Source organism: Salmo trutta, chromosome 7 (genome assembly GCF_901001165.1).
Source record: "Salmo trutta chromosome 7, fSalTru1.1, whole genome shotgun sequence".
In the NCBI taxonomy this organism is placed as follows: Eukaryota; Metazoa; Chordata; class Actinopteri; order Salmoniformes; family Salmonidae; genus Salmo; species Salmo trutta.
Window position 1 is genome coordinate 57,634,226 of NC_042963.1, and position 65,000 is coordinate 57,699,225.

Genomic DNA, 65,000 nt, shown 5'->3' on the forward strand with positions numbered 1-65,000 from the left:
GAGAGAGAGTTATAGAGAGGGGGAGAGAGAGTTATAGAGAGGGGGAAGAGAGTTATAGAGAGGGAGAGAAGGGGGAAGACAGTTATAGAGAGGGGGAGAGAGAGTTATAGAGAGGGGGAAGAGTTATAGAGAGGGGGAGAAAGGGGGAGAGAGTTATAGAGAGGGAGAGAGAGAGTTATAGAGAGGGGAGAGAGAGTTATAGAGAGGGGGAAGAGAGAGTTATAGAGACGGAGAGAGAGTTATAGAGAGGGAGAGAGAGTTATAGAGAGGGGAGAGAGTTATAGAGAGGGGGAGAGAGAGAGAGAGTTATAGAGAGGGGAGAGAAAGGGGGAGAGACAGTTATAGAGAGGGGGAGAGAGAGTTATAGAGAGGGGGAGAGAGAGTTATAGAGACGGAGAGAGAGTTATAGAGAGGGGAAGAGTTATAGAGAGGAAGAGAGGGGGGCAAACAGAGAGAGGGAGAGTTATAGAGAGGGGGAACAGAGAGAGGAGGGAGAGAGAGTTTAGAGAAGGGAAGAGAGGGGAAACAGAAACAGAGAGAGAGAGAGAGAGAGAGAGGGGAGAGCGGGAGACATGGAGAGAGAAGTCTGAAAACAGACAGGATGGGACTCCCAATATTGACTAGACCCTTCCAACCATTCAAACCTTATTCCATGTCCCTACCTTCTTGTAATCGTTGGTCTCAGAGCCTCCTCCTCTGTCAATACAGTCGTTACATGACACGTCAGACCTGGGCAAAGCACAGGTCCTAGATATTATAATGACAGTCAGGAAACAGGACAGAGATATTATAATGACAGTCAGGAAACAGGACAGAGATATTATAATGACAGTCAGGAAACAGGTCAGAGATATATAATGACAGTCAGGAAACAGGACAGAGATTATAATGACAGTCAGGAAACAGGTCAGAGATATTATGACAGTCAGGAAACAGGTCAGAGATATTATAATGACAGTCAGGAAACAGGACAGAGATATTATAATGACAGTCAGGAAACAGGTCCGAGATATTATAATGACAGTCAGGAAACAGGACAAAGATATTATGACAGTCAGGAAACAGGTCAGGGATATTATAATGATAGTCAGGAAACAGGTCAGAGATATTATAATGACAGTCAGGAAACAGGTCAGAGATATAATGACAGTCAGGAAACAGATCAGAGATATTATAATGACAGTCAGGAAACAGATCAGAGATATTATAATGACAGTCAGGAAACAGGTCAGAGTATTATAATGACAGTCAGGAAACAGGTCCGAGATATTATAATGACCGTCAGGAAACAGGTCCGAGATATTATAATGACAGTCAGGAAACAGGTCCGAGATATTATAATGACAGTCAGGAAACAGGACAAAGATATTATAATGACAGTCAGGAAACAGGTCAGAGATATTACAATGACAGTCAGGAAACAGGACAGAGATATTATAATGAGTCAGGAAACAGGACAGAAATATTATAATGACAGTCAGGAAACAGGACAAAGATATTATAATGACAGTCAGGAAACAGGTCAGAGATATTACAATGACAGTCAGGAAACAGGACAGATATATTATAATGACTCACTACTATGACAGTCAGGAAACAGGACAAAGATATTATAATGACAGTCAGGAAAAAGGACAAAGATATTATAATGACAGTCAGGAAACAGGTCAGAGATATTACAATGACAGTCAGGAAACAGGACAGAGATATTATAATGAGTCAGGAAACAGGACAGAAATATTATAATGACAGTCAGGAAACAGGACAGAGATATTATAAGGACAGTCAGGAAACAGATATTATAATGACAGTCAGGAAACAGGTCAGAGATATTATAATGACTCACTACTATGACAGTCAGGAAGCAGGACAGTTCAAAGTGTAAAGGTCAGATCCATACCTGGTGCTGGAGTGCCCACTGCCTCCAAACCCCTCCTCTCCACTGGGCTCGTTGTCATCACTCTACAGGACCACAGACATCAGCAGGTCAACACAATATGGATGTCACTGTCATCATTACGACAGGTTATTACCAGGATATAAACCTAGTAACCTTATAACCACTCATTATGGATGTCAATGTCCTCATTACGACAGGTTATTACCAGGATATAACGTAGTAACCTTAAACCACTCATTATGGATGTCAATGTCATCATTACGACAGATTATTACCAGGATATAAACCTAGTAACCTTATAACCACTCATTATTGATGTCAATGTCATCATTACGACAGGTTATTACCAGGATATAATCTAGTAACCAGTTACAACAGGACTATGACAGGTTATAACCAGGACTAGCTCATGCACTCACCTTTGCAGGAGAAATGAGGGTTATGAGCCTTGGTCAACGGGAACAGAGAGATATTTACCTAGTCGTCTTTTGGTTACTGGCCCAACGCTCTTAACTGCTCTGCTTCCTGCTGCCCATATATGATGCCGATGTCATCCTTATGAGCAAGGTTTTAAATAGGGTTACAGCGGTTGGAACCAAACGTTATTACCAATCGTTTCGTTCTGAACAGAACCATTCTTTTTATCGTTCTGTTCTACTGTTCTGACCAGCAATATAAAGTTCTGGACCGGTTCATATCGTTCCTTTCTGTTCCTTTTTTTAACCTGTGAAATCAACAGTTGTTTACATTTATCTCATTAAATGACTTCACCAATCAGTGCAGATGGAGAAGGCCAGCTAGTTGTTTAGACCAATCAGTGCAGATGGAGAAGGCCAGCTAGTTGTTTAGACCAATCAGTGCAGATGGAGCAGGCCAGCTAGTTGTTTAGACCAATCAGTGCAGATGGAGAAGGCCAGCTAGTTGTTTAGACCAATCAGTGCAGATGTAGCAGGCCAGCTAGTTGTTTAGACCAATCAGTGCAGATGGAGCCGGCCAGCTAGTTGTTTAGACCAATCAGTGCAGATGTAGCAGGCCAGCTAGTTGTTTAGACAAATCAGTGCAGATGGTTACCGGCAAGCTAGTTGTTTAGACCAATCAGTGCAGATGGAGCCGGCCAGCTAGTTGTTTAGACCAATCAGTGCAGATGGTAACCGGCCAGCTAGTTGTTTAGACCAAATCAGTGCAGATGGAGCAGGCCAGCTAGTTGTTTAGACAATCAGTGCAGATGGTTACCGGCAAGCTAGTTGTTTAGACCAATCAGTGCAGATGGAGCCGGCCAGCTAGTTGTTTAGACCAATCAGTGCAGATGGTAACCGGCCAGCTAGTTGTTTAGACCAATCAGTGCAGATGGAGCAGGCCAGCTAGTTGTTTAGACCAATCAGTGCAGATGTAGCAGGCCAGCTAGTTGTTTAGACCAATCAGTGCAGATGGAGAAGGCCAGCTAGTTGTTTAGACCAATCAGTGCAGATTGTAACCGGCCAGCTAGTTGTTTAGACCAATCAGTGCAGATGGATCCGGCCAGCTAGTTGTTTAGATGCATGATGGACACACAAGTGTAGTCACAAGGTAGCCTAAACAAGCACAGACACTGGAACAAGTTTCTGAGTGAGAGAGGGAGTGTTTTGCATAGACACTTAGTTGCATTTTTTATGGCACCAAAAAAAAATCCCAGAACTTAAAATAACATTAACAAGTTCCCATGCTTTTAAAATAAGAGTTCTGTTCTGGAACAGTATAGATCACTTTTGTTCCTGGTTCCGTTTCTGTTCCTTGAACATTTTTAGTTTTTTTCCCCTCCTGTTTTGGTTCTGTTCCCTGAACCAGTTCTATAATGGTTATAAAGCATGGCTATGACAGATTACAATGCACTCACCTCTCCAGCCCTCTGAGCTCTCCTCCTGGTCCTCCGTCTCTCCCTGGCGATTCGGTCACTCTCACTTTCCCCTCCACTAGTCTCCTGGCTGGAGGTTGGAGGACGAGAGGTACCAGCCGGTTGAGTCAGCCCCAACAGGTCAGACTTCTGCAGGTTGGCGATACGGGACCTCCAGCTTACCTCCTGGAGCAATAATAATAATACAAATCATAACATAATACATAAACACAGTTCTTTACCGTCGCTATCATATCCAACATACAGGTGTAACAGTCACAACCAACACAACTCAGCACTGTCAAAACCACTGAGCAAGAAAATCCCAGGGTACGCAACTAGATTCAGCCGCGGGCCGATATTTATCTGAGTGGATGACCACAAATAAGCACCAAAAAGAGATTGTATTTGAAAATAACAATAATTTCATACCTGGATTACATCTCTTTTATTCCTCGGAATACTTAGAAACAGATTTCCTAAATTAAACTCAAGTTATTTTTTGTATATATATATTTTTTTAGCAACCTTGGGGAGGGCAAGAAATACCATCCACGGGACGGTTTTGTCCCCGGGGGCCGCCTGTTGCCAACCCCTGGCCGAGGGCGACAGTAGGTCCCGTGGTTGACGTCACTCATAAGCCTTTGACATTACAATATATAAACACTGCTCTCTCTCACCCCTTCTTCTGCTCTCTTCTTATTGGCTGCCTCCTCCTCCGCCTCTTTCCTTGTCTTCTCCTCTCCCTTCGTCCGTCTGGGCTGTCTTCATTGTCTTGTCAGCTTCCTGCAGGTCTGTGAGCGTCACGCCCTGATTGGACAACAGATAGAAAGTACTGGTCATGTTACTTTCAAAATGTTAAATCAGTAACTTTTTGATTATTTAAAATGTTTAAATGTAATCTTTATTTTACTAGGCAAGCCAGTTAAGAACAAATTCTTATTTACAATGACAGCCTAGGAACAGTGAGTTAACTGCCTTGTTCAGGGGGCAGAAGACAGAATTTGTACCTTGTCAGCTCTGGGATTCGATCCAGCAACCTTTCGGTTACTAGTCCAATGCTCTAACCACTAGGCTACGGAAACATAGTAACGTAATCTGACTACTTTCAGTAACTTTTAGATTACTTTCTCCTTAAGAGGGAGTACAAAAAGACAAAAATGAATATTACCAACTGAATGACATCTATTGCAGGATAAATCGAGTTAACCAGAGGTGGGACCAAGTCGCTATTATTCACAAGGTCCGAGTCCCAAGTAGAGTCCCAAGCAGAGTCCCAAGCAGAGTCCCAAGCAGAGTCCCAAGCAGAAGTCCCAAGTAGAGTCCCAAGCAGAGTCCCAAGCAGAGTCCCAAGCAGAGTCCCAAGCAGAGTCCCAAGTAGAGTCCCAAGCAGAGTCCCAAGTAGAGTCCCAAGTAGAGTCCCAAGTAGAGTCCCAAGTAGTCCAGTAGTCCCAAGCAGAACAGGTTGAGTCAAGTCCAAGTTGTGCATTTAAAAACAAATCAAGTCATCTTTTCAAGTCAAGTCAAAAAAAATATACAGTTACCAGTCAAAAGTTTGGACACACCTACTCATTCAAGGGGTTTTTCTTTATTTTTACTATTTTCTACATTGTAGAATAATAGTGAAGACATCAAAACTATGAAATATCACATATGGAATCATGTAGTAACCAAAAAAATGTTAAACAAATCAAATATATTTGAGATTCTTCAAATAGCCACCCTTTGATGTGACGAAAGCTTAAATTCTATCTTTAGATTAAAAAACAAAGTCTGTCAGTATTTCAGTATTTCTAATTAATTTAATACCCCTTGATCTTAAAGAAATATGGAAGAATAGATTATCCAAATTATTTGACCTGAGCAAGACCCCAAAATGTAAGGACTTATTAGCCTACTCTGTTGTTTATGATGTTGTTGTCATGGACGACTGATTGAGCTCATTGCTTCAAGTCGAAAAATATATGCTTCTCTCATGGAATGGCCAGCTAGGAGCACTACCGAGAAGTTCTATTTGCATGTGAAAAATGTCATGCCACATTTAACCTTTATTTAACTAGGCAAGTCAGTTAAGAACAAATTATTATTTTCAATGACGGCCTACCGTGGAACAGTGGGTTAACTGTCTTGTTCAGGGGGCAGAAAACAGATTTTTTTTACCTTGTCAGCTCGGGGATTCGATCCAACGCTCTAACCAGTAGGTTTCCTCCAGCATCTTCACAAGGTCCTTTGCTGTTGTTCTGGGATTGATTTGCACTTTTAGCACCAAAGTACGTTCATCTCTAGGAGACAGAATGCATCTCCTTCCTGAGCGGTATGACGGCTGCGTGGTCCCATGATGTTTATACTTGCATACTATTGTTTGTACAGATGAACGTGGTACCTTCAGGCATTTGGAAATTGCTCCCAAGGATGAACCAGACTTGGAGGTCTACAATTTTTTTTCTGAGGTCTTGGCTGATTTCTTTTGATTTTCCCATGATGTCAAGCAAAGAGGCACTGAGTTTGAAGGTAGGCCTTGAAATACATCCACAGGTACACCTCCAATTGACTTAAATTATGTCAATTAGCCTATCAGAAGCTTCTAAAGCCATGACATCATGTTCTGTAATTTTCCAAGCTGTTTAAAGGCACAGTCAACTTAATGTATGTGAACTTCTGACCCACTGGAATTGTGATACAGTGAATTATAAGTGAAATAATCTGTCTGTAACAATTGTTGGAAAAATGACTTGTGTCATGCACAAAGTAGATGTCCTAACCGACTTGCCAAAACAATAGTTTGTTAACAAGAAATTTGTGGAGTGGTTGAAAAACGAGTTATAATGACCCCAACCTAAGTGTATGTAAACTTCTGATTTTAACTGTATATCTCCCTCTCTAACTTTAAGCATCAGCTGTCAGAGCAGCTTACCGATCACTGTACCTGTACACAGCCCATCTGTAAATAGCACACCCAACTACCTCATCCCCAAATTGTTATTATTTTTGCACCCCAGTATTTCTACTTGCACATCATCATCTGCACATCTATCACTCCAGTATTAACGCTATATTGTAATTATTTCACCTCTATGGCCTATTTAGTGCCTTACCTCCCTACTCTTCTACATTTGCACAACTGTACATAGATTTTTATATTGTGTTATTGACTGCATGTTTGTTTATTCCATGTGTAACTCTGTGTTGTTGTATGTTGTCGAACTGCTTTGCTTTATCTTGGCCAGGTCACAGTTGAAAATGAGAACATGTTCTCAACTGGCCTACCTGGTTAAATAAAGGACTTGATCTCAACTGGCCTACCTGGTTAAATAAAGGACTTGATCTCAACTAACCTACCTGGTTAAATAAAGGACTTGTTCTCAACTAACCTACCTGGTTAAATAAAGGACTTGATCTCAACTAACCTACCTGGTTAAATAAAGGACTTGATCTCAACTGGCCTACCTGGTTAAATAAAGGTGAAATAAACCAAATAAAACTGTCTGGCGAGCCAGCCTTAAATGTAGTTAAATGTACATGTCTAGGCAGGTGGGCCTACCTGAGTGGATCGTTAAATGTACATGTCTAGGCAGGTGGGCCTACCTGAGTGGATAGTTAAATGTACATGTCTAGGCAGGTGGGCCTACCTGAGTGGATAGTTAAATGTACATGTCTAGGCAGGTGGGCCTACCTGAGTGGATCGTCGTGACTGTCTGGCATGTCTGGAGCGAGCCTTCCTCTGAGCCTCCGCCTCCTCATCACGAACCGGGGTCAAGTAGGATCTGGACCGGGGAACACAGAACGTTATCACAACATTATCACAACGCTATCACAACATTTAGATAACGTTATCTAAATGTTGTGATAATGTTATCACAACATTATCACAACATTTAGACAACACACATCGGGATCAGATAGGAGCTGAGGGGGACACACAGAACATAACTACATTTAACTATATTCATCTACATTAATAAATATATATTTATTTAGACAGTCAGAAAGGTAAGGGGTTTAATTTAGACAGTCAGACAGGTAAGTGGGTTTAATTTAGTCAGAAAGGTAAGTGGGTTTAATTTAGTCAGAAAGGTAAGTGGGTTTAATTTAGACAGTCAGAAAGGTAAGGGGTTTAATTTAGACAGTCAGACAGGTAAGTGGGTTTAATTTAGTCAGAAAGGTAAGTGGGTTTAATTTAGACAGTCAGAAAGGTAAGTGGGTTTTATTTAGTCAGAAAGGTAAGTGGGTTTAATTTAGTCAGAAAGGTAAGTGGGTTTAATTTAGTCAGAAAGGTAAGTGGGTTTAATTTAGTCAGAAAGGTAAGTGGGTTTTATTTAGTCAGAAATGTAAGTTGGTTTTATTTAGTCAGAAAGGTAAGTGGGTTTAATTTAGACAGTCAGAAAGGTAAGTGGGTTTAATTTAGACAGTCAGAAAGGTAAGTGGGTTTTAATTTAGACAGTCAGAAAGGTAAGTGGGTTTAATTTAGTCAGAAAGGTAAGTGGGTTTAATTTAGTCAGAAAGGTAAGTGGGTTTAATTTAGACAGTCAGACAGGTAAGTGGGTTTAATTTAGACAGTCAGACAGGTAAGTGGGTTTAATTTAGACAGTCAGACAGGTAAGTGGGTTTAATTTAGACAGTCAGAACGGTAAGTGGGTTTAATTTAGACAGTCAGAAAGGTAAGTGGGTTTAATTTAGACAGTCAGAAAGGTAAGTGGGTTTAATTTAGTCAGAAAGGTAAGTGGGTTTTATTTAGACAGTCAGAAAGGTAAGTGGGTTTAATTTAGTCAGTCAGAAAGGTAAGTGGGTTTAATTTAGTCAGAAAGGTAAGTGGGTTTAATTTAGTCAGAAAGGTAAGTGGGTTTAATTTAGTCAGAAAGGTAAGTGGGTTTAATTTAGTCAGAAAGGTAAGTGGGTTTAATTTAGTCAGAAAGGTAAGTGGGTTTAATTTAGTCAGAAAGGTAAGTGGGTTTAATTTAGACAGAAAGGTAAGTGGGTTTAATTTAGACAGTCAGAAAGGTAAGTGGGTTTAATTTAGACAGAAAGGTAAGTGGGTTTAATTTAGACAGTCAGAAAGGTAAGTGGGTTTAATTTAGTCAGAAAGGTAAGTGGGTTTAATTTAGACAGTCAGAAAGGTAAGTGGGTTTAATTTAGACAGTCAGAAAGGTAAGTGGGTTTAATTTAGACAGTCAGAAAGGTAAGTGGGTTTTATTTAGACAGTCAGAAAGGTAAGTGGGTTTAATTTAGTCAGAAAGGTAAGTGGGTTTAATTTAGTCAGAAAGGTAAGTGGGTTTAATTTAGTCAGAAAGGTAAGTGGGTTTAATTTAGTCAGAAAGGTAAGTGGGTTTAATTTAGACAGTCAGAAAGGTAAGTGGGTTTAATTTAGACAGTCAGAAAGGTAAGTGGGTTTAATTTAGACAGTCAGAAAGGTAAGTGGGTTTAATTTATGACCGAAAGGTAAGTGGGTTTAATTTTAGACAGTCAGAAAGGTAAGTGGGTTTAATTTAGACAGTCAGAAGGTAAGTGGGTTTTAATTTAGGTCAGAAAGGTAAGTGGGTGTTTGGGGGGAATTTAGACAGTCAGAAAGGTAAGTGGGTTTAATTTAGACAGTCAGAAGGTAAGTGGGTTTAATTTAGACAGTCAGAAAGGTAAGTGGGTTTAATTTAGACAGTCAGAAAGGTAAGTGGTTTAATTTAGACAGTCAGAAGGTAAGTGGGTTTAATTAGTCAGAAAGGTAAGTGGTTTAATTTAGTCAGAAGGTAAGTGGGTTTAATTTAGACAGTCAGAAAGGTAAGTGGGTTTAATTTAGACAGTCAGAAAGGTAAGTGGGTTTAATTTAGACAGTCAGAAAGGTAAGTGGGTTTAATTTAGACAGAAAGGTAAGTGGGTTTAATTTAGACAGTCAGAAAGGTAAGTGGGTTTAATTTCGTCAGAAGGTAGTGGGTTTAATTTAGTCAGAAAGGTAAAGTGGGTTTAATTTAGACAGTCAGAAAGGTAAGTGGGTTTAATTTAGACAGTCAGAAAGGTAAGTGGGTTTAATTTAGACAGTCAGAAAGGTAAGTGGGTTTAATTTAGTCAGAGAAGGTAAGTGGGTTTAATTTAGTCAGAAAGGTAAGTGGGTTTAATTTAGACAGAAAGGTAAGTGGGTTTAATTTAGACAGTCAGAAAGGTAAGTGGGTTTAATTTAGACAGTCAGAAAGGTAAGTGGGTTTAATTTAGTCAGAAAGGTAAGTGGGTTTAATTTAGACAGTCAGAAAGGTAAGTGGGTTTAATTTAGTCAGAAAGGTAAGTGGGTTTAATTTAGACAGTCAGAAAGGTAAGTGGGTTTAATTTAGTCAGAAAGGTAAGTGGGTTTAATTTAGTCAGAAAGGTAAGTGGGTTTAATTTAGTCAGAAAGGTAAGTGGGTTTAATTTAGACAGTCAGAAAGGTAAGTGGGTTTAATTTAGACAGTCAGAAAGGTAAGTGGGTTTAATTTAGACAGTCAGAAAGGTAAGTGGGTTTAATTTAGTCAGAAAGGTAAGTGGGTTTAATTTAGACAGAAAGGTAAGTGGGTTTAATTTAGTCAGAAAGGTAAGTGGGTTTAATTTAGTCAGAAAGGTAAGTGGGTTTAATTTAGTCAGAAAGGTAAGTGGGTTTAATTTAGACAGAAAGGTAAGTGGGTTTAATTTAGACAGTCAGAAAGGTAAGTGGGTTTAATTTAGACAGTCAGAAAGGTAAGTGGGTTTAATTTAGACAGTCAGAAAGGTAAGTGGGTTTAATTTAGACTGTCAGAAAGGTAAGTGGGTTTAATTTAGACAGACAAAGGTAAGTGGGTTTAATTTAGACAGTCAGAAAGGTAAGTGGGTTTTATTTAGACAGTCAGAAAGGTAAGTGGGTTTAATTTTAGACTGTCAGAAAGGTAAGTGGGTTTAATTTAGACAGTCAGAAAGGTAAGTGGGTTTAATTTAGACAGTCAGAAAGGTAAGTGGGTTTAATTTAGACAGTCAGAAAGGTAAGTGGGTTTATTTAGTCAGAAAGGTAAGTGGGTTTAATTTAGTCAGAAAGGTAAGTGGGTTTTATTTAGACTGTCAGAAAGGTAAGTGGGTTTAATTTAGTCAGAAAGGTAAGTGGGTTTAATTTAGTCAGAAAGGTAAGTGGGTTTAATTTAGACTGTCAGAAAGGTAAGTGGGTTTAATTTAGTCAGAAAGGTAAGTGGGTTTAATTTAGTCAGAAAGGTAAGTGGGTTTTATTTAGTCAGAAAGGTAAGTGGGTTTTATTTAGTCAGAAAGGTAAGTGGGTTTTATTTAGTCAGAAATGTAAGTTGGTTTTATTTAGTCAGAAAGGTAAGTGGGTTTAATTTAGTCAGAAAGGTAAGTGGGTTTAATTTAGTCAGAAAGGTAAGTGGGTTTAATTTAGTCAGAAAGGTAAGTGGGTTTAATTTAGTCAGAAAGGTAAGTGGGTTTTATTTAGTCAGAAAGGTAAGTGGGTTTAATTTAGACAGTCAGAAAGGTAAGGGGTTTAATTTAGACAGTCAGAAAGGTAAGTGGGTTTAATTTAGACAGTCAGAAAGGTAAGTGGGTTTAATTTAGACAGTCAGAAAGGTAAGTGGGTTTAATTTAGACAGTCAGAAAGGTAAGTGGGTTTAATTTAGACAGAAAGGTAAGTGGGTTTAATTTAGACAGTCAGAAAGGTAAGTGGGTTTAATTTAGACTGTCAGAAAGGTAAGTGGGTTTAATTTAGACTGTCAGAAAGGTAAGTGGGTTTAATTTAGACTGTCAGAAAGGTAAGTGGGTTTAATTTAGACAGTCAGAAAGGTAAGTGGGTTTAATTTAGACAGAAAGGTAAGTGGGTTTTATTTAGACAGTCAGAAAGGTAAGTGGGTTTAATTTAGACTGTCAGAAAGGTAAGTGGGTTTTATTTAGTCAGAAAGGTAAGTGGGTTTTATTTAGTCAGAAATGTAAGTTGGTTTTATTTAGTCAGAAAGGTAAGTGGGTTTAATTTAGTCAGAAAGGTAAGTGGGTTTAATTTAGACAGTCAGAAAGGTAAGTGGGAAACAGAAATGGACAGAATTGAGAACTTGCAGATCAGCGATTTGAACCCCCATCACAGGTGGCCATGCATGGTCCAGAGTTGGCCGTCTACACTACTACACCAGACATTGGCACTGCAGATCACCTCAACTATAAACCATTCACCAACACTCAACTGCAACTGCAGCCAAACACTCCCAGCACACCAGTGGTTAAAAGCCAACGTTCAAACATCCGTTAAACAGACCGTCTCTGTAAACGCTGGAACATCGCTGTAGTCATGGCAAACAGACTCACTTGCGCCTCTGCTTTGTCTCCAAGTCACTGCCACCGCCGGTCGTCGTGGTGACAGAGTTGGAGGTGACAGAACACTGCTCCTTCTTCTTCTCTGCCTGCTCCTGAGCCAGTCTGAGGGAGATAAAGGGCTTAGGGCTGCATGGCAGATAAAATGGTTTTGGTACCTTTTTAACAGACACTACAAAAATCTGGCCTCTCCCCGTCTCCACCCCTCTGCGTCTCCTTCCCTGTCCTCCACTCCTACTCCCCTGTCCTCGCCTCCTCTTCCCCTCCCCCCTCCCCTGTCCCTCTCCTCCCCTGTCCTCTCCTCCCCTGTCCTCTCCTCTCCTGTCCTCTCCTCCCCTGTCCTCTCCTCCCCTGTCCTCCCCTCTCCTCCCCTCCCCTGTCCTCTCCTCCCCTGTCCTCTCCTCCCCTCTCCTCCCCTGTCCTCCCCTCTCCTCCCCTCCCCTGTCCTGTCCTCCCCTGTCCTCTCCTCTCCTCTCCTCCCCTCTCCTCCCCTGTCCTCCCCTCCCCTGTCCTGTCCTCCCCTGTCCTCTCCTCTCCTCCCCTCTCCTCCCCTGTCCCTCCCCTCTCCTCCCCTCCCCTGTCCTGTCCTCTCCTCTCCTCTCCTCCCCTCCCCTGTCCTGTCCTGTCCTCCCTGTCCTCTCCTCTCCTCTCCTCCCCTCTCCTCCCCTGTCCTCCCCTGTCCTCTCCTCCCCTCTCCTCTCCTCCCCTGTCCTCTCCTTCCCTGTCCTCTCCTCCCTTGTCCTCTCCTCCCCTCTCCTCCCCTGTCCTCCCCTCTCCTCCCCTCCCCTGTCCTGTCCTCCCCTGTCCTCTCCTCCCCTCTCCTCCCCTGTCCTCCCCTCTCCTCCCCTCTCCTGTCCTGTCCTCCCCTGTCCTCTCCTCTCCTCTCCTCCCCTCTCCTCCCCTGTCCTCCCCTCTCCTCCCCTCCCCTGTCCTCTCCTCCCCTGTCCTGTCCTCCCCTGTCCTGTCCTCCCCTGTCCTGTCCTCCCCTCTCCTCTCCTCCCCTGTCCTCCTCTAAATATTTCAACAACTGAGATAAACTGAACAAGTTCCACAGACAAAAATGTGTTAACAAACCTCCAAACGAGCTTCAATGCCATACAACACTCCTTCCGTGGCCTCCAACTGCTCTTAAACGCTAGTAAAACTAAATGCATGCTCTTCAACCGATCACTGCCCGCACGACTAGCATCACTACTCTGGACGGTTCTGACTTAGAATATGTGGACAACTACAAATACCTACAGTTGAAGTCGGAAGTTTACATACACTTAGGTTGGAGTCATTAAAACTCGTTTTTCAACCACTCCACAAATTTCTTGTTGACAAACTAAAGTTTTGGCAAGTCGGTTAGGACATCTACTTTGTGCATGACAGAAGTCATTTTCCAATTGTTTACAGACAGATTATTTTACTTATAATTCACTGTATCGCAATTCCAGTAGGTCAGAAGTTTACATACACTAAGTTGACTGTGCCTTTAAACAGCTTGCAAATTCCAGAAAAAGATGTCATGGCTTTAGAAGCTTCTGATAGGCTAATTGACATCAATTGAGTCAATTGGAGGTGTACCTGTTGATGTATTTCAAGGCCTACCTTCAAACTCAGTGCCTCTTTGCTTGACATCATGGGGAAATCAAAAGAAATCAGCCAAGACCTCAGAAAAACAATTGTAGACCTCCACAAGTCTGGTTCATCCTTGGGAGCAATTTCCAAACGCCTGAAGGTACCACGTTCATCTGTACAAACAATAGTACGCAAGTATAAACACCATGGTACCACGCAGCTGTCATACTGCTCAGGAAGGAGACGCGTTCTGTCTCCTAGAGATGAATGTACTTTGGTGTGAAAAGTGCAAATCAATCCCAGAACAACAGCAAAGGACCTTATGAAGATGCTGAAGGAAACAGGTACAAAAGTATCTATATCCACAGTAACTTCTGTATCGACATAACCTGAAAGGCCGCTCAGCAAGGAAGAAGCCACTGCTCCAAAACCGCCATAAAAAAGCCAGACTACGGTTTGCAACTGCACATGGGGACAAAGATCATACTTTTTGGAGAAATGTCCTCTGGTCTGATGAAACCAAAATAGAACTGTTTGGCCATAATGACCATTGTTATGTTTGGAGGAAAAAGGGGGAGGCTTGCAAGCCGAAGAACACCATCCCAACCGTGAAGCACGGGGGTGGCAGCATCATGTTGTGGGGGTGCTTTGCTGCAGGAGGGACTGGTGCACTTCACAAAATAGATGGCATCATGAGGAAAGGAAAATTATGTGGATATATTGAAGCAACATCTCAAGACATCAGTCAGGAAGTTAAAGCTTGGTCGCAAATGGGTCTTCCAAATGGACAATGACCCCAAGCATACTTCCAAAGTTGTGGCAAAATGGCTTAAGGACAACAAAGTCAAGGTATTGGTGTGGCCATCACAAAGCCCTGACCTCAATCCTATAGAACATTTGTGAGTAGAACTGAAAAAGCGTGTGCGAGCAAGGAGGCCTACAAACCTGACTCAGTTACACCAGCTCTGTCAGGAGGAACGGGCCAAAATTCACCCAACTTATTGTGGGAAGCTTGTGGAAGGCTACTTTATTTGACCCAAGTTAAACAATTTAAAGGCAATGCTACCAAATACTAATTGAGTGTATGTAAACTTCTGACCCACTGGGAATTTCACATTCTTAAAATAAAGTGGTGATCCTAACTGACCTAAAACAGGGAATGTTTACTAGGATTAAATGTTAGGAATTGTGAAAAACTGAGTTTAAATGTGTTTGGCTAAGGTGTATGTAAACTTCCAACTTCAACTGTAGGTGTCTGGCTAGACTGTAAACTCTCCTTCCAGACTCACATTAAGCATCTCCAATCCAAAATTAAATCTAGAATTGGCTTCCTATTTCGCATCAAAGCCTCCTTCACTCACGCCGCCAAACTTACCCTCGTAAAACTGACCATCCTACCGATCCTCAACTTTGGCGATGTCAACAAACTGGATGCAGTCTATCACAGTGCCATCCGTTTTGTCACCAACATATTCATCACCAAACCCACTGGCTCCAGGTCATCTATAAGTCTCTGCTAGGTAAAGCCCCGCCTTATCTCAGCTCACTGGTCTCCATAGCAACACCGACCCGTAGCACGCGCTCCAGCAGGTATATTTCACTGGTCATCCCCAAAGCCAACACCTCTTTGGCCGCCTTTCCTTCCAGTTCTCTGCTGCCAATGACTGGAACGAATTGCAAAAATCACTGAAGTTGGAGACTTATATCTCCCTCACTAACTTTAAGCATCGGCTGTCAGAGCAGCTTACCGATCGCTGCAGCTGTACACAGCCCATCTGTAAATAGCCCATCCAACTACCTACCTCATCCCCATATTGTTTTTATTTACTTTTTTGCACACCAGTATTTCTACTTGCACATCCTCATCTGCACATTTATCACTCCAGTGTTAATCTGCTAAATTGTAATTACTTCGCTACTATGGCCTATTTATTGCCTTACCTCCTCACGCCATTTGCACACACTGTATATAGATTTTTTCTATTGTATTATTGACTGTACGTTTGTTTATTCCATGTGTAACTCTGTTGCTGTTTGTGCCGCACTGCTTTGCTTTATCTTCGCCAGGTCGCAGTTGTAAATGAGAACTTGTTCTCAACTGGCCTACCTGGTTAAATAAAGGTGAAATAAAAAATGTAAAAAAAAAAAAATGAAAGGTGAATTCATCTCCCAGTGTCTGTTGGAAAGCAGACTGAATCAGGTTTTCCTCTAGGATTTTGCCTGAGCTTAGCTCTATTCCGTTTATTTTTATCCTAAAAAACTCCTTAGTCCTTGCTGATGACAAGCATACCCATAACATGATGCAGTCAACACTATGCTTGGAAATGTTTAGAGTGGTACTCAGTAATGTGTTGTGATGGATTTTCCCCAAACATAACACTTTGTATTGAGGACAAAAAAAATGCATGTATTTGTCTTATTTCTTATTTTTTGCAATATTACTTTAGTGCCTTATTGCAAACAGGATGCATGTTTTGAAATATTTTTATTCTGTACAGTCTTCCTTCTTTTTACTCTGTCATTTATATTAGTATGTTTATGTTCAGGGTGTGTAAAAAAGTAAAAGGGGTGTGAATACTTTCTGAAGGCCGCTGTACATGATGGAAGCTGGTCATCAGGCTTAGCGTTCGCCTGGTCAGTTCTTCTCAGATCAGGGAAAGACGCGAGAAAGAGCCAATCACCTACCTCTGGGCCACTAGGATGTTGAGACGACTGAGTCCAGCAGAGAAGCTACTTCCAGTTCCTGTTGTAGAGGTCACTGTGGGGTCATCCAGTCTGTGTCCATAGGATGAGCTGGGAATACAACCAGACTTATTGACAATAATAAATACAGCATCTTCCCTAAAGCAGTGGTTCCCAAACCAGGGCTCGCAACTGCTATGAAAATGGGGTCGAGGGAGAATTTGCAACCCCCCCCCCCCCCCCTAAAATATATATAAACACTAAAAAACACATCTTCTTTGTATCTCAAAATAACGTTAATGCGGTTTACTAAAAACATCTAAATGAAAATGATTCAAATCTAAAAGATTAAATTTAACGGCAGCACTTGATTGTTGTACTTCAATCATTCCCATGGTGAACGACTAGCTACACTATGAAACTACACTATTGAATCATTCCCATGGTGAACGACTAGCTACACTATGAAACTACACACTATTGAATCATTCCCATGGTGAACGACTAGCTACACTATGAAACTACACACTATTGAATCATTCCCATGGTGAACGACTAGCTACACTATGAAACTACACACTATTGAATCATTCCCATGGTGAACGACTAGCTACACTATGAAACTACACACTATTGAATCATTCCCATGGTGAACGACTAGCTACACTATGAAACTACACTATTGAATCATTCCCATGGTGAACGACTAGCTACACTATGAAACTACACTATTGAATCATTCCCATGGTGAACGACTAGCTACACTATGAAACTACACTATTGAATCATTCCCATGGTGAACGACTAGCTACACTATGAAACTACACTATTGAATCATTCCCATGGTGAACGACTAGCTACACTATGAAACTACACTATTGAATCATTCCCATGGTGAATGACTAGCTACACTATGAAACTACACTATTGAATCATTCCCATGGTGAACGACTAGCTACACTATGAAACTACACTATTGAATCATTCCCATGGTGAATGACTAGCTACACTATGAAACTACACTATTGAATCATTCCCATGGTGAATGACTAGCTACACTATGAAACTACACTATTGAATTATTCCCATGGTGAATGATTAGCTACACTATGAAACTACACACTATTGCAGAGAGTTTGATATTACCGACCGCATTTAATATGGTGAAAACAATGTGTGGGGAGGCACAGAAACTAACATCAATACCTTTGTCAGATAACACTCTTATTAAACAAAGAACTTATACAATTTCTAGCAATCAAGAGGAAACTCTGAGTCAAACGACCCCAGCATTTGCTCTCCAAATGGACGTGAGGGACACTCACAGTTAACGTCCATTCGTCTGGAGAAGACAATCAGAAATACTGTTCATGTTTTTCAATGACAGCCATAGCCCCAAATAAAAAAAAAGTCAACATTGGTTGTTAAATTACATCATTTTTGTTCACACGGGTGGAGGTCACCAGAAATTACAAATGGGGTCGTGGGTCAAAAATGTTTGGGAACCCTTGAGTTACAGTATAACCCCTGCTCAGCAGCATATTCCCTACAGTACAAAAAAATAAATAAATAAATAAATGCATGAAATGTATTGTATGCATTCACTACTGTAAGTCGCTCTGGATAAGAGCGTCTGCTAAATGACTAAAATGTAAATGTAAAATGTACAGCACATTCCCTACAGCATGTATCCTGGCTATGCTCCTGGTGCTCCTGGCTATGTTCTGGTGCTCCTAGCTATGTCCTGGTGCTCCTAGCTATGTCCTGGTGCTCCTGGCTAATGTCCCTGGTGCTCCTGGCTATGTCCCTGGTGCTCCTGGCTATGTCCCTGGTGCTCCTGGCTATGTCCCTGGTGCTCCTGGCTATGTCCCTGGTGCTCCTGGCTATGTCCTGGTGCTCCTGGCTAATGTCCCTGGTGCTCCTGGCTAATGTCCCTGGTGCTCCTGGCTAATGTCCCTGGTGCTCCTGGCTAATGTCCCTGGTGCTCCTGGCTATGTCCTGGTGCTCCTGGCTATGCCCTGGTGCTCCTGGCTATGCCCTGGTGCTCCTGGCTATGTCCCTGGTGCTCCTGGCTATGTCCCTGGTGCTCCTGGCTATGTCCCTGGTGCTCCTGGCTATGTCCTGGTGCTCCTGACTATGTGTTCTTGGTGACATACTATTGCTGTAACATACATGTCTGTTTTCTGCTTTGCCACCGTCCTGTTCGGTTCTGGTTTTCCTTCCTGCAGGAGGTTGGTCCAGGACACCTTGGTCTCTGCCTGGAATTACTATTATCTTAACATGATGCTCTGGTAGTGAGAGAGCAGAGTCTACAGACTAACGCATTGAACGTATTTCAATCTTTTATAATAAAATGAACCAACCAAGTGGCGTTTCGTGTCTGAACCTGGTTAAAGAAAGACTGAATGAACATCAAACAATAATTCAGGAGACATCAGGGCTCTACGTACAAACACCACCGAAAGGGAAATTCACACTTCAACATGAAGTCCGAAGAGAGGGCAGACACAGCAATGGATGGAGCCAAGGCGGTAGGACATACCTGAGAGGCAAGGAAGGAGTGGAGCTACTGAGATCACATCCTGTGCTATTGAGGCGGCGGGTGTAAGAGGAGCTACGACTCAGCCAGCTGAGAGAGAGGGAGAGAGGAGGAGGGGTGTAAGAGGCACTACGACTCAGCCAGCTGAGAGAGAGGGGGGAGAGAGAAATAGCAAGAGAGAGAGAAAGAGCTGGAGAGAGAGAAAGAGGGCGAGAGAGAGAGAGAGATAGTGAAAGATGGAGAGAGAGAGAGAGAGAGAGACAGAGAGAAAGAGACAGAGAGATAGTGAAAGATGGAGAGAGAGACAGAGAGAGAGAGAGAGAGAGAGATAGTGAAAGATGGAGAGGGGGGAGGGAGAAAGAGAGGTGGGGTGATGCAGTGAAGCTCAAAACCTGTTTAGCTATTCACTCACACACACACACACACACACACACACACACACACACACACACACACACACACACACACACACACACACACACACACACACACACACACACACACACAGAAGCTGATGAGCAGCCTTTCACAGCCATTCCATACTGTGGTACGTGACAGCATCATGTGAGGCAAGCTGCTAGTGCTGTCTGGTATACTGAAGACTAGAGGTCGACCGATTAGGATTTTTCAACGCCGATACTGATACCGATTATTGGAGGGCCAAAAAACCCGCTGCCGATTAATCGGCCGATTTTTTAAAACTTTTATTTATTTATTTGTAATAATGACAATTACAACAATACTGAATGAACACTTATTTTCACTTAATATAATACATCAATAAAATCAATTTAGCCTCAAATAAATAATGAAACATGTTCAATTTGGTTTAAATAATGCAAAAACACAATGTTGGAGAAGAAAGTAAAAGTGCAATATGTGCCATGTAAAAAAGCTAACGTTTAAGTTCCTTGCTCAGAACATGAGAACATATGAAAGCTGGTGGTTCCTTTTAACATGAGTCTTCAATATTCCCAGGTAAGAAGTTTTAGGTTGTAGTTATTATAGGAACTATAGGACTATTTCTCTCTATACGATTTGTATTTAATATACCTTTGACTATTGGATGTTCTTATAGGCACTTTAGTATTGCCAGTGTAACAGTATAGCTTCCGTCCCTCTGCTCGCCCCTACCTGGGCTCGAACCAGGTACACATCGACAACAGCCACCCTCGAAGCAGCGTTACCCATGTAGAGCAAGGGGAACAACTACTCCAAGTCTCAGAGCGAGTGACGTTTGAAACGCTATTAGAGCGCACCCCGCTAACTAGTTAGCCATTTCACATCGGTTACACCAGCCTAATCTCGGGGGTTGATAGGCTTGAAGTCATAAACAGCGCAATGCTTGAAGAATTGCGAAGAGCTGTTGGCAAAACGCACGAAGGTGCTGTTTGAATGAATGCTTACGAGCCTGCTGCTGCCTACCATCGCTCAGTCAGACTGCTCTATCAAATATCAAATCATAGACTTAATTATAACATAATAACACACAGAAATACGAGCCTTTGGTCATTAATATGGTCGAATCCGGAAACTATAATTTAGAAAAAGAAACGTTTATTATTTCAGTGAAATACGGAACCATTCCGTATTATATCTAACGGGTGGCATCCCTAAGTCTAAATATTCCTGTTACATTGCACAACCTTCAATGTTATGTCATAATTATGTACAATTCTGGCAAATTAACTACGGCCTTTGTTAGGAATAAATGGACTTCACACAGTTCGCAACGAGCCAGGCGGCCCAAACTGCTGTCTATACCCTGACTGCTTGCACGGAACGCAAGAGAAGTGACACAAATTCATGTTAGCAGGCAATATTAACTAAATATGCAGGTTTAAAAATATATACTTGCGTATTGATTTTAAAGAAAGGCATTGATGTTTATGGTTAGGTACATTGGTGCAACGACAGTGCTTTTTTCGCAAATGCGCTTGTTTAATCATCACCCGTTTGTCGAAGTAGACTGTGATTCGATGAGAAATTAACAGGCGCCGCATCGATTATATGCAACACAGGACACATTAGATAAACTCGTAATATCATCAACCATGTGTAGTTAACTAGTGATTATGTTATGTTAAGATTGATTGTTTTTTATAAGATAAGTTTAATGCTAGCTAGCAACTTACCTTGGCTTCTTGCTGCCCTCGCGTAACAGGCAGGCTCCTCGCGTAACAGGCAGGTGGTTAGAGCGTTGGACTAGTAACCGGAAGGTTGCAAAAACGAATCCCCCCTGAACAAGGCAGTTAACCCCCATTCCCAGGCCGTCATTGAAAATAAGAATGTGTTCTTAATCTGACTTGCCTAGTTAAATAAAGGTGTAAAAAAAAAATAATACAAATAAAATAAAAATTTATTAAAATCGGCTAATCGGTGGCCAAAAAGACAGATTACCGATTGTTATGAAAACTTGAAAATCGGCCCTAATTAATCGGCCATTCCGATTAATCGGTCGACCTCTACCGAAGACACGTCTCATTGGATTGGGGTTAACTAACCTGCTACTGGTGTCTGGTATACTGAAGACACGTCTCATTGGACTGGGGTTAACTAACCTGCTAGTGCTGTCTGGGTTGGTATCTGGTATACTGAAGACACGTCTCATTGGACTGGGGTTAACTAACCTGCTACTGGTGTCTGGTATACTGAAGAGACGTCTCATTGGACTGGGGTTAACTAACCTGCTAGTGCTGTCTGGGTTGGTGTCTGGTATACTGAAGACATGTCGTGTTGGACTGGGGTTAACTAACCTGCTAGTGCTGTCTGGGTTGGTGTCTGGTATACTGAAGACACGTCGTGTTGGACTGGGGTTAACTAACCTGCTAGTGCTGTCTGGGTTGGTGTCTGGTATAATGAAGAGACGTCTCATTGGACTGGGGTTAACTAACCTGCTAGTGCTGTCTGGGTTGGTGTCTGGTATACTGAAGACACGTCGTGTTGGACTGGGGTTAACTAACCTGCTACTGGTGTCTGGTATACTGAAGACACGTCTCATTGGACTGGGGTTAACTAACCTGCTAGTGCTGTCTGGGTTGGTGTCTGGTATACTGAAGAGACGTCGTGTTGGACTGGGGTTCACTCTGGCAGTCCTCGGTTCCTGAAAGTACAAGGGCGTTTGATGATCTATCAATACCTAGCTTTGAATAGTTTCAACCATATCACCACCAACTAGTTGGTCCAGTCTAAGAGGACAGTGCTGATGTAGTTGGTCCAGTCTAAGAGGACAGTACTGATGTAGTTGGTCCAGTCTAAGAGGACAGTAGTGATGTAGTTGGTCCAGTCTAAGAGGACAGTAGTGATGTAGTTGGTCCAGTCTAAGAGGACAGTAGTGATGTAGTTGGTCCAGTCTAAGAGGACAGTAGTGATGTAGTTGGTCCAGTCTAAGAGGACAGTGCTGATGTAGTTGGTCCAGTCTAAGAGGACAGTAGTGATGTAGTTGGTCCAGTCTAAGAGGACAGTAGTGATGTAGTTGGTCCAGTCTAAGAGGACAGTAGTGATGTAGTTGGTCCAGTCTAAGAGGACAGTGCTGATGTAGTTGGTCCAGTCTAAGAGGACAGTGCTGATGTAGTTGGTCCAGTCTAAGAGGACAGTAGTGTATTAGCGATACTGATGTAGTTGGTCCAGTCTAAGAGGACAGTAGTGATGTAGTTGGTCCAGTCTAAGAGGACAGTGCTGATGTAGTTGGTCCAGTCTAAGAGGACAGTACTGATGTAGTTGGTCCAGTCTAAGAGGACAGTAGTGAAGGTGGTAAATGACCTTTTAATGACGTCAGACCGAGGCTCTGCATCTGTCCTCATGCTCCTAGATCTTAGTGCCGCTTTTGATACCATCGATCACCACATTCTTTTGGAGAGATTGGAAACCCAAATTGGTCTACATGGACAAGTTCTGGCCTGGTTTAGATCTTATCTGTCGGAAAGATATCAGTTTGTCTCTGTGAATGGTTCGTCCTCTGACAAATCAATTGTAAATTTCGGTGTTCCTCAAGGTTCCGTTCTAGGACCACTATTGTTTTCACTATATATTTTACCTCTTGGGGATGTCATTCGAAAACATAATGTTAAATTTCACTGCTATGCGGACGACACACAGCTGTACATTTCAATGAAACATGGTGAAGCCCCAAAATTGCCCTCGCTAGAAGCCTGTGTTTCAGACATAAGGAAGTGGATGGCTGCAAATTTTCTACTTTTAAACTCGGACAAAACAGAGATGCTTGTCCTAGGTCCCAAGAAACAAAGAGATCTTCTGTTGAATCTGACAATTAATCTGGATGGTTGTACAGTCGTCTCAAATAAAACTGTGAAGGACCTCGGCGTTACTCTGGACCCTGATCTCTCTTTTGAAGAACATATCAAGACTGCTTCAAGGACAGCTTTTTTCCATCTACGTAACATTGCAAAAATCAGAAACTTTCTGTCCAAAAATGACGCAGAAAAATTAATCCATGCTTTTGTTACTTCTAGGCTCGACTACTGCAATGCTCTACTTTCCGGCTACCCGGATAAAGCACTAAACAAACTTCAGTTAGTGCTAAATACGGCTGCTAGAATCCTGACTAGAACCCAAAAAATTGATCATATTACTCCAGTGCTAGCCTCCCTACACTGGCTTCCTGTTAAGGCAAGGGCTGATTTCAAGGTTTTACTGCTAACCTACAAAGCATTACATGGGCTTGCTCCTACCTATCTTTCCGATTTGGTCCTGCCGTACATACCTACACGTACGCTACGGTCACAAGACGCAGGCCTCCTAATTGTCCCTAGAATTTCTAAGCAAACGGCTGGAGGTAGGGCTTTCTCCTATAGAGCTCCATTTTTATGGAATGGTCTGCCTACCCATGTGAGAGACGCAGACTCAGTCTCAACCTTTAAGTCTTTACTGAAGACTTATCTCTTCAGTAGGTCCTATGATTAAGTATAGTCTGGCCCAGGAGTGTGAAGGTGAACGGAAAGGCTGGAGCAACGAACCGCCCTTGCTGTCTCTGCCTTGTCGGTTCCCCTCTTCCCACTGGGATTCTCTGCCTCTAACCCTTTTACAGGGGCTGAGTCACTGACTTACTGGTGTTCTTCCATGCCGTCCATGGGAGGGGTGCGTCACTTGAGTAGGTTGAGCCACTGACGTGGTCTTCCCGTCTGGGTTGGCGCCCCCCCCTTGGGTTGTGCCGTGGCGGACATCTTTGTGGGCTATACTCGGCCTTGTCTTCGGACGGTAAGTTGGTGGTTGTAGATATCCCTCTAGTGGTGTGGGGGCTGTGCTTTGGCAAAGTGGGTGGGGTTATATCCTGCCTGTTTGGCCCTGTCCGGGGGTATCATCGGATGGGGCCACAGTGTCTTCTGATCCCTCCTGTCTCAGCCTCCAGTATTTATGCTGCAGTAGTTTATGTGTCGGGGGGCTAGGGTCAGTCTGTTACATCTGGAGTATTCTCTTGTCTTATCCGGTGTCCTGTGTGAATGTAAATATGCTCTCTCTAATTCTCTCTTTCTTTCTTTCTCTCGGAGGACCTGAGCCCTAGGACTACCTGGCATGATGACTCCTTGCTGTCCCCAGTCCACCTGGCCATGCTGCTGCTCCAGTTTCAACTGTTCTGCCTGCGGCTACGGAACCCTGACCTGTTCACCGGACGTGCTTGTTGCACCCTCGACAATTACTATGATTATTATTATTTGACCATGCTGGTCATTTACGAACATTTTAACATCTTGACCATGTTCTGTTATAATATCCACCCGGCACAGCCAGAAGAGGACTGGCCACCCCTCATAGCCTGGTTCCTCTCTAGGTTTCTTCCTAGGTTTTTGGCCTTTCTCAGGAGTTTTTCCTAGGGAGTTTTTCCCAGCCACCGTGCTTCTTTCACATGCATTGCTTGCTGTTTGGGGTTTTAGGCTGGGTTTCTGTACAGCACTTTGAGATTTCAGCTGATGTACGAAGGGCTATATAAATAAATTTGATTTGATTTGATTTTGATTTAGTGATGTAGTTGGTCCAGTCTAAGAGGACAGTAGTGATGTAGTTGGTCCAGTCTAAGAGGACAGTGCTGATGTAGTTGGTCCAGTCTAAGAGGACAGTGCTGATGTAGTTGGTCCAGTCTAAGAGGACAGTAGTGTATTAGCGATACTGATGTAGTTGGTCCAGTCTAAGAGGACAGTGCTGATGTAGTTGGTCCAGTTTAAGATGCAGTTGTAATTCCTTGATTCCTCGTGTCCTCTCTCCTTGCCTACTTCTCTAAATAGATTGGAGGTTGTTTTGAGAAGGAAATGAGGAGAGGAATCAAGGGAATACAATGAGGAGAGGAATCAAGGGAATACAACTCAAATTCACCCTGTGATTCTTCTGTATTGTATTTCTAAGATATCAACAGTTGTCACAAATAATTCTAAGCCTGTGACGCTCCTGTGACGCTCCGGTACCTTTTAAAGGTGTGTTTTTACCATCAATGTGGTCTGGTTCCAGTACCTTGGTGTCTGTAGTGGTGTCAGAGCTGAGGCGTGGGCTGGAGGCAGAGCGGATCATACCCAGACCCGACTGAGGCGCCCCGCGGGTGGACTCCTGGCTTGGGTCGGTGGTACCTGAAGGCCCCAGGGTCACGGAGCTGCCTGCCTTACGAAGAGAGGTCCTCCAGGAGCCAGGGGCCGCACCAGGGGCTGAGCTAGGTGCCGCCTCTGGGGCTGGGGGCTTCCCTGGGTCCTGCTGCAGAAGGAGAGAGAGAGATTTACGATTCACTGATCAAATCAGATTAATAAAAAGGTCATAAAAGGCAATTTACCAAATCACTTTAAAATAGTCAATAGCAGAGTGTACAGGTTGTTCATCTGACTTTTCCCCCCAGGAAGTAGCCGACTCCATCAACAGGTAGCTACCAAGTCACAGCTGCCCGAGGCAGCATTCTGACGTTCAAACACCAACAGAAACCGTGGCATACCTTTTTAACAGTGTTTCCTGAAGTGCTGGTTGCCGTGGAGGTAGCATGGGGGGAGGAGCTGTTGCGTTTGTTGTTCAAGTTGTTGATGATCTCTCGGTTTTTGGCTTTCTCTGCAACAATCACCATCAGCCCGTTAATAATGACATGATTCTCTGCAACAATCACCATCAGCCCGTTAATAATGACATGATTCTCTGCAACAATCACCATCAGCCCGTTAATAATGACATGATTCTCTGCAACAATCACCATCAGCCCGTTAATAATGACATGATTCTCTGCAACAATCACCATCGGCCCGTTAACGAAATGATTCTCTACAATAGAACAAATCCACATGATTCTCTACAATGGAACAAGTCCTCATGATTCTCTACAATGGAACAAGTCCTCATGATTCTCTACAATGGAACAAGTCCACATGATTCACTACAATGGAACAAGTCCACATGATTCACTACAATGGAACAAGTCCACATGATTCACTACAATGGAACAAGTCCACATGATTCTCTACAATAGAACAAGTCCACATGATTCTCTACAATAGAACAAGTCCACATGATTCACTACAATGGAACAAGTCCACATGATTGTCTACAATAGAACAAGTCCACATGATTCTCTACAATAGAACAAGTCCACATGATTCACTACAATGGAACAAGTCCACATGATTCTCTACAATAGAACAAGTCCACATGATTCACTACAATGGAACAAGTCCACATGATTCTCTACAATAGAACAAGTCCACATGATTCTCTACAATAGAACAAGTCCACATGATTCTCTACAATAGAACAAGTCCACATGATTCTCTACAATAGAACAAGTCCACATGATTCACTACAATGGAACAAGTCCACATGATTCACTACAATGGAACAAGTCCACATGATTCACTACAATGGAACAAGTCCACATGATTCACTACAATGGAACAAGTCCACATGATTCACTACAATGGAACAAGTCCACATGATTCACTACAATAGAACAAGTCCACATGATTCTCTACAATAGAACAAGTCCACATGATTCTCTACAATAGAACAAGTCCACATGATTCTCTACAATAGAACAAGTCCACATGATTCACTACAATAGAACAAGTCCTCATGATTCTCTACAATGGAACAAGTCCACATGATTCTCTACAATAGAACAAGTCCACATGATTCTCTACAATGGAACAAGTCCACATGATTCTCTACAATAGAACAAGTCCACATGATTCTCTACAATGGAACAAGTCCACATGATTCTCTACAATGGAACAAGTCCTCATGATTCTCTACAATAGAACAAGTCCACATGATTCTCTACAATAGAACAAGTCCACATGATTCTCTACAATAGAACAAGTCCTCATGATTCTCTACAATAGAACAAGTCCACATTGGGTTGCAGTCTTTCAGGCATGAATCATGACAGGGTTTAGGGCCCTTTCCATTTCAATTCAGTAAACTCTAAATTTTACTTCATGAATGGACTAGACTGAGATGGACTTGGCACCAGGGAAACGTAATTTTCTCTCAGTCTCTCACCTGATTCTGCATCGCTCTCAGACTCGTCCTCGTCTTCTTCTGAACTGGAGCTGCTGGAGGCCTTGGCCTGTCCCCCCTCCTCATCCTCATCCTCAGCAGGGCTGCTGGTCAGGGCAGGGGGAGGGTGTTTCTCTCTCTCGTGGAGGCAGATCTTCTCCCGGCTGCTCATACGAGAGATTGAGGTCCTGCAGGGGGTGGGGAGAGGATGATAGGTAGGCATGGAGGAACCAAATCAGTCAGGGTGATCACTAAGGGCGTAGACAATCAGTGTGTGTGTGTGTAAACAAAAACAAACAAAACCAGGAGGAGGACTGTAAATGAATCCTGTGTGGGAGACTGAGGGACAGCTTCCAGGAGGAGGACTGTAAATGAATCCTCTATGGGAGACTGAGGGACAGCTTCCAGGAGGAGGACTGTAACTGGACCCTGTGTGGGAGATTGAGGGACAGCTTCCAGGAGGAGGACTGTAAATGAATCCGGTGTGGGAGACTGAGGGACAACTTCCAGGAGGAGGACTGTAAATTAATCCTCTATGGGAGACTGAGGGACAGCTTAACTACATGAATACTATTGGATGACCAGGCCGTCACTGTAAATAATAATTTGTTCATAACTGATTCTATTGGTAGAGGTGTGTCAGGTGGGTAAGAGTGTCTGATTCTATTGGTAGAGGTGTGTCAGGTGGGTAACAGACAGTGTCTGATTCTATTGGTAGAGGTGTGTCAGGTGGGTAAGAGTGTCTGATTCTATTGGTAGAGGTGTGTCAGGTGGGTAACAGACAGTGTCTGATTCTATTGGTAGAGAGGTGTCAGGTGGGTAACAGACAGTGTCTGATTCTATTGGTAGAGAGGTGTCAGGTGGGTAACAGTGTCTGATTCTATTGGTAGAGGTGTGTCAGGTGGGTAACAGACAGTGTCTGATTCTATTGGTAGAGAGGTGTCAGGTGAGTAACAGACTGGCACAGACAACAGACATGCTGGGGCACTGACTTGCGTGGTCGAACCGATGCCATATGAATAGGAGGGCTGGTCTCGATGACAGGAGGCTGGGACAGCTTGGCTTTTTCTGTACGCAGCTAGAGAGAGAGAGATGTACCGAGTAAATATACAGGAAGACATATACAGCGTAAATATAGTTATATACAGGAAGACAAATACAGAGTAAATATACAGGAAGACATGAACAGAGTAAATATACAGAAAGACGAACAGAGTAAATATACAGGAATACATGAACAGAGTAAATATACTGGAAGACATATACAGAGTAAATATACAGGAAGATATATACAGAGTAAATAAAAAGAGATATATACAGAGTCAATATACAGAAAGACATGAACAGAGTCAATATACAGAAAGACATGAACAGAGTAAATATACAGGAAGACATGAACAGAGTAAATATACAGGAAGACATGAACAGAGTAAATATACAGGAAGACATGAACAGAGTAAATATACAGGAAGACATATACAGAGTAAATATACAGGAAGACATATACAGAGTAAATATACAGGAAGACATGAACAGAGTAAATATACAGGAATACATGAACAGAGTAAATATACTGGAAGACATATACAGAGTAAATATACAGGAAGACATATACAGAGTAAATATACAGGAAGACATATACAGAGTAAATATACAGGAAGACATATACAGAGTAAATATACAGGAAGATATGAACAGAGTAAATAAAAAGAGATATATACAGAGTCAATATACAGGAAGACTTGAACAGAGTAAATATACAGGAAGACATGAACAGAGTAAATATACTGGAAGATATATACAGAGTAAATATACAGGAAGACATATACAGAATAAATATACAGATATATACAGGAAGACATATACAGAGTAAATATACAGGAAGACATGAACAGAGTAAATATACAGGAAGACATGAACAGAGTAAATATACAGCAAGACATGAACAGAGTAAATATACAGCAAGACATGAACAGAGTAAATATACAGCAAGACATGAACAGAGTAAATATACAGCAAGACATGAACAGAGTAAATATACAGCAAGACATATACAGAGTAAATATACAGCAAGACATATACAGAGTAAATATACAGGAAGACATATACAGAGTAAATATACAGGAAGACATGAACAGAGTAAATATACAGGAAGACATGAACAGAGTAAATATACAGCAAGACATGAACAGAGTAAATATACAGGAAGACATGAACTGAGTAAATATACTGGAAGATATATACAGAGTAAATATACAGAGTAAATATACAAGACATATACAGAGTAAATATACAGGAAGACATATACAGAGTAAATATACAAGACATATACAGAGTAAATATACAAAAAGACATATACAGAGTAAATATACAGAGTAAATATACAGGAAGACATAAACAGAGTAAATATACAGGAAGACATACAGTACCAGTGAAAGGTTTGGACACACCTACTCATTCAAGAGTTTCTTTATTTTTACTATTTTCTACATTGTAGAATAATAGTGAAGACATCAAAACTATGAAATAACACATATGGAATCATGTAGTAACCAAAAACAAAGTGTTAAATAAATCAAAAATATATTTTATATTAATAATAGTGCACTTTATAGGGCATAGGATGCCATTAGGACGGCGCCAGAGAACTCACAGCGTTCTGTTTCTTTGTCAGCTCCTCCAGAGTGTCCACTAGGGCGTCATCGGCTACCTCTAGAGGGGTTTGTCCCTGGAACAAGGACACCTATAATTTAGTGCATTGACATTAAGAGTGTCCACAATGGCACCCTATTCCCTGGATAATACACTACTTTAGACAAGGGCCCTGGTCTAAAGTAGTGCACTATATAGGGAATAGGGTTCTATAGGGTTCTGGTCTAAAGTAGTGCACTATATAGGAGATAGGGTGCCATTTGGGATGATTCCATTACCAACCCCTGTGTAACAATACTGCTGAGCCAGCATGTAGTATAGGAGTGTTTACATTGCATGAGCCATTACTCAGAGTGATTGAGATGCTGTGTGTGTCTGGGTACATAGGGAGAATAATACAGCCCCAGAGTGGAGGGGTCTGGGGGAGACTAATACAGCCCCAGAGTGGAGGGGTCTGGGGGAGAATAATACAGCCCCAGAGTGGAGGGGTCTGGGGGAGACTAATACAGCCCCAGAGTGGAGGGGTCTGGGGGAGAATAATACAGCCCCAGAGTGGAGGGGTCTGGGGGAGACTAATACAGCCCCAGAGTGGAGGGGTCTGGGGGAGACTAATACAGCCCCAGAGTGGAGGGGTCTGGGGGAGACTAATACAGCCCCAGAGTGGAGGGGTCTGGGGGAGACTAATACAGCCATAGAGTGGAGGGGTCATAATACCCATAAAACCTAGTGGTCAAACAAGGAAACGGTTCCAATCGTTTTCCACCATTCATTTTTCCCCATAGGGGATTTTAAAAACACTTCAAATAAAGGCTGTGTTTCCTGTAGGCTTACCGTGGCGTGACGTTTTGATAAGCGTGTAAATCTCTCTCTGACGAGGTGACTTTTATCAATATATTCAACTCTATTTACTCTCAGATTAGAACATGCTAATTAGCATGCGGCGGGGGGGGTGTTCTTAATGTTTTGTGCACTGAGTGCATGCGTCTTCACCCCACTCACCACGTTGTTGAGAGCAGCCATGTCACACATGTTGTCAGCCAGCAGAGAACAGACCTCCTGCTGCCCCCAGTGAGCTGCAGCGTGCAGGGCTGTCCAACCATCCACATCACCACTGTCTAAATCCAGACTACACTGGAGCAGGACTCTGTGGGGGGGGGGTGAAGAGGGTGAGAGATGAGGGTTGGAGAGAGAGAGAGGAGGGAGAGAAAGAGATGAGGGGGAGAGAGAGATGAGGGTGGGTGAGAGAGAGGAGGGAGAGAAGTGGGAGAGAGATGAGGGTGAGAGAGAGAGGAGGGAGAGAAGTGGGAGAGAGATGAGGGTGGGAGAGAGAGAAGGGAGAGGAGTGTTTAGCATGTTTAGTACATTTAGCACGTTTAGCATGTTTACTATGCGTAGCACTGGCTTTATCAATAAGTGCATTGAGGACGTCGTCCCCACAGTGACTGTACGCACAGACCCCAACCAGAAGCCATGGATTACAGGCAACATTCGCACTGACCTAAAGGGTAGAGCTGCCGCTTTTCAAGGTACGAGACTCTAACCCGGAAGCTTACAAGAAATCCCGCTATGCCCTCTGACAAACCATCAAACAGGCAAAGCGTCAATACAGGACTAAGACTGAATCCTACTACACCGGCTCTGACACTCATCTATGTGGCAGGGCTAGCAAACTATTACAGACTACAAAGAGAAGCACAGCCATGAGCTGCCCAGTGACACGAGCCTACCAGACAAGTTAAATTACTTCTATGCTCGCTCCGAGGCAAGCAACACTGAGGCATGCATGAGAGCATCAGCTGTTCCGGACGATTGTGTGATCACGCTCTCCGTAGCCGACGTGAGTAAGACCTTTAAACAGGTCAACATACACAAGGCTGCGGGGCCAGACGGATTACCAGGACGTGTGCTCCGGGAACATGTCCCTGATTGAGTCTCTAATACCAACATGTTTTAAGCAGACCACCATAGTCCCTGTGCCCACTCACTTCATGACTTCTATGTAGCCCTTGGCAGCAGCCACGTGTAGCGCTGTGGCCTTGGTGTTAGGGTGAGGTGTGAGCGCGCCACTTCCTGCCAGCACCGCGTTGGCATCCGCCAGCATCACCCGCTCCTCTTCCCGCCGCGCCATGTCCACGTCAACCCCTAAGAGAGAGGAAGAGGGACACATGCAACAGATGGGTACCCAGATTCCATAATAATCCCTAGTTACCCTGCTTCTAGAACACCCAGATTCCATAATAATCCCTAGTTACCCTGCTTCTAGAACACCCAGATTCCATAATAATCCCTAGTTACCCTGCTTCTAGAACACCCAGATTCCATAATAATCCCTAGTTACCCTGCTTCTAGAACACCCAGATTCCATAATAATCCCTAGTTACCCTGCTTCTAGAACACCCAGACTACATAATAATCCCTAGTGACCCTGCTTCTAGTATTATAGAACACCCAGACTACATAATAATCCCTAGTTACCCTGCTTCTAGAACACCCAGACTACATAATAATCCCTAGTGACCCTGCTTCTAGAACACCCAGACTACATAATAATCCCTAGTTACCCTGCTTCTAGAACACCCAGACTACATAATAATCCCTAGTGACCCTGCTTCTAGTATTATAGAACACCCAGACTACATAATAATCCCTAGTTACCCTGCTTCTAGAACACCCAGACTACATAATAATCCCTAGTGACCCTGCTTCTAGAACACCCAGACTACATAATAATCCCTAGTGACCCTGCTTCTAGAACACCCAGACTACATAATAATCCCTAGTGACCCTGCTTCTAGGTCTCTCCCTACAGCATCCTCAGTGAGTTAATGACTATGTTAATGTCGGTCTTTGTGTTAACGAGGCGTTACTATGAATACCTAACACCCTACCTTGTTTCTTGATCTCTCCCTTCAGCAGTCTCTCCATAGCGTCCTCAGTGACCACATCCAGAGGAAGCTCTCCTTCGCTGTTCACCGCCCCCACACGTGCACCGTGCTCTATCAGGTACCTGCAACATAGACACACAACATAATGGTTCCTACACACACACACACACACACACACACACACACACACACACACACACACACACACACAACATAATGTTTTCTACACACACACACACACAACAATGGTTCCTACACACACACACACACAACATAATGGTTCCTACACACACACACACAACATAATGGTTCCTACACACACAAACACCACATCAATATCAATGTATTGTACAGTGCAGTGGTTCTTCATCCTGGTAACAAGGAGTTCACATTTAACACTGATCATGGCTTGTTTATTGTTTACTCCATGTGTAACTGTGTGTTGTTGTTTACTCCATGTGTAACTGTGTTGTTATTTACTCCATGTGTAACTGTGTTGTTGTTTACGCCATGTGTAACTGTGTGTTGTTGTATGTGTCGAACTGCTTTGCTTTATCTTGGCCAGGTCGCAGTTATAAATGAAAACTTGTTCTCAACTAACCAACCTGGTTAAATAAAGGTAAAATAAAAATAAATAAATAAAAATCAAAAGGTTTGATGATGAGTTGATTAGTTGAGTCAGGTGTGCAACCCCTTTGGGGTCCTCAGGACCAGGATGTAGAACCAGTAGTATAGTGGAACAGTGTGATATTAAATAGACAGAGGACCCACTTGGTGATCTGTATGAACCCGCAGGAGGCAGCAGCGTGGAGGGGAGTCCATCCCTCGTTATCCCCCCGGTTTACATCACTTCCACTCTCCACCAGAAACTGGACCATCTCTGCATTCTCATCTATACACGCCTGGAGAGGACAGGAAACACACTGGAAGGTGAGAGATGTGAGTGAGAGGACAGGAAACACAGTGGAAGGTGAGAGATGTGAGAGAGAGAGGACAGGAAACACACTGGAAGGTGAGAGATGTGAGAGAGAGGACAGGAAACACACTGGAAGGTGAGAGATGTGAGTGAGAGAGGACAGGAAACACACTGGAAGGTGAGAGATGTGTGAGAGAGAGAGGACAGGAAACACATTGGAAGGTGAGAGATGTGAGTGAGAGGACAGGAAACACATTGGAAGGTGAGAGATGTGTGAGAGAGAGAGGACAGGAAACACAGTGGAAGGTGAGAGATGTGAGAGAGAGGACAGGAAACACACTGGAAGGTGAGAGATGTGAGTGAGAGAGGACAGGAAACACACTGGAAGGTGAGAGATGTGTGAGAGAGAGAGGACAGGAAACACATTGGAAGGTGAGAGATGTGAGTGAGAGAGGACAGTAAACACATTGGAAGGTGAGAGATGTGAGTGAGAGAGGACAGGAAACACATTGGAAGGTGAGAGATGTGAGTGAGAGAGGACAGGAAACACATTGGAAGGTGAGAGATGTGAGTGAGAGAGGACAGGAAACACATTGGAAGGTGAGAGATGTGAGTGAACTTGATTATAAATCAAGTTTTAAAAGCATACTGTGAGTTTTGGGTCTAATGAGACCTTCATCAGACGATACATGATCACAAGCTGAATCTTTACACATTGATTAAAACATTTTTCTTCGACCTAGAGAGGGGGAACAGAGACTTGTTAGAGATGAGATTGTGGTTTTAATGGCTAAATGGATTAGTGCACAGTGCTAGCAACACCGTGGTTTTGGGTTTAATTCCCAGATGGGCCATTGAATAAATACAGTCACTGGTCAATGTTGACATTTCTGTTCCGTCGCATAAAAGCATCTGCTAAATAACCAGATTTCTTATTCTGGACAACTTTGGACTACGTAAGGCTATAAGAGGTGTTTCTGTTTCATTTCCAACTCAATTCTGAACACTTGATTAGTGGTACACTCCTGGATAATTAACTTTGGGTTGGTAGCTAATACAAATCTAGACGGTTCTAAAACCTGGAGTGTCTGTCTGTCTGTCTCTACATGGCCTGTGGTTAGTAGGTAGACAAAAGAGCATGTTTAGAAGGTACCAGATTAGGATTTGATTTGGGGTTGCAGGGTATGAGCCTAGGATTTGATTTGGGGTTGCAGGGTACGAGGTTAGGATTTGATTTAGGGGTTGACTCCAGACCTCACGCTAAACGACTCCAGACCTCACGCTAAACTAATAAACGACTCCAGACCTCACGCTAAACGACTCCAGAACTCACGCTAAACTAATAAACGACTCCAGACCTCACGCTAAACTAATAAACGACTCCAGACCTCACGCTAAACTAATAAACGACTCCAGACCTCACGCTAAACTAATAAACGAATCCAGACCTCACGCTAAACTAATAAACGACTCCAGACCTCACGCTAAACTAATAAACAAATCCAGACCTCACGCTAAACTAATAAACGACTCCAGACCTCACGCTAAACGACTCCAGACCTCACGCTAAACTAATAAACGACTCCAGACCTCACGCTAAACTAATAAACGACTCCAGACCTCACGCTAAACTAATAAACGACTCCAGACCTCACGCTAAACTAATAAACGACTCCAGACCTCACGCTAAACTAATAAACGACTCCAGACCTCACGCTAAACTAATAAACGACTCCAGACCTCACGCTAAACTAATAAACGACTCCAGACCTCACGCTAAACGAATAAACGACTCCAGACCTCACGCTAAACGAATAAACGACTCCAGACCTCACGCTAAACGAATAAACGACTCCAGACCTCACGCTAAACTAATAAACGACTCCAGACCTCACGCTAAACGAATAAACGACTCCAGACCTCACGCTAAACGACTCCAGACCTCACGCTAAACTAATAAACGACTCCAGACCTCACGCTAAACTAATAAACGACTCCAGACCTCACGCTAAACTAATAAACGACTCCAGACCTCACGCTAAACTAATAAACGACTCCAGACCTCACGCTAAACTAATAAACGACTCCAGACCTCACGCTAAACTAATAAACGACTCCAGACCTCACGCTAAACTAATAAACGACTCCAGACCTCACGCTAAACTAATAAACGACTCCAGACCTCACGCTAAACGACACCAGACCTCACGCTAAACGACTCCAGACCTCACGCTAAACGACTCCAGACCTCATACTAAACTAATAAACGACTCCAGACCTCACGTTAAACGACTCCAGACCTCACGCTAAACTAATAAACGACTCCAGACCTCACGCTAAACTAATAAACGACTCCAGACCTCACGCTAAACTAATAAACGACTCCAGACCTCACGCTAAACTAATAAACGACTCCAGACCTCACGCTAAACTAATAAACGACTCCAGACCTCACGCTAAACTAATAAACGACTCCAGACCTCACGCTAAACTAATAAACGACTCCAGACCTAACGCTAAACTAATAAACGACTCCAGACCTCACGCTAAACGACTCCAGACCTCATGCTAAACTAATAAACGACTCCAGAACTCACGCTAAAATAATAAACGACTCCAGACCTCACGCTAAACTAATAAACGACTCCAGACCTCACGCTAAACTAATAAACGACTCCAGACCTCACGCTAAACTAATAAACGACTCCAGACCTCACGCTAAACTAATAAACGACTCCAGACCTCACGCTAAACTAATAAACGACTCCAGACCTCACGCTAAACGACTCCAGACCTCACGCTAAACGACTCCAGACCTCACGCTAAACTAATAAACGACTCCAGACCTCACGCTAAACGACTCCAGACCTCACGCTAAACTAATAAACGACTCCAGACCTCACGCTAAACTAATAAACGACTCCAGACCTCACGCTAAACTAATAAACGACTCCAGACCTCACGCTAAACGACTCCAGACCTCATGCTAAACTAATAAACGACTCCAGAACTCACGCTAAAATAATAAACGACTCCAGACCTCACGCTAAACTAATAAACGACTCCAGACCTCACGCTAAACTAATAAACGACTCCAGACCTCACGCTAAACTAATAAACGACTCCAGACCTCACGCTAAACTAATAAACGACTCCAGACCTCATGCTAAACTAATAAACGACTCCAGACCTCATGCTAAACTAATAAACGACTCCAGACCTCATGCTAAACCACTGACTCCAGTTTCCAGTCTGAGATCCCTGCTCTGCCATTTACTCAGACTGGGAAGGCCAACCGTCAATAAGCCATTCTCTAAGAGGCTTTCCTTTTAAAATCAACCAATTACAAAGCTATGAGGTCCACCTCCTTGTTCATAAAGTGACATAATTGGTTGCCTGGAAGAATAAAAGTTAACTTACTCTACAGTGAGACCTACACTACATTAACATTTACTAGAGCTTTGTAAAACCTAGAGCTAATTTACTGTAGAGAGAGAGGGAAACAGGGAGACCCCCTCCAGGCTAATACTTTACTCCTCTCACCGCAATATAGTCCGAGTACCAACAAGCACCCTATTCCCCATAGGGCTCTGGTCTAAAGTAGTGCACTATATAGGGAATAGGGTTCTATAGGGTCCTGGTCTAAAGTAGTGCACTATATAGGGAATAGGGTTCTATAGGGCTCTGGTCTAAAGTAGTGCACTATATAGGGAATAGGGTTCTATAGGGCTCTGGTCTAAAGTAGTGCACTATATATAGGGAATAGGGTTCTATAGGGCCCTGGTCTAAAGTAGTGCACTATATATAGGGAATAGGGTTCTATAGGGCCCTGGTCTAAAGTAGTGCACTATATAGGGAATAGGGTTCTATAGGGTCCTGGTCTAAAGTAGTGCACTATATAGGGAATAGGGTTCTATAGGGCCCTGGTCTAAAGTAGTGCACTATATAGGGAATAGGGTTCTATAGGGCTCTGGTCTAAAGTAGTGCACTATATATAGGGAATAGGGTTCTATTTGGGACTCTAGTCCCCTCCACGGGCCAACGAGCTGAATGAACAGAGGACATTTCTCATCTCTTTTAGTTCTCCTTGTTGTGAATGTGGCTGTGCATTAGTTTTCTACCAGTGGTTCTGCCGCTCCTTCACTGGGTCATCACGTGACTCAGTCATTGTGGAAATGGCCTTTCGACAGCAGCAGCAGCAGCTGTTAGAAGGAGAATGTTTTTCCATTTCTTCATCTGAAATCCCCAAAGTCCCCACCATCGGGATTTGAAAGGGAGAAACAGAGGGAGACTGAGGAAGAGAGAGAGAGAGAGAGAGAGAGAGAGAGAAGAGGGGAGAGAGAGAGAGAAACGAGGGGGCAGAGGAGAGAGAGGGAGAAGAGGGGAGGAAGGGAGAGAGAGAGAGAGAGAGAGGGAGAAGACAGGGGCTTTAGATGGAAGGGGGTGGAAAGTTTGGAGCGAGGGCCTATATTTAATTATCGTTGCCAGGCAACTAGTGAGCAACAGAGGAGAAAGGGATGGATGGCACTGGGTGACAGCAGGACCAGGGTGACAGGAGGACCAGACCAATGTATCGTCTACGTCCCAACTGACACCCTGTTCCCTACATAGTCAAAAGAAGTGTACTACGTAGGGAATACGGTGCCATTTGGGACGTAATCTAAAGAAGAGAGCAGTTCACGACACGTGCAAGGACCACATCCTCACAACTCACACAGACACGTTCTCATCGTTAGAACAACAGGCCACAGGAAAGCGAATTAGAGACGAAATAGTCTGGCCTCAGATGGTAAACCCACGTTGCTGTTAAAGGATAAGAGAATTCTACTATAACTGACAACGTCAGAAGATGTTTGAGATAAAATGGTGTGCGATTCCTCCAGACTAATAGTTTTCAGTAGATGGTATAAAGGAGCGTGGATGTACAGACCTGTCTTCCTTTATATTCATTAGGCCAGCATGAGATGTGTGACTACAACCATTTTTCAAGACAGTTTCCAAGAGAGTGAAGCGAAACTCTAATCCATCGTTATAAGGTTGGACCCACTATATAGGGTCCCGAGTGGCGCAGCAGTCTAAAGGCACTGCATCTAGAGGCGTCACTACAGTACCTGGTTCGATTCCAGGCTGTATCACAAATACGAATTTGTTCTGAACTGACTTGCCAAGTTAAATAAAAGGTTAAATAACAAATAAATAAAACATGTAAGGAGAGAGCTTCAGACCCTCCAGGTAAGGAGAGAGCTTCAGACCCTCCAGGTAAGGAGAGAGCTTCAGACCCTCCAGGTAAGGAGAGAGCTTCAGACCCTCCAGGTAAGGAGAGAGCTTCAGACCCTCCAGGTAAGGAGAGAGCTTCAGACTCTCCAGGTAAGGAGAGAGCTTCAGACCCTCCAGGTAAGGAGAGAGGTTCAGACCCTCCAGGTAAGGAGAGAGCTATGTGTTTGGGTATAATATATAAATACTGCATGTTGGGTCGGTACAGTCACAGTGTGACAGTGATGGAATCCAGACTACTGGTAGAGTCTCCCTCCCTCCTCTCAAGCTAAGTGGGTGAGAGAGCAGAACACACACACACACATACATACACACACACGGTCGACATGGTAAAACATGGTGTGTGTGTAGAGTAGAACAATTAGCTAAATGGCTATGGCTTAATTTCCAATGGGAATTTAATCTAAAACAGGACCTATGACAACATCTTTTACACACAGAACAAACTATATTCTCTTGCATCCTCCCATTGTCACAGGCCCATCCTCCCACTGGACTGAGGGGGAGTCGTCACAGGCCCATCCTCCCACTGGACTGAGGGGGAGTCGTCACAGGCCCATCCTCCCACTGGACTGAGGGGGAGTCGTCACAGGCCCCATCCTCCCACTGGACTGATGGGGGAGGGGGTCGTCACAGGCCCATCCTCCACTGGACTGCGGGGGGACGTCACAGGCCCATCCTCCACTGGACTGAGGGGGGGCGTCATAGGCCCGTCCTCCCACTGGACTGAGGGGGGCGTCATAGGCCCATCCTCCCACTGGACTGAGGGGGGGGGCGTCATAGGCCCATCCTCCCACTGGACTGAGGGGGGGGCGTCATAGGCCCGTCCTCCCACTGGACTGAGGGGGGGGGCGTCATAGGCCCGTCCTCCCACTGGACTGAGGGGGGGCATCATAGGCCCATCCTCCCACTGGACTGAGGGGGGGGGGCGTCATAGGCCCATCCTCCCACTGGACTGAGGGGGGGGGCGTCATAGGCCCATCCTCCCACTGGACTGAGGGGGGGCGTCATAGGCCCATCCTCCCACTGGACTGAGGGGGGGCGTCATAGTACCGTCCTCCCACTGGACTGAGGGGGGGGGCGTCATAGGCCCGTCCTCCCACTGGACTGAGGGGGGGCGTCATAGGCCCATCCTCCCACTGGACTGAGGGGGGGGCGTCATAGGCCCATCCTCCCACTGGACTGAGGGGGGGCGTCATAGGCCCGTCCTCCCACTGGACTGAGGGGGAGCGTCATAGGCCCGTCTTCCCACTGGACTGAGGGGGGGCGTCATAGGCCCGTCCTCCCACTGGACTGAGGGGGGGCGTCATAGGCCCGTCCTCCCACTGGACTGAGGGGGGGCGTCTTAGGCCCATCCTCCCACTGGACTGAGGGGGGGGCGTCATAGGCCCGTCCTCCCACTGGACTGAGGGGGGACGTCACAGGCCCATCCTCCCACTGGACTGAGGGGGGGGGGGGTCGTCATAGGCCCGTCCTCCCACTGGACTGAGGGGGGTCGTCACAGGCCCGTCCTCCCACTGGACTGAGGGGGGTCGTCACAGGCCCATCCTCCCACTGGACTGAGGGGGGGCGTCATAGGCCCATCCTCCCACTGGACTGAGGGGGGGCGTCATAGGCCCATCCTCCCACTGGACTGAGGGGGGGGTCGTCATAGGCCCATCCTCCCACTGGACTGAGGGGGGGCGTCATAGGCCCGTCCTCCCACTGGACTGAGGGGGGGCGTCATAGGCCCGTCCTCCCACTGGACTGAGGGGGGGCGTCATAGGCCCGTCCTCCCACTGGACTGAGGGGGGGCGTCATAGGCCCGTCCTCCCACTGGACTGAGGGGGGGCGTCATAGGCCCATCCTCCCACTGGACTGAGGGGGGTCGTCATAGGCCCATCCTCCCACTGGACTGAGGGGGGGGGCGTCATAGGCCCATCCTCCCACTGGACTGAGGGGGGGGGGCGTCATAGGCCCGTCCTCCCACTGGACTGAGGGGGGGGGCGTCATAGGCCCGTCCTCCCACTGGACTGAGGGGGGGCGTCATAGGCCCGTCCTCCCACTGGACTGAGGGGGGGCGTCATAGGCCCGTCCTCCCACTGGACTGAGGGGGGGCGTCATAGGCCCATCCTCCCACTGGACTGAAGGGGGGCGTCATAGGCCCGTCCTCCCACTGGACTGAGGGGGGGCGTCATAGGCCCATCCTCCCAATGGACTGAGGGGGGGCGTCATAGGCCCGTCCTCCCACTGGACTGAGGGGGGGCGTCATAGGCCCGTCCTCCCACTGGACTGAGGGGGGGCGTCATAGGCCCAACACAATCATAAAAACAGTAAAAAGGCCCTTGAGGCTCCATTTCCTCCCATATTAAAGTGCATTGGAGATCATTCCACACGGTAGGCGCAAAAAAAAATGTCCCCAGTAGAGACGGAAGGGATCTCCAGAGTTAGCCATCTCTCTGGCCCGTACATCTATAGGTTAATAACGAGGTATGGTGTGGAGGAAGTTTACGCAAGAGGGCTGTATTGACAAGAAGAGTGCAATGCATTGATCTACGAGACTTCAAGAAGGGCCAGCCCACATTCTGATACAGAATGCAGTGATGTGTACTGAACCCATCGACCATAATAAAACGATATCCCCATGGCCACGCGGGCGATATCCCCATGGCCACGCGGGCGATATCCCCATGGCCACATAGACGATATGCATGTTGAATTAGTTTTCTGCTTTTTAAATGAAAGACAGGACCTGTTCCTATAGAAGACTATTTTAAAATGTTTTAATTTTTAATTTCTAAACTAACTCATCAACACGCTTTTTGAAAGACAGATTTTCATCAATCCAGATGCCCAGATATTTATAAACAAGGACACAAATCAATGAGGGCACCATCCAAAGTACACAGGAAAATCTCTTCCCAACTATTTTGCAATATATATGGCACAGCTGTAAATGTTTTGGTCCTTAAATGAAACTGGTATACTTTTTTATTTATCAACATTTTCTTTAACCAATGATGGTCTTTAATGCAGAGCTGACAGAGAAGTTCCTTACTTTCTCCCCTTCCATTTATGCGGAAATGCCGCAATTAGTTGGTTGTAATTTCCATATGTTTTAGTTAGCTGCATGTATGACATAACTCCACCAGTCGTATTTATGATATAATTCATAAAGATTATACCACAATATTTGTTGTATTATTTGCTCTGTTATTTTCTAGTGGATTAAATTTAATAGTATAAAACTCGTTTTCCAACCACTCCACACATTTCTTGTTAACAAACTATAGTTTTGGCAAGTCGGTTATGACATCTACTTTGTGCATGACACAAGTCATTTTTCCAACAATTGTTTACAGACAGATTATTTCACTTATAATTCACTGTATCACAATTCCAGTGGGTCAGAAGTTTTCATACACTAAGTTGACTGTGCCTTTTAACAGCGTGGAAAATTCCAGAAAATGTCAAGGCTTTAGAAGCTTCTGATAGGCTAATTGACATAATTTGAGTCAATTGGAGGTGTACCTGTTGATGTATTTCAAGGCCTACCTTCAAAGTGCCTCTTTGCTTGGGAAAATCAAAGAAAAATCAGCCAAGACCTCAGAAGAAAAATTGTAGACCTCCTGAAGTCTGGTTCATCCTTGGGAGCAATTTCCAAACGCCTGAAGGTACCACGTTCATCTGTACAAACAATAGTACGCAAGTATAAACACCATGGGACCAAGCAGCCGTCATACTGCTCAGGAAGGAGACGTGTTCTGTCTCTTAGAGATGAATGTACTTTGGTGCGAAAAGTGCAAATCAATCCCAGAACAACAGCAAAGGACCTTGTGAAGATGCTGGAGGAAACGGGTACAAAATGATCTATATCCACAGTAAAACGAGTCCTATGTCGACACAACCTGAAAGGCCGCTCAACAAGGAAGAAGCCACTGCTCCAAAACCACCATAAAAAAGCCAAATTACAGTTTAGACTGCACATGGGGACAAAGATAGTACTTTTTGGAGAAATGTCCTCTGGTCTGATGAAACAAAAACAGAACTGTTTTGCCATAATGACCATCGTTATGTTTGGAGGAAAAAGGTGGAGGCTTGCAAGCCGAAGAACAGCATCCCAACCATGAAGCACGTGGGTGGCAACATCATGTTGTGGGGGTGCTTTGCTACAGGAGGGACTGGTGCACTTCACAAAATAGATGGCATCATAAGGGAGGAAAATGATGTGGATATATTGAAGCAACATCTCAAGACATCAGTCAGGAAGTTAAAGCTTGGTCGCAAATGGGTCTTCCAAATGGACAGTGACCCCAAGCATACTTCCAAAGTTGTGGCAAAATGGCTTAAGGACAACAAAGTCAAGTTATTGGAGTGGCCATTACAAAGCCCTGACCTCAATCCTATAGAAAATTTGTAGGCAGAACTGAAAAAGCGTGTGCAAACAAGGAGGCCTACAAACCTGACCAGCTCTGTCAGGAGGAATGGGCCAAAATTCACCCAACTTATTGTGGAAGGCTACCCGAAACGTTTGACTCAAGTTAAACAATTTAAAGGCAATGCTACCAAATACTAATTGAGTGTATGTAAAGTTCTGAGCCACTGGGAATGTGATGAAAGTAATAAACTTCCGACTTCAACTGTATCATAATTTGGTTGTAATCCGGAGAGGTTATATAAAGTATCCAGATCCTCTATGAGGCTGTGGAGGGATACAAGTTGTGAATTTAAAAGAAAACATGAATCATAGGCGTACAATGACACCTTTGTTTTTAAGCCCTGGATTTCTAGGTCCTTGATATTATTGTTGGATATGAATTTAATAGCTAACATTTCGATGGCCATAATAAATAGATATGCCGATAGTGAACAACCTTGTTTTACTCCTCTTGATGAACGGTGTTTCCTCGGGCACATTGGTGCAGCTGGCTTCCGGGTGGTAAGAACCTCGGCTTGGGGGTCATGTTTCGGAGGACGCATGACTAGACCTTCGCCTCTCCCGAGCCCAATGGGGAGTCGCAGCGATGAGGCAAAAAAAAACATCGTAAAATAAAATGTATAAAAATAAACATTGCCCTGTGTCTTGAAAATTCCGTTACAAAAACCCATATATCTTCATGAGGAGAGAGGATAAAGAAACTTCACAGAAGTAACAAGTAAAGGTATCAGTTAGTGTTGGTAACAGAAACTGTTGACGTAATTGGTGAAGTAATAAAAATATATATTTTCTGTAAATGAATTGGCTACAACGGGAAATCATAGTAGTCACAAACCACAGACACTAAAGAAAAGTTCAGTATAGTAAAGTATAACTATAACATACTGTATTTCCAAACTTCGGAAACATCTATGATTGGTTCAAATTTGGTCCTGCTTGGGGGGGGGGGGGGCAGATCTCATTAAAATAATATCCAGTGTATAGAATCATGGCCTTAAATATGATGCAGAAAGCTGATCAATCAAGAAAGGATCAATCAATCAGCTCTAGTAGATTGACGTAAAAAAAAAAAAAAATCTTGCCCAATCACAAGTAGAAAGTTGTTGGAATGAAATGATTCACTAGAAGTTGAGGGATCTTCCATCGCATTACTTAAACGTTATTAAAGTGACCAGTGTTCCATTATTAAAGTGACCAGTGTTCCATTATTAAAGTGACCAGTGTTCCATTATTAAAGTGACCAGTGTTCCATTATTAAAGTGACCAGTGTTCCATTATTAAAGTGACCAGTGTTCCATTATTAAAGTGACCAGTGTTCCATTATTAAAGTGACCAGTGTTCCATTATTAAAGTGACCAGTGTTCCATTATTAAAGTGACCAGTGTTCCATTATTAAAGTGACCAGTGTTCCATTATTAAAGTGACCAGTGTTCCATTATTAAAGTGACCAGTGTTCCATTATTAAAGTGACTAGTGTTCCATTATTAAAGTGACCAGTGATTCCATGTCTATGTATATGGGGCAGCAGCCTCTAAGGTGCAGGGTTGAGTAACTGGGTGGAAGCCGGCTAGTGATGGCTATTTAACAGTCTGATGGTCTTGAGACAGAAGCTGTTTTTCAGTCTCTTGGTCCCAGCTTTGATGTACCTGTACTGACCTCGCCTTCTGGATGATAGCGGGGTGAACAGGCAGTGGCTCGGGTGGTTGTTGTCCTTGATGATCTTTTTGGCCTTCCTGTGGCATTGGGTGGTGTAGGTGTCATGGAGGGCAGGTAGTTTGCCCCCGGTGATGCGTTGTGCAGACCTCACTACCCTCTGGAGAGCCTTACGGTTGTGGGCGGAGCAGTTGCCGTACCAGGCGGTGATGCAGCCCGACTGGATGCTCTCAATTGTGCATCTGTAAAAGTTTGTGAGGGTTTTAGGGGGCCAAGCCAAATTTCTTCAGCCTCCTGAGGTTGAAGAGGCGCTGTTGTGCCTTCTTCACCACACTATCTGTGTGGATGGACCATTTCAGGTTGTCAGTGATGTGTACGCCGAGGAACTTGAAGCTTTCCACCTTCTCCACTGTGGTCCCATCGATGTGGATAGGGGGCGTGCTCCCTCTGCTGTTTCCTGAAGTCCACGATCAGCTCCTTTATATAATATAATGAAGAACTGCAACGAAGAGGTTAACCCAGTTTTGAAATCAGTGGAATGCCAGGTGGAAGCAGTGTATGATATTTAAGGAGATGGAGAAAATTCTGGCTTTTGATTGCAAATATTATGCAGAGAGGGAGTCGAAAAGGGAACACCTGTCTCCAGATGACATCTCCAAACTAATGGCAACCATGACAGAGAGGGAGAAGCGTTCATCCATGTATCCCGTATCAGAGAGTCTAGCTAGCTACATTTTCAGATAGTATATGTTTCAAAATTGTTCAGAAAGTAATTTTCATTGCAAATGAAAGCGTACCGTTACGTGTATGATCTGTGTAGTAATATTATTTGTATCTCAGAAAGCGTTTTGCATTGTTAGTTATAGCCTAATATCAGCTAGCTAGCTAACATTGAACCTAGTTGGTTAAATTTAGCTACCTGCAGATTCATGAATAGTAGTAACGTTATGAGTTGGGATTATGGTTCATTGTTTAGCTAGTTAGCTAGCTACATGTCTAAACAAAAGACTCCCCAACGCAAGTAAACATTTCACTGTACTGTTTACACCTTCTGTATCCAGTGCATGTGACAAATAAACTGATTTTATTTGATATAGTGTGTGTGTTTACCAGAGACGGTAATGTAAAGAACATGACCTGCACCAAAGTCAAATTAGGATATAACGTTAGACCAACGAGACAGTTCCCAAGTTCTAACATTATCCGGTAGAATGCCCTGCTTTTATTTTATCACACTCACAACCGTAAGATTTTGTTTTTGTAATTAGCTCACCATTAACTTGTAAATAATGATTTTGTTTGTGAGTTTATTTTCCTGTAATAATGAATAAGAATTTGCTAAAGTTAAGACATTATCAGCTATGATACGGCCATTATTTGAACTGGCTAGGCAGCTAACTTAACGCTAGGCAGCTAACTTAACGCTAGGCAGCTAACTTAACGCTAGGCAGCTAACTTATCGCTAGGCAGCTAACTTAACGCTAGGCGGCTAACTTAACGCTAGGCGGCTAACTTAACGCTAGGCGGCTAACTTAACGCTAGGCGGCTAACTTAACGCTAGGCAGCTAACTTAACGCTAGGCAGCTAACAAGATAGAAACTAACCAAAACATTGTTTTAGAAAGTTGCTTGTCAGATGACAATAGCATGTTCATGATGTCACTGCGACAACTGTCGACAGACATGGCGATAGACGCAGTATATAAACCTTCAGTCTTGAAATCTTTGGTTGTTTATTTCACCTTTATTTAACCAGGTAGGCCAGTTGAGAACAAGTCCTTTATTTAACCAGGTAGGCCAGTTGAGAACAAGTCCTTTATTTAACCAGGTAGGTTAGTTGAGAACAAGTCCTTTATTTAACCAGGTAGGTTAGTTGAGAACAAGTCCTTTATTTAACCAGGTAGGCTAGTTGAGAACAAGTTCTCATTTACAACTGCGACCTGACCAAGATAAAGCAAAGCAGTGCGACACAAAACAACAACACATTTACACAAACAAACATACAGTCAATAACACAATACAAAAAAATCTGTATACAGTGTGTGCAAATGAAGTAAGGAGGTAAGGCAATAAATAGGCCAATAGTGGCGAAGTAATTACAATTTAGCAATTTACACTGGAGTGATAGATGTGCAGATGAGGATGTGCAAGTAGAAATACTGTTGTGCAAAAGAGCAGAAAAACAAAAAACAATATGGGGATGAGGTAGGTAGTTGGTTGGATGGGCTATTTACAGATGGGCTGTGTACAGGTAGTGATCGGTAAGCTGCTCTGACAGCTGATGCTTAAAGTTAGTGAGGGAGATATAAGTCTCCAACTTCAGTGATTTTTGCAATTCGTTCCAGTCATTGGCAGCAGAGAACTGGAAGGAAAGGCGGCCAAAGAGGTGTTGGCTTTGGGGATGACCAGTGAAATATACCTGCTGGAGCGCGTGCTACGGGTGGGTGTTGCTATGGTGACCTGTGAGCTGAGATAAGTCTTTGCTAGGTATAGCTCCGCCTTAGAGATAACCTGGAGCCAGTGGGTTTGGCGACGAATATGTAGCGAGGACCAGCCAACGAGAGCATACAGGTCACAGTGGTGGGTAGTATATGGGGCTTTGGTGACAAAACGGATGGCACTGTGATAGACTGCATCCAATTTGCTGGGTAGAGTGTTGGAGGCTAATTTGTAAATGACATCGCCAAAGTCAAGGATCGGTAGGATGGTCAGTTTTACGAGGGTAAATTTGTCAGCATGAGTGAAGGAGGCTTTGTTGCCTCACATGTGACTCCTTTTAAAAGAGATGGGTGGGGCTAAAGCTTAAGAGGGTGTGAACAATGCTGAATGGGGTGTCGACAAAGAAGAGCTCTCATCATTACGACTGGGTATAACTTTACACTTGTATAGCTAATAGGCTCTATGTTTGTAGATCGACTGAGGTGAAGGAACCTACAACGGTGATACTGGCTGGGGTTGTTTGTTTTTGCTGTTTTCCAAATAGCATTTTTTTTTTTTGTTGTTGTTGTTGTTGTTGTATAGAAATGCAGTAAATTAACTTTTTTTTAAAATAAAAAATCCAAACTAAAATGTCACAACTGTTTTGGATAGGAAAGCATGCAGAAGCCTTCATGGCTCTGATCCCATCCCTGCAACGAGGTTCGTTTTCCTACTCGTATCCCTAGCCTGTTCTGTGGCGTCTTAATATAACCACGACTGCGTTCAGACCCCAGTGCAGCTCAGTGTAAACAAGCAGTAATGTTAGGCTAGGAATCATCTGACTAGCAACCGCCTTTTCCTGTCTTGTGTCCAGTTCATCCGAGAGAGAGAGAACACACACACTTGGAAGGCAACAGTTCGGGATGAACCAATCTACTTTAACACACACACACACACACACACACACACACACAACGGAATTATCATGACAATGTTCCAACATCACGACTAACAAGTTGTGTAGTTTTATAAACATATTCAAACCCACTGATTTGAGCGTGATTTAAAAGTTGAGTTTCTAACTTTATGTTACTTGTCGATGTTCAATTTCACCAAAATATTTACTTTGTTACAGTAGCTATGTAGACATTTTTGTTTCGCCGTAGGATACAACACAGATCTCTACATTGTTTCAACCCGTCCATACCACTAGGCGCCCCAAACAACAATTTAACTAGTTTATAACCCACAAATAGACAGTTAAATACCTGGTGAAGCGCTGTCAGTCCGTCTATATTGGCGTGGTTGATGTCAGCGCCCTGTCGTAGGAGCGCCGCTACCTCCTCTCTGTCCCCGGCCGAACAGGCTGCCATAAACACGGCTCCCTGAGCGAACCGAACCCGGGCCCGACGCGTCCCGGTTCCCATTGACCCATCCCTCGTCCCCGGTCCCGTCTGATCGGTTTCCGACCCCAACCATCGTTGTAACTGATCCTGCCGTCGTTGCTTTGCAGCTTCAGACCGTGAACGGTCAGTGGCCGCCATCTTCTTCGGTCTCTCCCGGGTAGAGTCAGTTCATGTCTCCGGGAAGAGCCAAAGTGGAGCTGCGTTAGTTCCTATCCGAGAGACTGCGCCCCCTGGTCGTAACGACACGACACGACGGGAGGATACCAACCGAACTTTGGACATTCTCCGGTCGGCCAATTGTGATTTCAGGACAGTAAAAAAAAAAAAAAAGTAGAGGTGTATTCATTACGGAAACCGTTTACCGTTTTAAGAACCAAACGGGAATCTAACAAAGCAAAAAAAAACGAATTACTATTGAACATATTCATTTAGATCATTCCCGTTTCGTTCAGTTTGCTTCCGTTTAAGAAACGTTTTGTAATGAATGAATACACCCCCCAGGTATGACTATGCGTTGCAGGCTGTTACCCCTTCATGGATAAGCTGTCCTGTGTGTAATGCAAATATTATAAAGGTACAGTATTAGCCTAGGCAAAACAGAAACAAACTTTAGCCTGCACCACGCGAAACTGTATTTGCTGCACAGAACATGGACTGTAACGTCAACAGTTGGGCCTTGAGATACTAGAATTGGAAAATTATTATTTGAGAGGTCATGGAAAGTTAAACTTTTATATCATTTCCTATGACAAACACATGATTCTCTGCAATATTGTTTTCAAAAAAATAAATTAAAAAAAATAAACACAAAATCAAAAGTCCAACTGAATTAGCATTTTATTGAAAGTAATTAAAGACACATGAAATTCCAAAATTAGTAAACATTGTAAGCGTTTTATATTTATTTTAAAATCCAGACCATAATTTATTTAATTTCATCTACAGTTAAAGCATATACTGTATGCAGTGAACCATCCATATCATTCACTGGCACTTTCTTTGATTTCAGTATTGACCAATGCGTGTAATAAGAAAAATGAAAAAAAAAAAAAACACATTCATACTAGGCTAATAACAAAACACATGTCTATTTTTAATATTTATCCCATGTGTTCATTCATGTAAAGTATTTTTTTAATTATTGCAGTCTGGTGCAGTAATAACTGGTGACATATGACCATTAAATCCCGGTGGATCTCATGGTATATTTCAGAGTCATGCTGATTGTTAATAAGACAGATATCAAGTGTTCCGTGGTACATTTTTAAATACTGTAATAGCAAGGTATTGTTATATTATTATTATTATTAATAAATATTAGCAAAACAAGGTGACCTATAGAAAGTGGTACAAAGAAACAGTACAATTGGTTCAGAATGAATACTGCATTGGTTGGCACATGCACTGCATAGAGTCCCTTATAGTCATTAGTCATACAGAGCTCTGATAGAGAGCCAGGTACTGCATAGAGTCAGGTACTGCATAGAGCCAGGTACTGCATAGAGCCAGGTACTGCATAGAGCCAGGTACTGCATAGAGCCAGGTACTGCATAGAGTCAGGTACTGCATAGAGCCAGGTACTGCATAGAGCCAGGTACTGCATAGAGCCAGGTACTGCATAGAGTCAGGTACTGCATAGAGCCAGGTACTGCATAGAGCCAGGTACTGCATAGAGCCAGGTACTGCATAGAGCCAGGTACTGCATAGAGTCAGGTACTGCATAGAGCCAGGTACTGCATAGAGCCAGGTACTGCATAGAGCCAGGTACTGCATAGAGTCAGGTACTGCATAGAGCCAGGTACTGCATAGAGCCAGGTACTGCATAGAGCCAGGTACTGCATAGAGCCAGGTACTGCATAGAGTCAGGTACTGCATAGAGCCAGGTACTGCATAGAGCCAGGTACTGCATAGAGCCAGGTACTGCATAGAGTCAGGTACTGCATAGAGCCAGGTACTGCATAGAGCCAGGTACTGCATAGAGCCAGGTACTGCATAGAGCCAGGTACTGCATAGAGCCAGGTACTGCATAGAGCCAGGTACTGCATAGAGCCAGGTACTGCATAGAGTCAGGTACTGCATAGAGCCAGGTACTGCATAGAGCCAGGTACTGCATAGAGCCAGGTACTGCATAGAGCCAGGTACTGCATAGAGCAGGTACTGCATAGAGCCAGGTACTGCATAGAGCCAGGTACTGCATAGAGTCCAGGTACTGCATAGAGCCAGGTACTGCATAGAGCCAGGTACTGCATAGAGCCAGGTACTGCATAGAGCCAGGTACTGCATAGAGCCAGGTACTGCATAGAGCCAGGTACTGCATAGAGCCAGGTACTGCATAGAGCCAGGTACTGCATAGAGCCAGGTACTGCATAGAGCCAGGTACTGCATAGAGCCAGGTACTGCATAGAGCCAGGTACTGCATAGAGCCAGGTACTGCATAGAGTCAGGTACTGCATAGAGCCAGGTACTGCATAGAGCCAGGTACTGCATAGAGCCAGGTACTGCATAGAGTCAGGTACTGCATAGAGCCAGGTACTGCATAGAGTCAGGTACTGCATAGAGCCAGGTACTGCATAGAGTCCCTTATAGTCATCAGTCATACCGAGCTCTTTTCCCTTATTGTGTCCTTGGTCTTTTCTCAGGTCTGTTGGCGCCTTCTGTCCAGACAGCAGAGCTGCTGGGTCGTTCACTTGGCACACTAACATTAGATAACACTCTGAAACAGAGTGAAACATCCAATAAGAAATGCTTGTTTGTTTTCGTTGTCCGTTTGAAAAGGTTTTGCGTCGGTGTGCCCTGCTGAACACAGTCCTGTGTTTGAGTAGAGACATTATGCTGACTGGTATAACTACATTCCATCAGAACACAAACACACAGCCTGTGTGTGTTCAGCCTGTGTGTGTTCAGCCTGTGTGTTCCTGTGTTCAGCCTGTGTGTTCCTGTGTTCAGCCTGTGTGTTCCTGTGTTCAGCCTGTGTGTTCCTGTGTTCAGGCTGTGTGTTCCTGTGTTCAGCCTGTGTGTTCCTGTGTTCAGCCTGTGTGTTCAGCCTGTGTTCAGCCTGTGTGTGTGTTCAGCCTGTGTGTGTTCAGCCTGTGTGTGTTCAGCCCGTGTGTGTTCAGCCTGTGTTCAGCCTGTGTGTGTTCAGCCTGTGTTCAGCCTGTGTGTTCCTGTGTTCAGCCTGTGTTCAGCCTGTGTTCAGCCTGTGTGTTCCTGTGTTCAGCCTGTGTTCAGCCTGTGTTCAGCCTGTGTTCAGCCTGTGTGTTCCTGTGTTCAGCCTGTGTGTTCCTGTGTTCAGCCTGTGTGTGGTTGTGCATGGTTGATTTGTTTAAGCCTACATAATCAGAAAAGATAACTTTTTAATAAATGAATCATGAATTATTAGCCTGCATCAATTAACATGCTTCTGAAAGTGGTATTGACACATCTATTTTCATTATATTATTTATATTCAAGATTTTTCTCAAGCATTTTATGGTTTGCTGTAAATAATGAATAAACAAAAATGAGGATCCCAACTCCAGAGCACAACCCTTCTGTATCTACGGCCCTGTCACACTGTACGATTCCAGCTTAAAATACTGTTTGTTTCTCTTAAATTGTTTAGACGGGAAAGAAGGAAAAACATTTTTTTTTTAAACTTAGCAATAGTAGAAACAGTCGGGTCGGTTTCCCAGTTAGATGTAAACCTAATTCTGGACAAACTCATTCTCAATTGAAATACTTTATTTTTTATTTTTTATTTGTTTAGTTCCGGGCTAAATGAATCTGTGTCTGGGAAACTGGCCATAGAAGTCAGTAATATAATCACAAACCCCTTCGTCTAACTGCTGTTCTAATCTGGAACGGTTCAGTTTGCGTCATCACCGTGACTGGCCCATTTCTTTTAAGCTCTAAGTAAAGGCAAAGGGCTTAAACAAGTGATTTTGTCATCACCGTGACTCAATAAATATAAGTAAGAGGGATATCCCTCCTTTGTCATCTTAATGACTTTAAATCATTTTTTATTTAACTAGGCAAGTCAGTTATGAACAAATTCTTATTTACAATGACGGCCTAGGAACAGTGGGTTAACTGCCTTGTTCAGGGGCAGAACGACAGATTTGCACCTTGTCAGCTTGGGGATTTGAGTCCAACGCTCTAACCACTAGGCTACCCTGCCTCTCTAACCACTAGGCTACCTGCCTCCTCTAACCACCAGGCTACCCTGCCTCTCTAACCACTAGGCTACCCTGCCTCTCTAACCACCAGGCTACCTGCCGCCTCTAACCACTAGGCTACCTGCCTCTCTAACCACTAGGCTACCTGCCTCCTCTAACCACTAGGCTACCTGCCTCCTCTAACCACTAGGCTACCTGCCTCCTCTAACCACTAGGCTACCTACCTCCTCTAACCACTAGACTACCTGCCTCTCTAACCACTAGGCTACCTGCCTCTCTAACCACTAGGCTACCTGCCTCTCTAACCACTAGGCTACCTGCCTCCTCTAACCACTAGGCTACCTGCCTCCTCTAACCACTAGGCTCCCTGATGAGATCGGATCAGATTGGATCAGATGAGATCAGATCAGATTTTGCTGCTGACTAACTGACCCTCATTATGGACTAACTGACCCTCATTATGGACTAACTGACCCTCATTAAGGACTAACTGACCCTCATTAAGGACTAACTGACCCTCATTAAGGACTAAATGACCCTCATTATGGACTAACTGACCCTCATTATGGACTAACTGACCCTCATTATGGACTAACTGACCCTCATTATGGACTAACTGACCCTCATTAAGGACTAACTGACCCTCATTAAGGACTAACTGACCCTCATTAAGGACTAACTGACCCTCATTAAGGACTAACTGACCCTCATTATGGACTAACTGACACACTTTCCAAACAGTAAAATGACGTGACCAACAGCAAATACTATCAGAGATCTGTATATACGTGACCTTGTGCTTATCGTCTCACAGTCAAAAGGCTATATTGAACAATTCCTGGAATTAAGCCAGATAATAAAACCTAATTTTCAAACATTTACCAGAATGCAATTCACTGGGGAACCACAGGTCTAAACAGCACACCTGATGCGAGAGATTCCAGACGTGACAGAGATGAACATCTTAGAAAGAGGAGAAATCTAACAGCAACAACTAGGACGGGTTGATAACATGACCAGGATTGTGCCTTTGGCTTCTGGACAACGAGAGAAACCAATAGAACAGGAGAGAAATGCTGGTTAGCGGCATGAGGAAGTTTTTATATAATAATTGATTCCACGTTCCTACGGATGGATTTTTTTGGCAAGGCTACTTAGAAGCAAGGTAAGACAACTCATTATTTGAAGTAAAGTAAAACGTTCAAGTTTCAAACAATTATACTGCCTCCAGCTCATATTACGTTATACTGCCTCCAGCTCATATTACGTTATACTGCCTCCAGCTCATATTACGTTATACTGCCTCCAGCTCATATTACGTTATACTGCCTCCAGCTCATATTACGTTATACTGCCTCCAGCTCATATTACGTTATACTGCCTCCAGCTCATATTACGTTATACTGCCTCCAGCTCATATTACGTTATACTGCCTCCAGCTCATATTACGTTATACTGCCTCCAGCTCATATTACGTTGTACTGCCTCCAGCTCACGTTATGTTATACTGCCTCCAGCTCACATTACGTTATACTGCCTCCAGCTCATATTACGTTATACTGCCTCCAGCTCATATTACGTTGTACTGCCTCCAGCTCACGTTATGTTATACTGCCTCCAGCTCACATTACGTTATACTGCCTCCAGCTCACGGTACCTTATACTGCCTCCAGCTCATGGTACATTATACTGCCTCCAGCTCACGGTACATTATACTGCCTCTACATTACGTTATACTGCCTCCAGCTCACATTACATTATACTGCCTCCAGCTCACATTACATTATACTGCCTCCAGCTCACGTTATGTTATACTGCCTCCAGCTCACATTACATTATACTGCCTCCAGCTCACATTACGTTATACTGCCTCTACATTACGTTATACTGCCTCCAGCTCACATTACATTATACTGCCTCCAGCTCACATTACATTATACTGCCTCCAGCTCACATTACATTATACTGCCTCCAGCTCACAGTACATTATACTGCCTCCAGCTCACGTTACATTATACTGCCTCCAGCTCACATTACATTATACTGCCTCCAGCTCACAGTACATTATACTGCCTCCAGCTCACGTTACATTATACTGCCTCCAGCTCATGTTACGTTATACTGCCTCTACATTACGTTATACTGCCTCTACATTACGTTATACTGCCTCTACATTACGTTATACTGCCTCCAGCTGGTAGGCAGTCTATAGCCGATGACCATAGCCGATGCATCTGAATGGCGAATGGGAGGCGCTTTATGAGTTGAGATTGAGAAATAAAAATAGCTCCTTTTTAATCGCGGCCACCAAAGTTTTTAACACACGGTTGCATTTAGAATTGTTATTTGTTGTGCAATGACTGGGCTGACCAATGACTGGGCTGACCAATGACTGGGCTGACCAATGACTGGGCTGACCAATGACTGGGCTGACCAATGACTGGGCTGACCAATGACTGAGATGACCAATGACTGGGATTCCAACAGCAGGCTTCACTACAGTAGCCTACAGGAGCTACTCTGTCTGCTGTCTGACAGGTGATATTCCTCTAACTAGTCTCTGTCTGACAGGTGATAATCCTCTAACTAGTCTCTGTCTGACAGGTGATATTCCTCTAACTAGTCTCTGTCTGCTGTCTGACAGGTGATATTCCTCTAACTAGTCTCTGTCTGACAGGTGATATTCCTCTAACTAGTCTCTGTCTGACAGGTGATATTCCTCTAACTAGTCTCTGTCTGACAGGTGATATTCCTCTAACTAGTCTCTGTCTGACAGGTGATAATCCTCTAACTAGTCTCTGTCTGACGGGTGATATTCCTCTAACTAGTCTCTGTCTGATAGGTGATATTCCTCTAACTAGTCTCTGTATGCTGTCTGACAGGTGATAATCCTCTAACTAGTCTCTGTCTGCTGTCTGATAGGTGATATTCCTCTAACTAGTCTCTGTCTGCTGTCTGATAGGTGATATTCCTCTAACTAGTCTCTGTATGCTGTCTGACAGGTGATGATCCTCTAACTAGTCTCTGTCTGACAGGTGATATTCCTCTAACTAGTCTCTGTCTGACAGGTGATAATCCTCTAACTAGTCTCTGTCTGACAGGTGATAATCCTCTAACTAGTCTCTGTATGCTGTCTGACAGGTGATAATCCTCTAACTAGTCTCTGTCTGACAGGTGATATTCCTCTAACTAGTCTCTGTCTGACAGGTGATAATCCTCTAACTAGTCTCTGTCTGACAGGTGATAATCCTCTAACTAGTCTCTGTCTGACAGGTGATATTCCTCTAACTAGTCTCTGTCTGACAGGTGATAATCCTCTAACTAGTCTCTGTCTGACAGGTGATATTCCTGTCAGACAAATAAAATGCACGATGACTAACGTAAATACACACGCTGCAATTTTAATTCCACAAAATTATTCACAATGAACCTATAGACCGATAAGCATGACCCGGGTGAAATGTATTTTCGGGCGGGCTAACCGGTTAAAACGGTTCATCGGTAACATCCCTAGTCCTTGAACATGTTTGGTATCAACAGTCATCTTAATGACTTTAATATTATAAGTTTGTTTTTTTAAATTGTCTTGTAAGTCACATTGACACGATGCAGATCAGCGATCCTTTGTTGGTTACCTTGGTATCCTCGGCATCCCAATGGGGAAGTGAGTCACATTGACACGACGCAGATCAGCGGTCCTTTGTTGGTTACCTTGGTATCCTCGGCATCCCAATAGGGAAGTGAGTCAATAAAACGTTAGCGAACAAGGCACTGTGTCATCGATGATGAGACAACACACGTTGGTGTACTGTCCCTTTTAGGGGGCCCTCAGCGTCTACCTGGCTTGTTATTAGAATCTGTCTGTAATAGTAATGGGGGGGCCCTCAGCGTCTACCTGGCTTGCTATTAGAATCTGTCTGCAATACTAATGGGGGGGGGGGGGGGGGGGGGCCCTCAGCGTCTACCTGGCTTGCTATTAGAATCTGTCTGTAATAGTAATGGGGGGGGGGCCCTCAGCGTCTACCTGGCTTGTTATTAGAATCTGTCTGTAATACTAATGGGGGGGCCCTCAGCGTCTACCTGGCTTGCTATTAGAATCTGTCTGCAATACTAATGGGGGGGCCCTCAGCGTCTACCTGGCTTGTTATTAGAATCTGTCTGCAATACTAATGGGGGGGCCCTCAGCGTCTACCTGGCTTGCTATTAGAATCTGTCTGCAATACTAATGGGGGGGGGGGGGGCCCTCAGCGTCTACCTGGCTTGTTATTAGAATCTGTCTGTAATACTAATGGTCATCCCCCCCAGGGGGCCCTCAGTGTCTCCTGAATGGCATACATTATATTACTATAGTAAGGCTGGAAGAGCCGCAGTAGAGTTGTGGTTTTCACTGAGCCTCCTCATCATCAGCCCCATCCCCTCTACCTCCTCTGGGTTTATGATGGGGGATGTAAAGGCCAGGGCTGGTCCTGGTCCTTCTTCCCCAGCTCTGGTGGACCCTCCTGGGACTGGGCTCCCTCCTGTGGGCCCCCCGGTGTAGAAGGAGCCCTGGAGGTCCAGGTTAACACAGAAGAAGCTTGGCAGCAGCTGCCTCTGGTACTGGTCCAAACGACTGATAACATCCAGGATAGAGGAGCTGCCTCCACTCACCCAGCTTGGGAGGAGGCTGGCAGGGATGAGCTGGGCCGGTAGCGACTGGCAGTGACGCAGCTCCAACTGGTAGGAAAACCTAGAGAGAGAGAGAGAAGCATAGAGAGAGACTCAATACATTATGAGGGCATAAGGGCTTAAAGTGAGAATGTGGAAAAGTGTCTGTAGGAAAACCTAGAGGGATACGAGGGACATAAAAATTTAGATACCAAATTTCAATTTACAAAAACAAAAATAGACCGCGTTTTCATCTTTTGAGCTTCTAGTCATAAAATCTATGCAGCCTACTCAATCACTTTTTATAGCTACTGTTTACAGGCTTCCTGGGCCATATACAGCGTTCCTCACTGAGTTCCCTGAATTCCTATCGGACCTTGTAGTCATAGAAGATAATATTCTAATTTTTGGTGACTTTAATATTCACATGGAAAAGTCCACAGACCCACTCCAAAAGGCTTTCGGAGCCATCATCGACTCAGTGGGTTTTGTCCAACATGTCTCCGGACCTACTCACTGGCACAGTCATACTCTGGACCTAGTTTTGTCCCGTGGAATAAATATTGTGGATCTAAATGTTTTTCCTCATAATGCTGGACTATCGGACCACCATTTTATTACATTTGCAAATCGCAACAAATAATCTGCTCAGACCCAAACCAAGGATCATCAAAAGCCGTGCTATAAATTCTCAGACATCCCAAAGATTCCTAGATGCCCTTCCAGACTCCCTCCACCTACCCAAGGACGTCAGAGTACAACAATCTGTTAACCACCTAACTGAGGAAATTAATTTAACCTTGCGTAATACCCTAGATGCAGTCGCACCCCTAAAAACAAAAAACATTTGTCATAAGAAACTAGCTCCCTGGTATACAGAAAATACCAGAGCCCTGAAGCAAGCTTCCAGAAAATTGGAACGGAAATGGCGCTACACCAAACTGGAAGTCTTCCGACTAGCTTGGAAAGACAGTACTGTGAAGTATCAAAGAGCCCTCAATGCTGCTCGATCATCCTATTTTTCCAATTTAATTGAGCAGAATATTTTTGATACTGTCACAAAGCTAACTAAAAAGCAGTATTCCCCAAGAGAGGATGGCTTTCACTTCAGCAGTGATAAATTCATGAACTTCTTTGAGGAAAAGATCATGATCATTAGAAAGCAAATTACGGACTCCTCTTTAAATCTGCGTATTTCTCCAAAGCTCAGTTGTCCTGAGTCTGCACAACACTGTCAGACCCTAGGATCAAGGGAGACACTCAAGTTTTTTAAATCCTGTATCTCTTGGCACATTGATGAAAATAGTCATGGCCTCTAAACCTTCAAGCTGCATACTGGACCCTATTCCAACTAAACTACTGAAAGAGCTGCTTCCTGTGCTTGGCCCTCCTATGTTGAACATAATAAATGACTCCCTATCCTCAGGATGTGTACCAAACTCACTAAAACTGGCAGTAATAAAGCCTCTCCTGAAAAAGCCAAACCTTGACCCAGAAAATATAAAAAACTATTGGCCTATATCGAATCTTCCATTCCTCTCCCCCAAAAATTAAAAAGCTGTTGCGCAGCAACTCACTGCCTTCCTGAAGACAAACAATGTATACGAAACGCTTCAGTCTGGTTTTAGACCCCATCATAGCACTGAGACTGCACTGGTGAAGGTGGTAAATGACCTTTTAATGGCGTCAGACCAAGGCTCTGCATCTGTCCTCGTGCTCCTAGACTTTCGTGCTGCTTTTGATACCATCGATCACCACATTCTTTTGGAGAGATTGGAAACCCAAATTGGTCTACACGGACAAGTTCTGGCCTGGTTTAGATCTTATCTGTCGGAAAGATATCAGTCTGTCTCTCTGGATGGTTTGTCCTCTGACAAATCAACTGTACATTTCGGTGTTCCTCAAGATTCCGTTTTTAGGACCACTATTATCTTCACTATATATTTTACCTCTTGGGGATGTCATTCGGGAAACATAATGTTAACTTCCACTGCTATGCGGATGACACACAGCTGTACATTTCGATGAAACATGGTGAAGCCCCAAAATTGCCCTCCCTGAAAACTTGTGTTTCAGACATAAGGAAGTGGATGGCAGCAAATGTTTTACTTTTAAACTCGGACAAAACAGAGATGCTTGTTCTAGGTCCCAAGAAACAAAGAGATCTGTTGGATCTGACAATTAATCTGGATGGTTGTACAGTCATCTCAAATAAAACTGTGAAGGACCTCGGCGTTACTCTGGACCCTGATCTCTCTATTGACGAACATATCAAGACTGTTTCAAGGACAGCTTTTTTCCATCTACGAAACATTGCAAAAAATCTGAAGCTTTCTGTCCAAAAATTATGCAGAAATATTTAGCCATACTTTTGTCACTTCTAGATTAGACTACTGCAATGTAGTCTCTCCGGCAACCCGGATAAAGCACTAATAAAAATGAAGTTAGTGCTAAACATGGCTGGTAAAATCTTGACTAGAATTCTTTTTTGATCATATTACTCCAGTGCTGGCCTCTCTACACTGGCTTCCTGTTAAGGCTAGGGCTGATTTCAAGGTTTTACTGCTAACCTACAATGCATTACATGGGCTTGCTCCTACCTATCTTTACGATTTGGTCCTGCCGTACATACCTACACGTACGCTACGGTCACAAGACACAGGCCTCCTTATTGTCCCTAGAATTTCTAAGCAAACAGCTGGAGGCAGGGCTTTCTCCTATAGAACTCCATTTTTATGGAATAGTCTGCCTATCCATGTGAAAGACGTAGACTCGGTCTCGACCTTTAACTTCTTATGGCTTGAGGGCACTATTTTCACATCCGGATGAAAAGTGTGCCCAAAGTATACTGCCTTCTACTCAGGCCCAGAAGCTCGGATATGCATATAATTGGTAGATGTGGATAGAAAACACTCTAAGGTTTCTAAAACTGTTTGAATGATGTCTGTGAGTATAACAGAACTTATTTGGCAGGCGAAACCCCGAGGACAAACCATCCAGGATTTTATTTTTTGTTGTTGGTCACTCTCTTTTCAATGGGTTTTCATTGAGAATCCATAATTCTAAGGCAGTTGCTTGCAGCTTCCACTGGATGTCAACAGTCTTTAGAAATTGTTTTTCCTTTGTGTAATGAAGAAGTAGCCCTGTTCAGAATGAGGCTAGAGGGAAGTGTACTGTTTGATAGAGGCGCGTGACCTGAAAAGCACACTCCACTTTGTTTTCCCCCGGTATTGAACGCAATTTATCCCGTCTTAAATTTTATCGATTATTTACGTAAAAAAATACCTAAAGTTCTATTAGGAAAGTTGTTTGAAATGTTTGGAGAAAGATTACACGTAACTTATGAGATATTTTGTAGTCATGTTGCGCGAGTTGGAACTGGTGTTTATCTGGATCAAACGCGACAAATAAATTGACATTTTGGATATATAACGACGGAATTAATCGGACAAAAATACCATTTTGTGATGTTTATGGGACATATTGGAGTGCCAACAGAAAAAGCTTGTCAAAGGTAAGGCATGAATTATATCGTTATTTCTGAGTTATGTGTCGCGCCTGGCGGGATGAAATATGATTGTCTGTGTTTGTTTGATGGGGTGCTTTCGCCGTAAAGCCTTTCTGAAATCTGACACAGCGGCTGGATTAACAAGAAGTTTATCTTTAAACCTATGTATCTTTCATCAATGTTTATGATGAGTATTTCTGTAATTTGATTTGGCTCTCTGCAATTTCACCGGATGTGATTTGAGACAATGCATTACCGAACATAACGCGCCAATTTAAACTGAGGTTTTTGGACATAGAGCGACTTTATTGAACAAAACGAACATTTATTGTGTAACATGGAGTCCTGGGAGTGCCACCAGATGAAAGCCTTTTTGAAATCTGACACAGTGGCAAGATTCACAAGAAGTTCATCTTTAATTTGGTGTATTGCACTTGTGAATGTATGAAAGTTAAATATTTTTTATAATTTCTTTTGAATTTGGCGCTCTGCCATTTCACCGGATGTTGTCAAATCGATCCCGTTAACGGGATTTGATCCATAAGAAGTTTTAAGTCTTCATTGAGAGAGTAGACTGTGTTTACAGTATAGTGGACTGTGTTTACAGTATAGTAGACTGTATTTATAGTATAGTGGACTGTATTTACAGTATAGTGGACTGTATTTACAGTATAGTGGACTGTATTTACAGTATAGTAGACTGTGTTTACAGTATAGTGGACTGTATTTATAGTATAGTGGACTGTATTTATAGTATAGTGGACTGTATTTACAGTATAGTGGACTGTGTTTACAGTATAGTGGACTGTATTTATAGTATAGTGGACTGTATTTACAGTATAGTGGACTGTATTTACAGTATAGTGGACTGTATTTACAGTATAGTGGACTGTATTTATAGTATAGTGGACTGTATTTACAGTATAGTGGACTGTATTTACAGTATAGTAGACTGTATTTATAGTATAGTGGACTGTATTTACTGTATAGTGGACTGTATTTACAGTATAGTGGACTGTATTTATAGTATAGTGGACTGTGTGTATAGTACTGTAGACTGTATTTATAGTATAGTAGACCCAATTTACAGTATAGTAGACTGTGTGTATAGTACTGTAGACCTTTACAGTATAGTGGACTGTATTTACAGTATAGTGGACTGTATTTACAGTATAGTGGACTGTGTTTACAGTATAGTGGACTGTATTTACAGTATAGTGGACTGTGTTTACAGTATAGTAGACTGTATTTACAGTATAGTGGACTGTGTTTACAGTATAGTGGACTGTATTTACAGTATAGTGGACTGTGTTTACAGTATAGTGGACTGTGTTTACAGTATAGTGGACTGTGTTTACAGTATAGTGGACTGTATTTACAGTATAGTGGACTGTATTTATAGTATAGTGGACTGTATTTACAGTATAGTGGACTGTATTTACAGTATAGTGGACTGTGTTTATAGTATAGTGGACTGTATTTACAGTATAGTGGACTGTATTTACAGTATAGTGGACTGTATTTATAGTATAGTGGACTGTATTTATAGTATAGTGGACTGTGTTTACAGTATAGTGGACTGTATTTACAGTATAGTGGACTGTATTTATAGTATAGTGGACTGTATTTACAGTATAGTGGACTGTATTTACAGTATAGTGGACTGTATTTATAGTATAGTGGACTGTATTTACAGTATAGTGGACTGTGTTTACAGTATAGTGGACTGTGTTTACAGTATAGTGGACTGTATTTATAGAGGATAGTAAGTTAGTGATCTGTTGATATCCCTCGAGACTCATCTCTTCAGTAGGTCCTATGATTGAGTGTAGTCTGGCCCAGGAGTGTGAAGGTGAACGGAAAGGCCCTGGAGCAACGAACCGCCCTTGCTGTCTCTGCCTGGCCGGTTCCCCTCTCTCCACTGGGATTCTCTGCATCAAACCCTATTACAGGGGCTGAGTCACTGGCTTACTGGTGCTCTTCCATGTCGTCACTAGGAGGGGCGCGTCACTTGAGTGGGTTGAGTCACTGACGTGATCTTCCTGTCCGGGTTGGCACCCTCCCTTGGGTTGTGCCGTGGGGGAGATCTTCGAGGGCTATACTCGGCCTTGTCTCAGGGTAATAAGTTGGTGGTCTGTTGATATCCCTCTAGTGGTGTGGGGGCTGTGCTTTGGCAAAGTGGGTGGGGTTATATCCTGCCTGTTTGTCCCTGTCCGGGGGTATCATTGGATGGGGCCACAGGGTCTCCTGACCCCTCCTGTCTCAGCCTCCAGTAATTACACTGCAATAGTTTGTGTCGGGGGGCTAGGGTCAGTCTGTTATATCTGGAGTATTTCTCCTGTCTTATCCAGTGTCCTGTGTGAATTTAAGTATGCTCTCTCTAATTCTCTCTCTTTCTCTCTCTCTCCTTTTTCTCTCACTTTCTCTTTCTCTCTGAGGACCTGAGCCCTAGGACCATGCCTAGGACTACCTGGCCTGATGACTCCTGGCTGTCCCCAGTCCACCTGGTCGTGCTGCTGCTCCAGTTTAAACTGTTCTGTCTGCGGCTATGGAACACTGACCTGTTCACCGGACGTGCTACCTTGTCCCAGACCTGCTGTTTTCAACCCTCTCTCTCTACCGCACCTGCTGTCTCTAACTCTGAATGATCAGCTATGAAAAGCCAACTGACATTTACTCCTGAGGTGCTGACCTGTTGCACCTTCGACAACCCCTGTGATTATTATTATTATTTGACCCTGCTGATCATCTATGAACATTTGAACATCTTGGCCATGTTCTGTTATAATCTCCACCCGGCACAGCCAGAAGAGGACTGGCCACCCCTCATAGCCTGGTTCCTCCCTAGGTAACTTCCTAGGTTTTGGCCTTTCTAGGGAGTTTTTCCTAGCCACCGTGCTTCTACATCTGCATTGCTTGCTGTTTGGGGTTTTAGGCTGGGTTTCTGTACAGCACTTTGAGACATCAGCTGATGTAAGAAGTGCTTCATAAATACATTTGATTGATGGAGGATTATTAAGTGTCTGTAGGAAAACCTAGAGGGATACGAGGGACACAGAACATTATTTTGAGGACATACAGAAAATGAGTTTTTTTTTTGTGTTTGTGAAAATCTAGACAAGATGAGTAGGAGAGCATCTTGCAGGCTCCCACTCCACCCCTCTCATCTCCTCTCCACTCCTCTCCTCTCCACTCCTCTCCTCTCCACCCCTCTCCTCTCCTCTCCACCCCTCTCCTCTCCTCTCCTCTCCTCTCCACTCCACCCCTCTCCTCTCCACTCCTCTCCTCTCCACTCCTCTCCTCTCCTCTCCACTCCACCCCTCTCCTCTCCACTCCTCTCCACTCCTCTCCTCTCCTCTCCTCTCCACTCCTCTCCTCTCCTCTCCACTCCTCTCCTCTCCTCTCCACCCCTCTCCTCTCCTCTCCACTCCACCCCTCTCCACTCCACCCCTCTCCACTCCGCTCCTCTCCACTCCGCCCCACTCCTCTCCACTCCACCCCTCTCCTCTCCTCTCCTCTCCTCTCCTCTCCTCTCCTCTCCTCTCCACCCTCTCCTCTCCACTCCTCTCCTCTCCACTCCTCTCCTCTCCTCTCCACTCCTCTCCCCTCCACTCCACTCCTCTCCTCTCCACTCCACCCCTCTCCTCTCCACTCCTCTCCTCTCCACTCCACCCCACTCCTCTCCACTCCACCCCTCTCCTCTCCTCTCCACTCCACCCCTCTCCTCTCCACTCCTCTCCTCTCCTCTCCACC

The 65,000-nt window shown here is 43.7% G+C and overlaps 2 protein-coding genes and 1 long non-coding RNA gene across 7 annotated transcripts in view; all 3 read right to left on the reverse strand.

The window, feature by feature from the left end:
• Positions 1-666: 666 nt before the first annotated feature.
• zmp:0000001167 (protein phosphatase 1 regulatory subunit 12A) lies at positions 667-49,219 on the reverse strand. 4 transcript variants are annotated; one of them, XM_029759511.1, is made up of 20 exons: positions 48,804-49,219; positions 33,630-33,760; positions 32,862-32,980; positions 31,959-32,115; positions 30,973-31,117; positions 29,975-30,049; positions 28,314-28,399; positions 27,325-27,509; positions 25,775-25,884; positions 25,309-25,542; positions 21,867-21,949; positions 21,603-21,809; positions 18,850-18,936; positions 16,311-16,418; positions 12,057-12,167; positions 7,444-7,534; positions 4,451-4,580; positions 3,774-3,956; positions 1,901-1,962; positions 667-729 (listed from the first exon to the last, which is right to left on the reverse strand). In XM_029759511.1, the coding sequence occupies exons 1-17, from the start codon at positions 49,077-49,079 to the stop codon at positions 4,470-4,472; spliced, it is 2,316 nt and encodes a 771-aa protein (XP_029615371.1). In that variant the 5' UTR covers positions 49,080-49,219; the 3' UTR covers positions 667-729; positions 1,901-1,962; positions 3,774-3,956; positions 4,451-4,469. The 4 variants fall into 4 exon arrangements, with proteins under 4 accessions (XP_029615371.1, XP_029615373.1, XP_029615374.1 ...); XM_029759513.1 differs by lacking the exon at positions 21,603-21,809 and having other exon boundaries at positions 48,804-49,215; XM_029759514.1 differs by lacking the exons at positions 18,850-18,936; positions 21,603-21,809 and having other exon boundaries at positions 48,804-49,216.
• Positions 34,312-37,090, reverse strand: LOC115197723 (uncharacterized). 2 transcript variants are annotated; one of them, XR_003879053.1, is made up of 7 exons: positions 36,905-36,936; positions 36,591-36,732; positions 36,397-36,546; positions 36,195-36,284; positions 35,717-35,956; positions 35,335-35,664; positions 34,312-35,252 (listed from the first exon to the last, which is right to left on the reverse strand). It is a non-coding gene; the product is annotated as an uncharacterized LOC115197723 (long non-coding RNA). The 2 variants fall into 2 exon arrangements; XR_003879052.1 differs by having other exon boundaries at positions 36,397-36,732; positions 36,875-37,090.
• A 7,936-nt stretch (positions 49,220-57,155) lies between the features above and the next one.
• Positions 57,156-65,000, reverse strand: part of pnpla2 (patatin-like phospholipase domain containing 2) — a 26,140-nt gene continuing 18,295 nt past the window's right edge. Inside the window, exon 9 of the mRNA XM_029759515.1 lies at positions 57,156-57,821. Coding sequence (XP_029615375.1) covers positions 57,440-57,821 — 382 coding nt within the window. The 3' untranslated portion in view covers positions 57,156-57,439. The remainder of the gene's footprint in view (positions 57,822-65,000) is intronic.

Excerpts from the sequence above, each read along its gene's own strand:
- zmp:0000001167 (XM_029759511.1), bottom strand. The coding sequence starts at position 49,079 with ATGGCGGCCACTGACCGTTCACGGTCTGAAGCTGCAAAGCAACGACGG. Across the intron at positions 21,810-21,866 it reads AACCCAGACAGCACTAGCAG|GTTAGTTAACCCCAGTCCAA; the intron begins GTTAGTTAACCC and ends CACCAGTAGCAG. Across the intron at positions 16,419-18,849 it reads ACTCCTTCCTTGCCTCTCAG|CTCATCCTATGGACACAGAC; the intron begins GTATGTCCTACC and ends TTGTATTCCCAG.